We start from the raw sequence: 72089 nt of genomic DNA on the forward strand, positions 1-72089 counted from the left end.
CACCCAAATGCTACTGTAGTAAGAAGACAAGCAAGTCTGAACCTAGTATGAGGGGTTTCTAAACAAACAGATGAGCTGCCTTTTAAATTATTCAAAACGCTGAGATCCCCATGCTCACGAGCCTTCCCAGAGCACGTCTGGCCACTGCGGCCAGCCAGGCCCAGGAGCAGGCTCCGAGTCACAAGAGGGAAGTAGTCTGGTGACAGCGCAGGACTCTCCGCAGGGCTGGCCTGGACAGCCCTCGCACCCTGCTCACCGGGGCAGCTGGAAACACAGACCTGCGTGGAGCACAACCAACCTTTCTCAACTCCAAAGATGGAGCAGCGCATTTCTGACAATCGTCCCAAGTTGAATTTGGCTCTGTTCATCTATCAGACAACGTGGCAGAAAGGGCCCCTCGACACTGGGAATTCGAGGGGCATCAGCACGGGGAGGTGCAGTCAGGGTCTGAGGGGACAGGCGGGAGCGCAGAGGCGGAACGTGGCAGCGTGCCGAACCCAATCTCAATGAGGGAATAACTCGACCCAAAATATTTGCTGGCGTACGAGACTGGCAAGCAACCAACTACAGAAAGCTTTGATTTAACACAGTCAAAGGAGTTTTGTTCTAAGGAAAATAATGATAGTATAGTATTCCCATCTACCCTCACATAACTGCAACGCGCAGCTGGACTTAGCAAAGTATCGAAGAACAAGAGGGACTCCTTCATACCTAACTCGTAAACTGCAGCACTGCATGGGCATGGCAGCCTGTGCGGTCACCGCGCGATGCTTGAATACCTATACAGGAAAGGAGTTACAATATTTAAAGGGTTGGTATTTTTTTTTTCCCCTCATAAATGTCTTGTGGCACGTGAAGAAAAAAAAATCCTGACATACTGAACTCAACTCTAATGACAGGCTTCTGACTGACAAGGATGAAATTACAATGTCATTAATTGAAGAAAAATTGACCAATGGCTTAGCTACAGATTTGCTCTAACAAGCAGAAGCAGAACTTAAATGAAGATGGAAACACAAGTTAATGTATTTTTCATCCAAACAAAGCTGAAAGGATAAGTCTCCTTGATTTCCAATTATAGTGAACTTCTCAGAGCAGTTTGCATGAAGTACCAGCAACTAGAGAATCCTGTAAATGAGGCTAATTTCTGCTGAACTCTAGTACTAGTTGTTCACCTATTAGTTCTGAAGTTGTATTTAAAATATTCTCATCCTTTACAATAATAAATATTTGCAGTTCTACTGCTGTAACCTGGATCTTCCACTGAGGCAACCTGGCATGCTTCAGAATTTCATGAGCCTATTAATCAGGGTGAGAGGTTGCCTTTTTTTTCCCCTCCCTTCTTTTTTTAGGTAACAACAGAAGTTAGTGACTGATAACACAGAATGTTATTGCCCCATAACAAGCGTATCATCAACATGTAACAACTCAGATCAGCCATCACCTAGACTAGGACTAGTCTGTAACTGGGACAGCCACAGAGACAAAAAGACAGTCCAGGCTGAAACAACTGTGTGTCATTTTTGACATTTATAAATGCCATGCGTAGCTCCCACCAAAGCAAGGGCTTAACATCGCCAGTATCAAGGTTGCTGGAGGTCTTACAAGAGGTATATACAGCAGTGTACGACAGAAATACAAGTAACTAGATTAGACAGTGAAATCCGTTTGAGATTAACTGGTGAGTAATCAACTTGACGAAGTTTATGATCCTTGAACTAAGAGTAATACAAAGGTACAATGTCAACAATGAAGTGGTAACAGCTGATGAGAGTACCCGTCTGCAAGGAAAATGAAATCCTTTTTTTATTTGGCTGGAGGCAAAAGCAGCATCAGACAGTTTCAAAAGCAACAAGTGCACTTTCTCTTGAATGGTTCTAGAACATTAAATAATGCCTTTGCTCTTTGAGTGACCTTTGGTAATTGTTGGGAGAAAAAAATATTTGTGATGCTTTTCGACTTGAGTGCAGCACGTATCAAAATTTTACTGAGACATTTGAGCAGTAACAGGAACAGCTTGCAGGAGAAAATGTGTTTATTTTCAAATGCATAGAAACTATATTTCAAGTAACATTAGGGAAGCAGAACAAGTCATGAAAAAACTGTAGTGGAATATTCTCCCATAATTCCTTATTCTTTTTAAATAAAAACACCCACCCCAAAACCAAAACAAAACCCCCTTCACCTGAAAACTACTGGACTTAAAATCCACAGAATTAGAAACAGATTCATTCTAATACAATTAAGAAGCAAAGCTTAACTCTGCTCTAGGGTCAAAGTTGCAACTTCCGATATAGAAATTAAGTTCTCCGCAACCTAGACGCATTCCGATTCAGGAAATCTCCTGTTATCTTGCGTTTCATTTCATAGGCTTTGCTTGAATTACATGTTAGCAAACATTAACCACTGTAATACTTTAAAAAGAACTAACCCTTGAAATACCGTGGAGGACTACGGCAACTCGCCAACTTTCTTCTACATCCAAGAACTGCAGAAAAGCTGCTGCAGTCCTTGAATTCAACAAAGCCATGCTGACTTGGAGCTATTCAGGATCTGGCTCATGGCATCAGGCGTATTTTCTTGCAATTATTGATTTGGGACAAAAAAATTTCAAAGCTGTAAAGGGCCATCAGAAATTACAAAGTGGCCATCTTCTACACATGCCTTTAAAAACCCCACCGGTATTTCCCTTGCCCAATACCGAGCAGAGAACCCCTCCGAGCCTTTTTACGAGCTAAGACAGGACCTGGAGAGGGTCTATTCAAGGACTTAAGAGATAGATTTGGGTATCTGTCCCATTATTATTCTGACAGCCACAGGAATTGCCAATTTACTCTTCCCTAATGTCCCAATTTCCCTCTCCAACTTACAACTTGTCTGAACAAAACACCAGAACTCACCAAGCTGATAAGCAATTCCTTAGCATCATTACTGCATTCAATTGTTTGTACGTTCAGATTATTCCAGATGCTCCCCAACCAATTTCTCCTCCTCGCTGTGCTCTGTCTCACTGGGAGCTGCACTCATTTCTTTTAAAGCACTTTGTTATTTCATTGCCATCTTATTTGACATCACCTGACCCGTGCAAAAGCACAGCTGCTTTGTTTATAGTTTGATTTGTCTGGAAAAAGAACTTTTTTTAAAAAAAAAGATAAGCACTGTATGAGGAAATTAATCAGCAGAAAAACAGTGCTTTCTATTATTGTTACTCAAGTCTTCAGTACTGAAAATATTGATGAACACCCTCCTAACACAGAAAAACAGATCTCCCCTCACAGCACAACATGGGGAAAACTTGGAGAATGATTTCTTTTCATTTCTCTCTTCCATCACTGGTTATAGGAAAATGGTTTGAGTAATCTGGCTGGTCTCTACCAGTCATACATCTTGTCCTGGAAGCAGAACATGCTAAGGAACAAATTCAAAACACTTGAAGAGAAGCTTCAATAAAAGTGAAAGAAAACCACAAGCAACTAAAGGAAAGAAATCTCTTGCTGGGCAATGAGGAAAATGCATTTTACAGTGTCCATCAGCAGCACAAATCTAGTCAAGCAAAATATTGAAGTAGAGGGTGTACAGCTTGGTGGGAGCAAACACAGAGCATTTCTTATGGATTCGTACATGGTGCTATTCACACATGAAGAACTTTTTCCATCACTCCTAAGGAATGGCAGGAGGTGCCATTTCTTAGAAAAACTCTTTTCTTAGCTGCTAATCTCGGGAAACCCTTTAAAGGGTATCCTTACCTCCTCAGCAATACCATGGCAGACAGAATTCCAGTCTGCCCTTCTCCTGCCATCAGCGTTGTTTTCCCACAAACCTCATTTCTCAGCATGACCCTCTCTTTGGTACACAGTACGAGATCCAATCCTCTTCATGTTGTATCTTTTAACCAGAATTGTGTCTCCTTAACAAAAGCCCATGTCAAGAACCAATTACTTTTGATCCATGGTTTTAATCGGAATCTGGCTATGTGTAAATACGCCTCTATCCGCGTTTCCCACATCAGCGTCACTTACAGTGCCCCAGAAACGCCGCAGGAGTTTGATGGCTGAGGAACACCATCAGGTACATCATCTTGCCAGAGATGAACCCCTCACCAGGGCTGCTAGCTTGCTTCAGAATTACTCAACTTTTACTTAACAGCAAACTCTTGCAAAGACTTTTTAGAAGTAGTCTACTTTTTGCCTTTAAAGGACAGGCACCGCGCTGGGTTTTCCTCTAACAAATTCCAGACATGGTTTCAACTCTGTGTTACAACAGGTGCCTTTAGCTATATTGTTCAAACTGTTTGAAATCAAGTTAAACAGCAAGAAGAACAGAGTTACATTTGAATCAGAGTAGGTTAAAAAAACAGAAAACAAATATGCTGCGCAAGTAATGACTCTAGCTGTGTATGCTGAGGCTGTTTAGCATGCATATTTATAATGATGATTTACTGCGAAACTGTCAGTGCATCTTAATACTAAAGAAATTCAAACTGAATACTGAAAGAGACAAAGATTGCTTGAAATTCAGCTAAATGTGTGCTTGTATCTGACATACCAGCAAACCAAAGGGAAAAAAGGTTTTAATTTCAGTGGGTGGTACAATTTTATGACAGAGGGAAATAAATTTTCAGAGTATGATTGACATTTCTGGAAACTGTGTTAGCTTTGTTTCCAATCATCATGTCAAAATAGATTTGGATGTTGCTATTCAGATCAGCACGATAATCAAAAGACTAGAAAACATCTCCTTCCTACTACACCATTTTGAAGTCATCTCTTCATTTTGCATTAGGACTCCTCTCTGATCTTGAAACCTACAATATTTAATGAAAAAAAAAAATCTTCCAAAAGCCAGGGCCAGTTTTCTTCATCATCTTTATAGTATTTCAGGTGTGACAAAACAAATTCTCTTTTGCCATACTATATTGTCTTACAAATATTCATTACCAAAAAAATTTCTGTGCTCTCTCAAAACATCATGCAATTTTTGAACTGTGATTACTTGTAGAAAGTCATTTCCAAACCTAGCAACCCACAGCAATACTGCTTGCTATATCCATGCTGAAATCTGAGCAGCAGGTAGTGGGAAAAATGTACGAAGGTCACAGAGATGATTTGATACCAACGTCATAGTTTCACAGGCTGTCAATCTATCATGAAAATTCCCTGTAGAGGTTCACAAACAGGTCCAACCAGACAAGAGTTACTCTCCTCTCACATGTGTCAGGAAAACAGCCTTCCTTACACCCTTCTCCTGTCATTGCCTGAAATCACGGTATCTAAGACACTGAGAACACACTGATTTATTCCTTATTTTCAGCAAATGCAGTTCTGCTCAGAGATGTTACCACAGAGAAAACTATCAAGATTTAGAAGCAAAGTGAGGAGGCTCAGTGCTCAGCCTGGGGATGGCTGATCCCAGAGAAGGAAGAAGGGGAGCAGCACGGGGTCGCTTGTTTTTATACTGAAAGAGAACGATGCATCTGCTAGAGTCACAGCAGACCATGCTGGCCTGTAACCTCGCATCTCTAACTTTGGAGAAGATTTGATGTAAGCACACCCAGTTCAAGAGCTGCTCAGAAGTTTCACCCCTCAGTTCTGAAGCTTCCGATGCTTATGGTTTATCCAGCTGGGCACTGATTTATATTGATATAACTCAACCATCCAGTTCAAAGGTTTAAGTATCAGTACCAGATTCATGGCTCCTTCAAAACATCTACAACAATCTGTCATCTAAACTACAATAAGAAATTAGTTTTTTTAATTAATTTTCCTGGGTTTTAACTGACTTTTCTGAAAATGACTGCAGTGATTCAGCAGCGATGATTTGAGATCATCTTGGTTGGCCATCCTCTTGCACGCTCCTGGCCGCTTACAGTATCAAGACCATAGTAAACATATTTTTCTGCCTCAAAGCCATTTATTAGAAGAAATTATCTTCTGGGACCAATGGCATAAGGTCAGAAGACAGAGGGTGAGTGACTGCTCATTTGCTTTAGGAGGGATTGGTGCTAAACATTCACACCTAGCTCATGTTAATTACTGGTTAATTTCCAAATAGTAAGGGTTTTTAAATCAAATGTAATTTACTTACAAAGAATAAAAGCAAGAAGAGACTGAGGAAAAACTGTGACCTTTTGTACCATCAATTGGATTCGCGGGGACGCAGCCTCCACCAGCAGGCGGCCACTTATGAGAGATGTCTTATTCCACAGGTGTCAGGAGCACTGTTTGCCAGAGACAGAGAGTCTTCACACTCGAACATTCAGGTTTATCTTGCCATTTAACCGATCAAATTATCGTCTAATGGACCAACATGGCAATCTGCGGGCCCAAATCCCTCACATGCCAATACAATTTATCGCCTATATCTGAGAACCAGGCCTCTGTGCATTTTCTCTTAAATAACACATCACTCTCAATCCTTTTGCTTACCCTAAGTCAACGACTTCAGCGATTACTGTCTGGGCAGCACAACTGCTCTGTTTAGAGCTTTTGAGAATACACGGTGGTGCATTCTCAATGGTCTGCACAGTCCAGGTTGGCTCCAGCGACATGGAAAATACTAATGTTTTGTTAAGTCGTCACACTGTTTACAGAGAAAACTTCCACGGACAAGGACAGAAAAGATGTTTGGCAGTTCAACAGCAGCTGTGTAGAAGTGTAGCCATTCCAGAAAACCATGCTCAGTTTATGAAGTCCCATGGTACCATCTCATTTTATTAGAATGTCCCAAACTTAAAGAATCCCGAGTGGCTGGAGTATTTATGAGCAGAACACAAGTTCAGTCAGGTAAAACAGCCCTTACTGGGTAAAAAAATTTACAGGCAAGCCGTTTGCTATCCAAGAGAGCAATAAAGCAGTTCCTGAAGTACAAATATTTACAGGCAGAACCCAAGCTCTTTGAGCTGTGAGTTACTGGCGGGTTGTGACTACGTTTTCAAAGAGCTTTCACCTTACCAGCTGCTCAGCAGCAGCAGTTGGAGCAAACTCTTCAGCTCCTATCTCTAAGAATTAAGTCAAAAACTGCTTTTAAAATTGAGACAGCGCATGCATTTCATCAGCTGTACATCTCTGCAAAGGCAAAGACAAAAATCAGACTAAAATATGTGAAAAACACTCATATGAACAAATTTGATGATATGAACTTATGATTAATGTGAAATAGAAACAAATATTTCCCTCTAGCCCATTACCACTGAAACCTCAGAAGTCTAACACAGAAATGTAAGTATTATCTGGCATTTCCACATGCTACTAATCTAATCCATTTAACAGTCACAAAGAATTTTGAACTACACTACCACTGTATCCATATATATAACACGATATAGTAAACACAAAACATCTGATACACCCTTGAACCACTGGAATGTTGGGCAAGTCCCCAAAGCTGCTCTCCACAAGCATTAAATGAGTTCGTCCTGAATCACTAACTTTTTCCTTAAAAAGCTGAGGACGTAGTGGGATTTCTGAAGATATCGGATGATGCACAACTGCAGCAGAGTACGTTGACTTGCATCAAGATTTAGTCTAGAGTTAAGCTACTTCAACAATAAAGGATGTCAAAAGAGAGTGAAAAGACCATGTTGTCTACACTTAATTGACCTGCCCTAAGCATCAAATCAATGAAGCTGGGAATAAAGCCCAAAAGTTCATAGAAATGCAGAAAATGAAACAAGTATTTGCAAACATGCAACAACTTATTATTTCTGATTTGAATTAGAGCAGATGAGGTTATCAGCTCCCTTTTTGTAATGGCAGCACTTTCAGAAAACTGATAGTGGCCTGAACATAAAAAACGTAATTGCAATCAAACAGAGCAAAACCTCAAAATAGTGCAAGAGAGCTTCTCCTGTTGCGCAGCATTCTAGAACGCAAGAGCTACTATCAGCACAGGTTGGCGCTAACATCAGCCATTACTTTCAGCTCGTCTCTGCTTGCTGTGAAAAATAATGATCTGTTGATCTTGGTTTGTCATTCAAACTGTGTTCCCACTAAGTCAGCATCTGTCTCTTTACTGGATCTTCTTCTGCGGTATTTACCAACTGTCAAAACAAAACAAAAAAAAATACAAGAACAAAACTCCTAGAAATACTTTTAAAATTACATTTGTTCAAAAAGCCCTCACAATAATGGCCCAAGTTAAAAAAAAACTCATTCACAATGATATTATGACCACGTATATGTCTACATGGAAAAGTACTTCAAATATCAGTACAATTTAGAGTGGATTTTTTTTGCACTTCCATTATGGAAAGTAAGTGTGAATGGAACACAAGGCTTTGCAGGACAAATTTACAAAAATAAAGAACTTCCAAATTAGTAATTATTTGATCATGTTCCCATTTCTTTTTGAGACAGAAGATTAGCAGGTGTTATTTCCCCCTCCCAAACATGAAAGCTTTGCAAGTAATTCCCTGTCAGTGTGTATTTTACCTTACATGATCTCATACCTTTTCCATAAACACATTGAACAACATGTCTGAAGCATACATCCGAGCAGCCTTGTTAAGTTACCAGATCTTAAAGAAAGAATCAGGCATTTTCTGAAATGGGAGCTGAGCCAAGCGGGGGAAGACCAAGCAGAGGGGAACGGTGGGTCCTGCGCCTGGGACAGACAGCAGCAAAGAAAAAGGCGCTTGTGGCGTTGGCTGGGCAAGGCAAGAGCTTTGCTTTGTTTTACTTGAGGATTTTGCCTGAATTGGTGTGCTTGAATTAATAAACAGTTCCCTGAAGAGAGGACCTGGATGAGATTGATGTGTTTATGGAATTTCTACTCTCCTAAGTGGGAGAAGAGTAATCTGCCAAGTACCTTAGCACCTATTAGACATGTAAAGCTGAGAGAATCCCGTTGCATCTAGTAGGAGCCAAGTTATGACAACTTCCCAAAACCAGCCAAAAGGAAGTCTCCAAACTGCAAGATATTCGAAGTCAACAACTTCTTCAGACTCAAAAGAAAAAAATTTGAAATGCATCAGAAAAGAATCACAAAGCATTTCATATAACCTTCAGTGACCTTAACTTCCCTTCAACAGGCCATAACTGACCTCCATCTTAACACTTTCTGCAGTTCCCCATCGCTGAGTAACAATAAGAAAAGCAAGTCATCTACAGAGTGACTTGCAGCAAGAGACACTGGCAGCACTAAGACACAGATTTATGCCACGGACAAGGCAGCTGAGGCATACAAACACCCCTTGATGAATTTTCCCACACATTCCTGCAATATGACAAACGCTGAGGAGCAAGAAATGATCCGTAACATTTTCCATTTGTCAGTGACCTGGAGAACAGGTTAGAGCAGGGACGGACCCTGCAGCAGGCCCGTCCTGGGTGGACCGTCAGCCCCACAGACCTTACTCATTTTCAAAGATCACTACCAGGCCCCAGGTACTTGGAGGTCACTGCAGCACTCCCAACTCCCCTTTGTAATTCAGTTGCAATCCAAGAGGTTTCCATCAGGAAACAGTCACCAGAAAGTGTCTCTATTCCCTGTAGTGAAGCAGCTACAGAAAATGAAAAATCACCTGTGCTGAAGCTGCACCGCATCACCCTAAGCGGAGTCTTCAAATGGGTATTTGTGGCCTTTCATCACAGATGCCTTCAGTTCACCATGCAGAAGCCAAGGTAGTTGGTAACTGCGAGGGAGATTCAAACAGAAGAAGCATTAAGTTCACCAAAAAGAGTCAACCTGAAGATGATGTTAAGGGACCTCCTGCTAGCCCTAGTCCTTTCCTGCACCAAAGCCTGGCTCAAGTTCTAATTACAAAGAATACCCTCGGAAATAGACTCTCATTTAACACTTCAATAATGTTCTAAACTTAAGAGTTACGTACACCACTGTGTACCCAACTTATGTGCACAACTACCCAATTGCGTAAAAAAACCAGATAATTGACTGAGTAGTGTCAACGTCATAGTTTGTCACGCTCACAAAAATCCCCCAATCTGTGCACAAACAACACGCAATTCAGATGTTCAAGTGCATCCCTAAATAATCTGCATAAACAGCCAGATAGCATAAGAAAGTGTACTGCAAAGACAATTTTCTCGTTATAGACACTACAGTTGCACCTGGAAACAGCTGCACAGCTTACAAAGGCACATGACAAAACAGCCCTGCCTACAGGCAGGGGAAGCCTACAGCCCTCACATGCTCGACTGCAGGCAGGAACTACTCCCAGTACCTGACACTGGAGATGTGCTTAAGTTTCTGCAGGATCAGGAAATAACAGGCAAAAGAAAAAACAACTGGAGAGAGAAAAAGATGACAGTGAGACAGACCTACTCCAGAAAACATGCAAATTAAGCCAAAGAAAGAGGGTATTGCTTCAGTTATTTTCACCTGAAAATATTTTATTGTCAGTAACACAGCATTTTAGTTCCAGTCTTCTCTTACTGTCATATCCCAAAAGATTTACATAAGCTCCTTCTAGCTCTCCAGTTTTGGACTGACACCCCACATGTCTACACCCCTGTTGCTCCTCTTCCCCCCACAGTGGGGGTGGGACAGGAGGAAGCCTGGCTGGAAAGCTGACATGTTGTTTTGGACAGAGACAGGAGAGTTTTGGGAGAAGCAGATTTGGGGAAGTTGCAAAAACCTGCAAGATGTGCCTGTAAGTGATTTCTCCCCATTTTTCTGCCATGGGCCTAGACTATCTCTATTAGCGCATTAAGAAATTTGACGTGGTGCAGCTGGAGAATGGAAGGAGCCTGAGCCAGCCCCTCCTGCCTCACAGAAAATACTCTGTCCTCCTTCCATATCAGCACTAGGGACTTCAACAAAGCGGAGCTGGGGCTGGCGCTGCAGTGAATCAGCCCTCTGTGCCCAGCTGCCTTGCCAGGCTCAGGGATGCACCCTCCGACACATTCAGACATTCACTCGGCTTTCAACTGCTCCGCATCACCGAGGGGGGGAAAAAAACAAACCTGAAGGGAAGCTTTTATGCTCTTTGCAGTTTAGCCCATGCCATGAAAGAGGCAGACAGGGCTCCTGATCCCAAAGCGTGGTCCCTAGGCAAGGGGCAGCAATGAATAGCTCAGGAAGCTCTTCCACAGCCTAGGCAGGCACGGCATCACTTCTGCCAGGACTGTTCCAAGCAATTTTCCAGTTTAAAATATCTTGCCTTTATGCAAAAATCCTAATTATTGATGGTCTTGATTAGGCCATGTGTTATCATTAAAATCTAAAGACACAGACCATTTATTCAGTATGAATTTTGAGTTACTGTGAGAAAATGAAATTACTTGTTTTATGAGTACATTTATCCTCATCTTTCTAGTAACACTCCGGGAAGGCTTATCTAACACCCCTCCCCCTTCCCAATCTCCATTACCTCCGGAGGGAGATAACGAGGCGCATAAAGAATGTGCTCATTGATCAGAAAGACCAGTGGAATCGTTAACAAGGTTCAGATAGCAGGATGGCACACGCAGGGCCCTAGAGCGCTCTCCATGGAAAGCCTGAAGGAAAGTGTTCCTTAAATGCATCAAAAGTGGTCCACTACGTCTTGTAATTTGGCTCCCTAGAAAGACATTTCCATACTAGACAGGAAAGTTTCAGTCGTGAAGGTGAAGGAGCAGAAAGATTAATTACCCAGCTGAAAGAAAGCAGACACCAAAGTTTGCCAGCACTAAACTCTCCCCTACTACTTTGCCACTACAGTAAATAGTAACAACCAAAACTATAGTGGTTGGACAGAAACAACATGTCTAGAAGTTTTTTCTTTCTAGACAATCCAAAATCAGAGTCTAGCCTGGAAATTGTCTTTCAAAGAGTTCTGGAGTTTTAAGAGCTCAAACCGTATTTAGGCAAAGATAAATGGTCGAAGAGTTCAGCCTGCTCCTGATAAATCCTTGTGAAACACAAGTTGTCTTTTGGGGTTCCAGAAGAATATGACAACATGTCTATGTAGATCTAGTGAAAGATCACTTCACTAATGATGAACTTTAGGGGAGGCATTTTTAGGTGTTCAAGTGATGAGACTGGTTCCTCTACGTTCCCTCCACACTGCACAGGGAGAGCTAGCTGCTTTCAGACCACAGCTGGAGGTGCCCACGTTGCTACTGACCTGTTCTCTGCAGAGGAACATTTTATTTTGTTGATTATATGAAAGAGATTACCGTCGGGAAATGAGAGTATCCCCCAGACTGATGAACCCCACTGTTTCAAAGTCTCACAGTAGGCGTAGACACCCACTAATGTAATGCAAATCCTTCTCGGGGGGATGATACATAAGCAATGCTGCACACATAAGAGATGAACTGGTGAAAACTTCTTGATTGAATGTTAGAGAGCAGGCAATCAATATAAGCACACTTCAGGTTTTGCAGATTAATGAATGTACTTTATGGAAATCCTGATGACAGTGTCCAGGAGCTTCAGATACATCCTTGATAGCAATTCAGTATCCTCAAACTAGAGTTATGGCCATTGGCTTATAAATTACTAAATAACCAAACCCACCACTCTCTGATTGCCCAGTATTACTTCTTGAAGCATCCAATTTGTTCTTCTTTACAATCCACTCCATAAATTGGTTTGACGGACTCCAGCTCTCCTTATCTATTTTATTTCATCTGACCATCTGTGGTCAGGTGTTACAGCAGCAAGCCTGCTTTCTAGGGTAGTTAGTAGTTAATGAAAGAAAAAAGGAGATGATCATCAATCACTTTGAAATTGTCTCCTTTTGTTCAGAGAGGGAAACAGAAGACTTAGCAGGAACAGGGCCATACAAAGGAGGACGCACAAGCGACTGACTCCATCCCTGCCAGACATTCTCTTGGCTGGCCAGCAGCCGGATTAACAAGCAATATGGTACATATTAACACCTGTAAACAGTTTAGGAGAAGGGCACATAAATCATTTCACTACTATTACTCTCTCCTGAGTTCAGAAAAAAAAGAAACAACGCAACCCTTTTGCTATTGTTCTCTACATTTAGAGAATGAAGTTCAAACCTCAACAACATCTTTAAAAAGCAGCTACAAATGTAACAGCACTGAAAGAGAGATGACAACTCAAAAAAACTCTGAAGGACTCAGCAGGATTTTTTTTTTTTAAAAAGATAGATATGCCAAGTAAATACGATTACTGCTGTCAAAACTCAGTCATTCACTAAAAGCTGTTTAAAAAAGCCTATGTAATAATAATGCAAAACAAATACATGTACAAACACTTATACAAGCATTATTTACAAGCACTGCCACGCTTGCCAAAGATGAATTTCCATGCTCCAATCACATAGCACTGGTAAGAAAAGATTATGCATCCTTCTCAGAAGGAAAGAATTACTACTGACTGAAGGAAAGAGTTACTACTGACTCCAGTGCTTACTGATCCCAGAAATCGTTACTAACTTGAGCAGTATTTGCATACACAAATAGTCCCTCTGCTAACAATGCTGCAGTCAGGCTTCAAAATGTTATGAAGCAGAAAGCAAGGATTATGGCTACCCAAATCGCTGTGACTGCCCACCATCCTGCTCGTCTTCAGGCAGGAGTCTCTCCTCTCTATTCCTGCTACAAAGCTGCTCCCTTTCTCCTCTTTCTATAGAGCAGAACAAAGGTTCTTAGAAAAGCTAAAAAGAAAGAAAGGGGAAAAGAAAAACCACCCTCACTCCCATGGAAGGCAGAACACTATGTAAGTAAAAATTTCTTTCAGTGTATATTTGGTGCAGCTCTTGTACAGATACCAGGTAAAAAAAGCACAGTGAGCTTCTCATGAGTGAAGGTCACAGAGCCCGGGTCTCCATTCCAGTACCCGTTCTGCATCGCATGGTCACAGCACGCCGCAGCACATCACACAGCACTCGTCTGCCAAAGCAGACATCGCAGATTTAAGATAAGCAGCAGCTTTAGAGACATGGCTTGGCCTGGGTTATAACTATTTTTAATATCCATACCTTTGCCAAAGTTTTGTATTTGTAAACTGTAATACAGAAATATACAAACATAGTATCAAATATAATTATTCATTTCAGAACTGGATGCTAAAGAAAATTAGATTTATATAGTCTGCACAAGAGCAGATCCTCTACCATCCTGGGTAACTTGTTTGTCTGTGTTACAACGTGACATAAGGGAACCAACCATAGTTTGCAGAAACAGATTTAAATTCATGTCATAACATAATGCAAGGTCCTAAGGGCAACAAGGTATAAAGTAGCATGTGTTGAAAATTCTAAGATATCAGTCACTACTATTCGTTAAGACTTAAGTTTCCAAGCATTTGTGACATGCCACTGGTAACAGCTACTCTAAAGCTTGTTGATGGGGTTTTCTTGTGGCTGCTTTGAGCATTTACTCCAAGCTTTGAGCTTTGGGAGCATCAGTTTTCATTTTCTTTGACTGTTATTATTTACAGCAGTCAATACAGCTATAACTAGCAAACGGTCATCACAAGTTTACTTACTGACGTGAATGCAGAACTAAATCCAATGTTTTGGGTTACCTAGACATTTTGGATACCTTATTCTAAATTTCAGGATAATTATTTCTCAATGAAGTATTTATGCGATGGTCACAGCAATTTATACAGCATCTTTCATTACTTCTGCATGCCCCATTTCCTTTAAGTGTGGCAAGCGTGAGTTGATCATCTCTTCAGAACAGCTGAAAGAAAAATGTGGTACCACCATCATACATTCTGGCCACAACTAGTAATTGCACTGACAAGAGGATTAACACAACACAGGCTGGTATGAAAGGGAACGTACGTCCAGTATGCTGCGCTCTTGGCATGTCAGAGTTATGGAAATGGATGCCTAAACTAATAATTTCTCTTAATTTGGAAAAAACCTCAGTGCAATGTTTTTCAATCCAAAAATACTTTATTTTCAGACCAGAGACATTAAGTCCAGCTGCTGCTAGGTTCTCTTTTTAACCTTTGCATCTCCTGTGCTTTATCTTTTCATCCAAAAATACGCAGTTAAACCAAACTCCTATACACCTTTCAGGTCATCAACCAGCTACAGAGAGCTGATCTCAGCTCTTCACAGCAGATGACAACAAGGTCTGTAAGTACATGCCATAATGAGCCCTCCAGGCATGTCAAGCCTGGAGGCCACCTTTCCACTCCACAGGATGAGTACAGAACAAGGGTGTTTGGCTCTAGCCAAACCTAAGGTCGGTTTGTGCACAGGCTATGGGTCTAGAAAGAGAAAGACAAAAAAGAGACAGAGAACTGACCTTCCTTATTGTTACGGATGTAACATTTTGCAAGCTCCTTCTTGAAGGAAGGGCAATTCATTAATTTCATGTCAATTAACTTCAGATAAAGTTGTAGAATTCCACTGATTTCTATTTTCTGTGTATGCATAAATGTACATGTCAGCACACGTGTGTGCACATGCTTCCATGCATGTACAAGAACAAGGCGAGGGGAATATTTCTCCCATCTGCAGAACTGATAAAACAGTCTGAAATTTGTCACAACTTACGGGCCTGCATAACAAACCTAGAATCTACAACTTTTGGAGTTACTACCAGGAGGGAAATGATCTCAGAGGGTTTTGTCATCACTCCCTTGGTAACGGGAACTAATTTTTTGTTATCATTCCCTTGAACATACTAGTTACTCCCCTTTCCAATGCAGGCAGATGATACGCTGCTTACAGTGCTGATTATCACCAAGATCTTTGCAGAGGAGGATGCAGCAGAACACTGTTTCTGGGCATTTATCCTTTATCTCCTGCCCACTGCAAGGCCTCTGTTCCTGCTCCACTAAACGCACTCTGCACTTGCTTGCAAGCTATCTACAAGCTTTCTGGAAGGCAGATAGCCTGGCATACAGCTCCTGCTTTCTTCTTCTCTTATTTTAAGGGCAAAGAAACTGTTTTTACCTCCTAAGAATGTGTAAAACTTCTATTAAACGAAACCACAACCCATTCCTCAGAACACAACAGCTCTACTGGGAACACCTTTATCATTAAGCTTTTAGATGTATCAAGTAACACTACGAACATTTATGTACTAGCTACTACAACAGCATTTAATTTCAGATAATTTTTTTTTCCCTGAACAATTAAGTAATTATTTTGCCTATCGATGGTCAGCTTTCACCCTGACAGGATACCCATTCTTGAAATCTCTTTGATGGTACACTGAAAATCCCAAACCACGCTGCTGGCATCACTGGGTAAGTGGGGATTTTGCTGGTAGTGTGTCTGGAGAGGCACGGATAACTCATGTGATTAAGAATTTTTCCAGATTATTTATCATAAGTGTTCAATAGCCTTTAAATTCACCTGCAAAACCAGCATATGAATGATTTGTACATTATGAACTCAATTTATCATTGTATATCAGCACTTGTCTCTCTCTAACAAACAAGGAGCCTGAGGAAATCAGTGGGATTTTTCACCTACTTAGAATTAAGCTTGTCTTTAACTACCTTGACGAATCAGATCTAATGTTTCCTCACTAGATAGACTACGGAATACGTATGTAATAGACTGAATCCAAAAAAAAAAAAGCTTCATTTTTATCAATGCCTCAAGCAAGTTGATTTTCTACATTACATATTGTTCCTTTGATGTACAACACTTCGTGCAACAGAGTGCTGGCCCTGATCGGGATTCTGAGACATTACAGTTGTAAGTAAATAAGTAAAGCCGGTTTAAAAAAAAAAACAAACCACACACACAAAAAACCCCACCAAACAAACAAAAAACCGAACAGCAACAAAAAACACACTAAAGAGGAAAAAAATAAAGTCTATTTCTAAGCCATAACTATCGTAGCAAGGAAATTAATAAACCTGCCAATAAAACTGGCAACCACACGCAAACCCCGATCTGCTCTTAATGGAACAGAAAATACTGTCTACAGAATTTTTAAAAGCTCAACAACAGTCCCTGATACTGTTACGTATTTGCTACATAATTAGGTTAGAAAGCCCTGGAGGAAGGTCTTACTTTTGTGCCATATTCTATTATGTCCTTACAATAGCCTGCTGTAGATTTTTCATCCACATTTAACTCCCCAAGACTTTTCAAAAGGTTATTCAGAAATAGCTACTTCCACATGCATAAAACCAAGGAGACCCACCAGACAGCAGGTTCACAGCAGCGACGCCAATCAGCATGCGTACGGGAGTTTTTAAGCCTGTGCAATGGGAAATAACAGCAGCTGAGAGATCGGCAGGTCACGCACCTGCGGAGGAAGGCTACTGGATGCCCAAAGACACAAGAGAGGACCCAGAGTCACTAAGTCGGCCTCAGGATTTAACAACAAAAGCAGTTACAAAGAATCCATGTCAACAGGTTTGTGGACAGGTCTCTATACACGCCCAATAGATGCGTGACTATTTTTTTCCCATAAATGTACATTTTGACAGTTCAGAGTGTGACCACTTTAAAGCCTTAAAAACATCACCACAGGTAAATTGAGGACCCTAGACAAAAGGGGCAGTGGTTCTCTTCAGTGACAACCTGTAAGGAGAGTCTCCTTGCACCGGTAAATTATATATTCCCAAAACACACTCACCATTCCTCCCGAGACAACACACTGCACACATCAGTGGGCCCGGAAGGTTTCGCTTTTCTGACATCCTTATGAAAACATGTCACTACTGCAACCTGCGTGCCTGGGAGGGCAAAAGACCAAGTCCACCCCAGACTGCCCGGCTGGACGTGCTTCTGGTGCTGGGCTTTCCCATGCTTCAGGCACAGCATTGCCCAAAATACCATCAGAGGGGCAAACTACAGCCAGAGAAAGTAAAAAGAAAGAGAATGAACTGGAAGTAGCTAGAAATGGGGTGAGAGGGGGCAAAATAAGCTCAGACAGGTATTATTCTGTGCTCTGGTTTTCACAGAGGCAAAGCATGGCAGCTAAATAATGTTAACCATTAATCTCACGCCTCCACACAAAGCAGTCAAGTTTTGTCACTAGCTTTTATTCCACGCTGAACTTTCAATTTGTTGAAGTGTCAATCTAGGTGGCTTTGTTGGAAACCAATGAGGTGAGATTATTCGAGCAATTATGAACTAGAATAAATTGCTGCATTTGAGAAACCTGCAAACAAAAAAAAGTAATAAAAGATAAGTCTTTTCATTGTTCAGCAAAAACATTGGTTACAAGCTTTAAATACTAGAGACCCAGGTCATCCCTGAGACATGCAGAAAATGCATGCAAGCCTTGTTTTTCAAAATTTTAAACAGTCATGGTAGAAGGAAAAATGTTTGGCGTATTTTCTTGGTTTTATTTTCCTGAAGTTTTTCTTGCCATATCAGGATTTGCCATTTTTATGCTTCAGTCTTCAGAAAGCATGAAAAATTTTCATAGAACTACCTCCCAGCTTTGTCCCTACAGAGGATCTAACAAGGTGCTGGCAAATCTCTTTGTTTATAAAGTGAACAAACTGAGACACATGTTAATGTAAATTAAGAACAGACTAAGCCTCTCACCTATTTCAGTTACTTTTTGCCTGTATTTTCACATCAAGTGCTTAAGAGAACAGGGAGGAAATGTTATAGCAGCCAGTGATGGTAAAAAAAACCAAATATATGTCCTTATTGGGAAGGGGTTGTATTTCTGTAGAATACAAACTTGGGGAATTTATTAAACAAAGAGTAGTGTATGCTGGCCTTGATCCAGCAAAGGATGTAAATAAATCCAGATTAGCTAACTGCATTAAGGACAGATGACCGGACTGTGCCCTGCATCTTCTGATGCAAGAAGCGAGTAACCTTCTCCCAGACTCCCAATCTCTGGAACAGCCTCGCACAGCATAGCTCAAAATATTCCTGAGATTAACAAAGTCATGCCCCACTGCACTCCTTCGAACTCTAGGAAATTTCTTAAGCTTTAACTTGATGAAAGAAAGCAAGCAGTATTTCTATGTAGATATGGCAGACAGGTAGATATGCTGGGTGCCTAGAGCTAAGTCCTGCACACTTCATTAAAATAGCGTGTTTGAAAACAGGCAAGACTGCAGCATGCTCTGGTTTTCCTTGCAAAGAAATTAAATGCCGGCAAGTTCAGCTCAAGGTCTCATTCATATAAGTATTTCCTCAAAATTGCCTGGCCAATACACTATGGATAGCATTTGTGATTACTACTGATTTCCTCTTCGGTTAAACTGGGAATCAAGCTCTCTCTTTAGCTCATGTGTGCTACTGGGTTCCTTTGGGAGCAGGATCACCTACTTGTAAGGTGTTGGGTGGGGAAAGAGAGAAACCCAGGAGCTACTAAACACTAATAAAATTTGGAAATGAGCACACTACAGTCCTCCGCCTTCGTTCCTAAGCGGAGAGTTTCCTATCAGCCCCACACTCCGGCTGAAGACATTACCACCACTCTGCGAGCTCCATGGAAACTCTGGGATGTAACCTCTAAACAGAAGTTCATCTGCTGAGAATTGTATTTGTGCTTATTTTCAAGTCAGTGGCCAAGGTCTGAGAGTTTCTTTATTCATGAGATTTTGGCTTTCCTTCTCGTAGAAGCAAGGCCCAACAAATGTGTTTTTCCACCATCCTGATTCAAGTACCCGCAAGGCACACAGCAGAGAATAGAAATTCTTCTAATTAGAGACCGCTTTTCAAAAAATTTAGCCCTTTCTGCTGTCTTGCTCAAGGTCATACGCTAAGTGGCTGGTGAACAAACAGCTCTGCTAACTTTCAGCAGAGTGAAGAATTATAATACAATTTAACTTCAGTACCAACCCTGGTATTTGACACTGTCAAAACAATTTTCTGTTTTAAAGCAACAGTAGACTATGAGTGAGGCAGCAAAAGAAAACTGGCAATGAAATGAGATTTTGTAATCTTTTTTTTTTCCTTAATATTAGACTATTTTCTAAGAAAAAGGTTGATCAAGAATATTAATTAAGCAGACCGTTAGTTCTAAATCCAGTATTTGTGGTTCTGCTGGATTACTAGCTTGGATTCTAAGTTTAAATTAATAACTGAACGGAGATTTTCCTTACGTATATTGTTCATATTAAACATGCAGTGCCCCAAATATCTTAAACACACCCTACATTTTTTTTCCCTCCTTGTAACATTGAGCTTGGTGCATAAAAAGTTGCATAGACTGCTGAACAGATAGAACAGTATCAGTATTTCCATAATTTTATACTCTGCAGTTACTGTTCGATAAAAATAATTACCTGTAATCACCCAGTATCTTTTCTTAAAGACCATTAAGAAATTATTCTTAGAAATTATTAATTTTTCATAGTAAAATATAATTGCCAATAGTACTTTATTGCTCAGTACTGAATGTATCACTCTTTCTACTTATTTCGTACTCTATTTTTCTCAAAGCATCATTCATCATGAAACAATCAGGACAGCAAGCACTAAATTTTACATCATTGTGATGTTCTATTTAAACAGTTCATCTGACATTTTAACATGCACTATAAACCCATACTGCAAATAAAGCACATCAGGAGCTGGGAAGTATCAGCTAAGGTGAAGGATTTCAGCAAAGTAGGAAAAAATGTTCTGAACACAACTAGCAGGTCTTGGCCACTGAATAAAATCAATATTTTTATTTTAAATTATCTTGGAATGGAAATAAAATCCACTTCTGCCTTAGCCACCAATGTAATTGGTATTGATAGTCCCATGTGCTCAGTCTTTAATAGACACTAAATTCCTGCTAGAATAATCGTACAGTCATCAAGGATTTGCTTCTGATTTATACTGATGCTCAAACACAGACTTTGTTCCACTGCTGTCCTTGTGACTACTGATGCAAGGAAGGGCTGCACAGGTTTTGCTATAACAATTAAAGAATATTTTTTCAGCTGCATGGCCAACCAACAAAAAAAGAGGAAATACTAGTGTCACACCTAAAAATAAGCACCTTTTTCCCCAATGAACTACAGAGGGAAATGGATTCCAAACAAATGAAAGATGCTATTCAGGTCAAAACAAAAAATATTTTGTACTTCGTTAAATCTCATTAATTTGGTCTCTTATTTGGAAGGTTTACAATTCAAGTCTGGATTTACAACCTAAGACTCTCATGACTCACAATTTTTCCAGCCAGTGTGAATCTGATTGTTGAAGAAAGGGGGAAGGGACTGACACAGTGTAGACGCTGCTCTTAAACTTCCATATTAGAACACCACCTAGTAAATGCTGGCTATTTGCAGGGTCTGGGCTAAAGCACCGTGCTAGAACAGAACACGTGAAGCAACGGTGCACGAACACGTGCTGCTCTGCAGCACCACTGCCTTCTGAAACGCAGGAGCAAGCAGAGCCTGGGGGACCTTTAAATACACAGACCTTCCTGACTGCCTAATGCCAACTTCCTTCATTAAGCCTGCCAACGTTCAAACGAACACGTGAGATCGCAGAAGGCTCATGAAAAAGAAATTCCAGATTTGGGGGAGCTGGAAACTAGATTTAAGCTACTTTCTCAACTGCTGCCCTTGTCCAAGGGCCTCTTCTGTAGCTCACCGACATCTGATTCTTACCATCAACTCCTGCTGATTTCAGACCAGACCTCGAACATCTCTGAACATAACGCTCTTTGAGAGACTGCTCTGCTGTGCCTACCAGAATTCAAATTGTTCCAGTTATCACTTAAAAAATATTGTTCCTTTAACTTTCTTTGACAGATGAAAATTGGGCACATTATAAAAAGGTCTGTAAGCTATTACAGATGGCATTTGAGATAATGCCTGTCCTTTTGCCAAGATACACACTACTTAAATCGCAGGAGTCTGAAAGCTCACGGAAGTTTAACAATCGATAAGCCGTGATTGACACAGCTCTGCTCCTAGTGCGAAATGTCCTATTTAAGGCTTGCCGGGATGCACTGGCTTGACAGAAGGACTGCAGCAGCGTTACCGTTTGCCTCCTATGTGGATTTAAGAACTGGCACAGAAATACGCTGCAGAGAGTCCCTGCTCTCATTTTCTGCACTGTCATCTCTAACCACGTGCCACTCCGACATTCTGACATGGCCTTATTTCTCTGAACCTAGAAACATTATTTTTGGTGTGCCATTTCATCTCGGAGAGTGACTTTATTTCCTTTGCTATCCCCCTCGTCCTGGGCTTTCATGCCATCGCAGCTTTGTTAAGGGGAAGTCCATCCCACCCTCAACACCAGGCATGAAAACTTTGTTTTAGTAGATGCTCAAATGCAGACAAATAAATAGAAAAAGAACAGAACTTGAAGCAGACAAATGGAGGAAAGCAGCACTTTCAAAACAGTAAGTACGTGTAGTTTAAACTTTTCTTTTGGAGACTGGCCACAAGTATCAGAAGGGAGTTTATGATTCCCTTCTCTTTTCCATTAACATCAATACCAAAGCCTGACCTTGACTCCATGAAGTTACAGGAAGATTTTACTAAATCATTTATAGGAGGACTACTAAAAAGAATCCCTGTTACAAAAATGGAAAAATGAGAAAGACATTTTCTAATTTTTAACAACCAGCAGGGGCAAAAAAGCACATTAAAACCAAAGAAAAAGAGATAGGAAGATGAGTCAAAATGGTTCATTCCCATAATACACTTCCAAAACATCTGTATTATAGTTAACTTAAACCTTGAACAAAAGGTTCCTTTCAGACTGGAAAAGTTAAAATAGGTGAAAATAAGACATTTGAGAATTTTTATATGCATCAATCTTTGACTTAAGAAACTAACTTAGCCAGATACTTCCTATAGCATACACTGGATTTTTATGAGCTATCTTGTTTCAACAAAAAAGAAAAAAAAAAAGAACATTTCTACCCAAGTGGAATATTTTCAACAGAAGCGTGCACTTACTTATGAAAAACTCCACATCCTAAACTGACCTTCTTATTCCTCACTCACCGTGCAGGAGGTAGCGGCAGCACGTATGGGCACGCTGTGTGCCCAGCACAAGATGAAAGTGATTCATTACTCTTGAATGCTTAGGCAACAGATGCCAGAAAATCTAATACAATCTGATGAGAGATAAACTAAGGCTGCAGTGTTGAATACCTTTTAAGAGGTTTGAAGGATTGTATTTTAAAGCAATATATTGTTTTTAAAGCGGCTTATACACAGAATTTTACTACAGAAAGAGCTCCGCATTTTCAAAACCATATGAGAAAGATTATTGGGTTGCATTTTTCTTAGAGAAAAAAACCCATGAGGTGTGCTCTGCTGTTCCCCAGTGAACTGGTACAAAGCAAGTTTCCATTTTGCTGGCTCGGGCAGGACAAGAGCAGGCAGTACAAAAGGTTACCACAATGTTGACAACTTTTCAATCACTAAAACAGGTGTTAGATTTGAAAGACAGACCAGGAGATGGAAAACCTTACACCATTAACAATCTCCCGAGACCACTCTTCCTCCCATTACAAGGCCACATAACGGCAAAGGCTATTGACTGGGGTAACCTGACATGCCACCGAGCACCCGCAAGGTCAGGGGGCACACAGATCCTGCCAGAATACACACAATGCCTGATCCCAATCTGAAACAGGAGACGGCAGGCTGAGAAAGGAGAGCTTGCCTTTGCTTTCCTGAGCCACTACTCACAAAAACACTGCTCTCATTACCCGCTTGCGTACAGCGGTTTTTACACTGCTGGAGCTACAGGCCAAGGTTTTTCAAGTGCCCGAGTCCAACATTAGGCACACTAAACAGAATATACCCACCTACACAACTACATGAAACTGATGGGTACCATCTACTCATGGTAGTAAGGACTACAAGACCTAGCGCTAGAGGCAACAAAGGGCCCACAAGTCAGAGATGTGAAAGTACTAATTCAAAGTCGGTGAGCTTGGAAAGCTAAGACAAATTCTTCTCATGTCAGTCCTCCTATTGATTCAGCTCCTTTTGCTGCTTCTATTATTGCAGTTAAAACTTTGCTTTGAAATCTACAACTTCTTTAGAAACTTTAGAGAATTAGAAGTCCTCTAGCTTTTATCCTTCCAACCTCCTGTCTCTTGCAGGCACATGCTCTTTGAATGGAACATCAGACAAATCTGTTCCTTTATTAATTATCCACAAGACTTCTCAGCTACACTTCTTCTAAACAAGATCTTTTTTCTCTAAAATAGACAATAGAAAATTTCCATGTCATACTATTAACAAGGGGCAATAAAAGCATAGCCCAAAAGAAAAAAATGCATTAATATTTCAAAGAAATATTAGCCTTGACTTGTCTTCTTTTGCTAGGGAACTTCTCAGTCCAAGCCACCAAATAGGTACAAGAAGGAGCATTACTATTATTAAGTATTCATACAGCATTGATAGATCTCTAGTTTTACCCAGAAACCAGTACAAACAATGCCAAGATACTGCAATGATTTAAGGAGGTACAAAAATTATGTTCAGCACATTGCATTTTTAATAGAAGAATGGCATGGTTCATACCTAGCACTGCATTGTATTAACTGAAGAATGTTAGATCAACCAAGAAACATTTCTAACTTCTATTACAGCACATACTTCTAAACATTCATACACTATCAGTCTTTCTTCTTGTACCCACCTAAAAGAAAATAATTCAAACCATGAGTAATTATAGCATTAACAACTACAAAACTAGATCTATTATTGAAGTAATCATTTTTGAAGACTATTGGTCTAGTTCCCTTTCAGAAGGCGGAATGATAAAGCTACTTGTCACATTCTTCTTTAAATACTTCAGATTTATTGTTCTTCCTATATATAAAAGCCAATACAGCAATTCAAACCTCACTCTAAACCAGTATGGGGACTTCTAAACCAACCTGGCTGTTCTTACAAGCTCCCCTACAAACCATTTGCCTGAAAGTGTGACCTGACTTCAGCATCTCACACAAAACTATTTCCTAATCTTTCTCTTCTCGCAGTTCTCTATTCTACATGAATTAATTGCTGACTTTTACAACCATCAGTCCCAGCTGTAAAGTAAGTTCATACATAGAATCATAGAATCATTTAGGTTGGAAAAGACCTTTAAGATCATCAAGTCCAACCATAAACCTAATCCTGCTAAGTCCACCACTAAACCATGTCCCTCAATGCCACGTCCACACGTTCCTTGAACACCTCCAGGGATGGGGACTCCACCACCTCCCTGGGCAGCCTCTTCCAGTGCTTCACCGCTCTCTCAGGAAAGACATTTTTCCTAATATCCAGTCTAAGCCTCCCCTGGCACAACTTGAGGCCATTTCCTCTTGTCCTATCACTTGTCACTTGGGAGAAGAGACCAGCACCCACCTCTCTACAACCCCCTTTCAGGCAGTTGCAGAGAGCGATGAGGTCTCCCCTCAGCCTCCTCTTCTCCAGACTGAACAACCCCAGCCCTCTCAGCCACTCCTCATAAGACTTGTGCTCCAGACCCTCACCATACCTAACTATCCAACTTCTTGTAGGGTTTTATCTAACTACTGTTAACAGACAAGCCACTCAGTGACACAGGTTTGTAAAACGTCATGCTTCAGTACTCAGCAATTATACATAGTTGTATGTTTGGGGTTTTTTTCCCAATGTGCCAACGTCAACCTTTAAATAACTTTGCACCCAGTAAAACAGGCATCAACTGCCAATATGCCGGGTCAAGAATGTACCAGCAAGTCAACAAGTGACACAAAAATTGCCATATTTGTAATTAAATCCACGCTGAAAACCTCCCATAACTCCTGTGTGCAAGGAACTATTTCGATTTTTGTAAGGAAGAGTAAATGCCTTACTTTTATCAACAATTACTCTGACAGTAATTCTGCACCTTAATGGTAATATCCCCAAGTTGGTAAGTGGGAGTCACATACAATGAAGGCACTAACACTACTGTAAGAAAGGATAATTCAGTACTAGGAAAATCAGTGGAAGGGATGATTGAACAAGTTGTTCAATGTTTTGGTTACCCCGTCTAAAATCTTTTCTTTACAGAATATGAAGTTTTACAAGGGACCAACTGAAGATTCATGAATCCATGGAAATATGCTGTTTATCTTCAGATTCAATCAGTATCTGCAAACTTAAGGTAAGCAAATAGCCACAGAAGTAAGCACAGTCTCAGTTCTACTATGATTTCCCAGAATCAATGAGCTACAACGCAAGCGTTTGCCCACAAGCATAAGCAGCAGCAGCCCTGCCTGCACTGCCACTGATCATGACTAATAGAGACCTGACATGGGAATGGATAGCACAGAATGAAAATGACTGCTACACAGCTTTGTTTCATTTGTTTCCATTTTCAAGTAATAATACAATATAAGATTCTATATTATTTTTAGCTGCTAGAACAGGTGGCATAAGGAGACACATAATTTAAGATGTTATTTGTATGAATATGTGGTCCTGTTCTGCAGTATTCTTCACTTCGTACCAACAAAATGCAGAATTAACTGACGCTGAATAAATTGTTCTATCACTCAAATTTCCTGCTACACATCCATAGTCCTGCACTCTGCAGACAGCAGAGCACACCCACTCTGACATTCAAAATAGCTTGTCACGTCAAACCATTGGACTTCTTCACAAGGCGAGGCCTGAGCCAGAACACTGAACATGGTTTAGATCCGTGGCTTTCCATCTGAGGTCTTTTAAAGTCAGAGAGCGTACATTTGTAGAGATGCCCCATCAGTACAAGCCCCCCAGGATTACAGCGGCATACCTTGTGTACGTCTTGGCCATTTTTTTTTCCTTCTACCAACTTTAAACATGATCTTTTGCGGGAGCTGCTTAGCTGAGGCAGCAGCCGAGAAGCTCCATGTGGGTAATTCCACCAGCAGTCCCCCAGGCTGGTGCCTCCAGACCTCCTCATTTGCCAGAGCTGACATCCCTCTCTCATATCACTCGCTTCTTCAGCAATGATAACTGACTGGATGAAAAATGTCTTCTGTGAAAATCCTTTATGACTACATTAACAATCTCAGATAATACAACTTATTTCAAAAAGCTTCTTCATCCCTACTCAGACCTGCGTTGTGTTACTGCCTTACTGTCAGACTTCCTTAACTTGCCTAAAATAACCACCCATGCCAATTCTGAAGGGTCACAACTCAGATGGGCTGCTTTGTCTAATTAGATGAATTTGAGCAAATAGTGCTTTTGAATAATTATGCACAGCTGGCAATAGACACTACCTTTAATTCATGTTATTTTTGGTATTCTTCTATGGCCATGAATTTTCTTTCTAATTCTAATCTTTTGCTGCTTGTAATATACAGAATCAGAAAACTCTACTCTTGACCTTGATTAGCATTACTGAATTTCAATTGTTGTATCTCTAACAAGTAGTTCTGGAAGCCACAAGAATTTTGTAGGTCCTTGTGTTACAGCCTTGGGAATCAAACCCAACTTTAGGGCTCTGACTCCTGGACACCCTGCGGTATTGGTCAGAATACTTGTGTTTTACCTGACACTGGTGTAACAAGATGCAAGACTGAATGAAGTAGTTTGATCTTTCACCCTTTCTATCATGGCACCATTGAAACTCCTTTCCTGCCTATGAATAGCAGTGATAACATCTGCAGCAAAGAAACATGGATTAGACAAGAGAGAACTAAAAACAGAAAAAATTCTTAGGAGATATGAAATTAAAACACTTAATTGCTGCAAAGAAATACACAAAAGCAAACAGAGCTCTAAAAAAATGTATTATATGCCTACTGCCACGTGTGACAAGCCAAAGGCTATATAGATGCCAAACAAAAAAAATTGGGCTCCTAAAATTAGATGAGGACCGATTTTGCACATACACACAGCACCTCAGCATTCAGACGAATTTATTACAAAGAATACAAGGCATGTAATGTTTGTCACTATTTCTCATTTCCTGCTTCCATCTGTTTAGACCCAGCTGAAATCTGCTACTGTACATTATACAACCCCTCTTCTCTGGGTCTCTCCGATTATTACCATAAAAGGTGAGTAATGAAAAGACTAACGTTGGATCTGGTGCCAGTATTTGCTACACAAAGAATTACAGTGCCATTTTTACAGTACTGCAGGGTTTAGAGACAAGTGAAATGCCTAGCAAAATTAAAACAAAAATAAAGCACAAAGAACCCTACTTTTACAATCTGCTTCTAAGGCTGTTACATGCCATCAAAGCGGTGGCATTCTTCAACTGTAGATTTCATTTGGGTTTTACTGCTAACTTCAGCAAGAGAAATAAGAAGCATCACAAGAGCGAGGAACGGGCACAGAGTCCGCTGGTTCACTATGGTCTTTCATACATGGAAGCTGAATTAGACTGGAATTTTAATTGCGTAAGCAACTCACCACAAATACTAGCTAGATGATTTACAAAAATGAAAGTCATTAATATTATCTCCATTACAAGTGCAGAAAGGATATGGATGAGTGTATTCTATCGGTTTCTTTAACTCTTTGGGAGGACCCACGTTACATAAAATTTCTGAACCCGGCAGATATTGCAACCAGGTCTTCCTCAGTTTTCTACGTGGAGCTAAACAAAACTAGCTCTCTGCAGTTTAAACTGCCACCATAAACTTGTAACTGGATACAAAAAGTTGTCAAACACTATGAGAAATACCAGGAAATTCCACCACGCTGTTTCCTCTCAACGTTGTCACAACCTACTTTTGCTTCCCATTATGTATGCTCTTGCCAACTGATTAACCTTTTATCACCCAATCTGGGATTACGGAAGTCAACTATTTCATATGTAATTATAGAAAACTCAAACCCAAAGTTTAAATAATGAATAACAGCTTACATTATCTAAAAAACTGTTTTCAAGCCCTTTATTTTCCATTTCTTCACTAATAATTTTTCATCCATATAACATGGCAGTGCTGTAACAGAACACAAGCAAAGCAATTATTTCACCCAGTAAAAGGCAACAGCTTTTGTGACACAGAATGTCAGACACCGTTACCATGACTGCTTCCTCTGGTCTTAAAATTACAAGTGTCTAGTTCCTTCAGGGAACAGGTCAGGCTAAAAGGGAGAAGTCTTCAGCAATGTGTCTAGGCCACAACAGGATAAATTCTACATAGCTCTGCTAGGAGCGTTCTTACCAGAATACTGATCAAACTAAGTGGATAACAAGGAGACAATAAAAGTTTAAATGACAATTTAACAATAAAGATAATGCAGATTAAATACCAGGAAAACAGATACGGAATAGCTGGACAACTTAAAATTACAACATATTTAACTAACTGCAAAATATTCTCAAAGTTCTCATCTATATGAACTGTTGAGTCATGTAGCAGCCCCGAAAAGTGACACTCCTGAAATTCTTCCTAGAGACTCCTTATAAACAAACCTGTTTATAGTAATAAGGGTCAGCATATTTAATCAAAACATTCTGTACATGTTCCCTTTATCAATACACAGACACCTGCATGTGGCAACTGCATATTAATAACACAGCAAGATTGACTGTTAATAGGTTCTATGATTCTCACCCCATCTGTCTCCATTTCTCCAGTTGGTACAAGAAACCCTGCAGTGCTCTCCAACACTTCTGTGGCAGGAAAACAATCCCCAGGCCAGATGTTCTCCTGCATCTTTTTCCTCACTACAAGATCAATTACTATCCAGATATTCATAAGAAAAAGCCTTTATATTCTACTTGCTAAGAAGGGACAACACTAGGTTTTGTTGCAATACCTTAAAAAACAAGAGTTGGCTAAGAATTTTGTTTGGGCTGTTACTTGTTTATTATTAATGTAAATCTGCAGGAATTCTGAATGTCAGCATGCCTCTTCTCCCCTGCCTGCTTCCCTCCCTCCCAGTGCTGTTACAGACAGGTCACTGGCTTTAAGACATTTCCTTTTCAAACGCTTGAAGAAGGATGGGTGAGGGAATCTTTCATCTGCCCTTTTTGAAACCTGCACAAAGACAGTTTTAAGGGTTAACACAGAAAATATCAAAAGCCTTGTTCTAAACCATTCTGGGAGAAACATTTACACATTCTCAGCATTGAAGAGAAACAATAAAGTTTTGTAAGTTTCAAATAAAACAAGGCCAGTAGCTAATACTGAAAGTTGGCATTTTACCAACTGCCAAAAGCAGATCAATAAATAACCATCTTAAACCAAAGAAAAAAGGCTTCGCAACATATTATCAGTAAGCTGCCACCCAGGGAAAGGACAGGAGAGGTACAGTGTGCTATGCAGGTGCTGTTGTTGCAGTGGGAAATGGCAGGTTTTTGTGTACACCCGGTATAAGCAGTTTCTTTTGCTGCCACTGAGGATGACAAGCAGCTACCCACCTTGCCTCCTGGGAGCGCGTCTGTCACAGGAAGATGGGAAGCTACACGCTGCTGAAGGCTGGGAGGGTGCTTTGAGGAAACAGCCGGAGCTGCCTGCCCTGTTCTGAATTCCTTAGGCATCCACTGCTGACCACAGCAGGAGACATGTTGTGCAGGACGAGCCTGTGGTTTCACATCGGCAGAGGGGATCTCCCACCTGCATCGAGACCAGACAGTGAGCACTGCAGCAGACAGGAAATCATGGAAGTGCATTTAGCTGGACAGGTTAAATACACTGGTACAAAATTGTTAGAAGTCAACCTTAAGCTTCACGTATGAGGCAAAAACGGCAACAACTTCCTATGCCTGAAAGCACAGAATTTATACAGGAAAACAGGAAAGTTGGAAGACCTGCTCTAGAACAGACCATACTAGAAGAGACATGTATGGTAAGTCTAATTAAGGAAGCAATTTTGAAAGATTTCTGATGCACAGGATGATCCCTAACAAATCCACCACAGAAGCAGGCAAATGCACCCAAGGTTAAGCAGCCTCAGCTGCCAAATCTGCTGCCACAAGAGAGAACTTTGTATCTGCAACTGGAGACAGTATGAGTGCCCTAGTCCAACATGTCTTAACTCACTATCTTGTCACACTTACACCCTTTCTTTTAAGCTTTGCATTTCACTGGAAAGCTAAAATTTGCTGTAAATATAATGTGAAATTAGCTATTAGCGATCAACGATGGCTAACTCGGGCATTTCAATATCCAGAGAAAAGTCCAGGGAAATACCCCGAGCATGGATAGCTGAAAGTGCCAAGTGGGACTGCTGTGAACTGCTAAGGACAGTTGTTTGGATACCACCAAACAAGGCACATTCAAAGCCATTTTCCACTTGCCAGCACAAAACAGGAGCCCAGTGGTGGGATGCGGTTTTTTGGTTTGGTTGAGTTTTTTTGGGTTTTGGTTTAAATAAGGAAAGGGAATGAAGAGATCCAGCTTGAAATGCAGGAAATGGTACCATCAGTCTCTTACCCAACAGCCCAATGGTCAAGATATTCATCTGAAGCGTGAAAAACATTCCTCCTCTGCCAGAAGAGCCACTTTTGACCTAAACAGGAAAGTTTTCTGCTCTTGCATTTGCACTGCTTCACTTTGTATAAAATACTTCTGAGCATCAGAGGCAGACGCAGATGATTTGGTAACACGTAGAGTGTAGCTTCAGCCCTGCTCCGGGAACGCAGAACTTCACACCAAGTACAATTTCAATGACACAATAGCCTGACCTGTCCAGACAGCCCAGCAGCCTTGGAGTTACACCCTCCTGCGAGCACTAACTGCTTACAACTGCTCTGCCAGAGGAAAAGGTCAAGCCCAGCACCTGCACGATGCAAAGTGATACAGCCACTAGCCTGCTGGAAAAGGGAGAGACATTACCACTTCAGCTTTTCCCGGCTGAAAAACACTTGCCAGAACTTACAACCACCGCAGAATAAAGAGTATTTCTGGCATATTTACTATCTTGCCCCAATAAAATATTGAGGACTATACCACAGGGCTCATCAATACCTACAGTATAAATAGTAGGAGATGTGTTTGGATGGAGCATTATGTAGAGCCAAGGAACTACTGCAGATGGTTTCACAAACCAGTCACACATTACTGGATTTTTAGTAAGGAAGATTAGTCAAATGAGAAAGTGAAAACAAAAGAGTAATGGAGGACCAACTGCTAATCACAAAGGATTGTGACAGATTTTCGGCTGTTCATAGTGAATTTCAAAAAATACCTAGCACTACTACCTGTTTTAATAAATACTAAGTAAATGTTTAATAAATGAAACAATTAACAAGTACTGCAAACCAATTATATCACAGCTGGCATCACTAAATCAGTGCCACATTACTTTTCATATCAGCTCAAAAGACCATCACAAAATTGTGATCTGTTGCACTGAAATCTTTCCACACGAAAACCTGTAAAACATGTCCTGTGCTTCAAACAGCTTCATGTTGTGTCTCTAAGATTGCTTGACTATATTGCGCATTGCGCTGTCCCATCATTGATACTATTACTCTCTTATTTAGCCAGGTGTGTCTAAATTGTTTTACAATGCAATAAACAGAAGGTCAAGTACAGAAGTTATTTATAACACCAAAGAGCCACTGCTTGTTGTTCTCACCTCAATACACTGCTGCCAATACTTCACCTCACTCTGTGACTTGCTCTTTCCAGCAATTTATGACCCCAAAAGAGAAACGGCTTATCCCTTGGTTATTTTAAAAACAGGATCACGTAAAGGTCTAACAGTCATTAGGTCAATGATCCCAAATAAATACGACAGGAAAGAGTTGGGCAACTCATCTCACCCACAGAAAAGTGGTAGAGAAACAAGTAATTTATTGATTAGTGGTATTTATCCTCCTTTACGCAAAAGCTTTACTATCTGGTTTTCTTGCAGATCAGAAAGTCCTTATTAAAAATGTCACCTTTTTCTATCTCTAATCATCCTTGCCTTTAATCGCTTTATACCAAACTTTTCACAGATTTAGAAGTCTAGGGAGACTGAGGGCCAAGAGTAACATCTTCAAAAAAAAAAAAGTTACAGGAAAAAGCATTGCTAAGGATTAACCTAAGTGGTTGAGCTTTGTTTATTTGTTACAAAAGGTGTGCAGAGAACACTGTAAACAACAAAACTGCAATACCTTTTTTTCTTCTTAAAGCACAATTACTGTGAATAGTATCTTAGGGCTCTACCACCTGCACCCAGATAGTGTTCAAACCTCAAAGCCACTTGTTTCCAACACTGCAAGCTAGGTGCTGCAATGAGGAGCACAGCTTTAGGGCAGTGCGCAGCCCAGGATCACCTATGTCTCTCAGGGTTAGCCCGAGCCAGAGCTGACGGCTGCGCTGCAGAGGGACACCAGTGACAGGCTGGCTGGGGCAGGGAAGCGGGAGAAGGAGCCAGCACCAGTGAAACGTACTCTGGAGAGATGGTGCATCTCCGCTGTAGGTGACGCTGCACCTCTAATTACAAGAAAGCAGGAGAAAGCGTGCCTGACCTTGTAGGCTGCCTCGCGATGACAGAGGAACTGGATGGATGACGACATGCAACATATGTTCTTGAATGTTCAGTAAGCAAACTCCTGTTATTATTTAGAATTGCTATTTACCTAACAATCAATATGGACTCCTTTTGAAGGAATTGTGAAAGTGATGAATAAGGAGAATCCCAAGTAATTTTCTACTTTCTCTGCAGTTACATGACATTAAAATAGACTCATCTCACCCACAGAGCTTTTCCAAGCTTTAAACTAGCAGACTTCCAAGACATACAGCTAAAAATAAAATCCTGAAACGGCCATCACAACAGTGACAAGGCAATGTCTATAGCACCAAAATGAGACACCAACTCATCCAAGCACTGAAAAAAAATTGCAACACTCAAGACTCAAAGATATCCCGACAGGGACTATGACAACAGGATGAGTGTAACAGTGAGGAAGAGCACAACCAACTGTGTTGATGGAGACCAGGCATCTGCAAACAGTCTGTACACCAAAACTGCTCTATTAGCCATTCGCCATGTTGCTAGGATGTTTGAACGTTAAAATACAGTGATGTTGAAACATATGATACTATGTTTTGAATGTTCAGTTTTATTTCTAATTGTGTTTTTAATTAGGGAGTAAAACTTTATCATGAGCTGAGATGCTGCATATACTATTTTTGGAAAAGTTACTTTTACTGCTTTCTAGTGTACAGTGCATTAAGTACCTGTTCATTCTCAAATTGCACTGTCCCTGAAACATGAGCATCTCAAAACAAGCTTGAAACACAGAAACCTCAGTCTCTAACTGCATTGTTTAATCCTTGGAGTGAAAATCAGGAATGCTTCTAGGAAAAATGAAAGCCATTTGGCCCAGCATGGGACAATCCGTTGACTATACCATACTCCCTGCCAGGCTGACTAATTAGTTTTTTGAATGACCTAAGTGTTTTTGTCACAACCACCTTAACTACTAAGCTATTCTACACTTTTTAATTATCTGGAACAAAATAAAACAAAACCCAAGAAAATTACCCTGAAATACACAGTGAAGACAGAATAAATTTGCATACCAAGAGAATGAAGTTGCCTACCATGTAGTGACCACGAGGTCCCTAAGAAGATGCCAGCCAGAAAGGGAGTAAAATGTTTATTGGAATAAGAAGTTCTTTAAAATGGACAGATAAAAGAACAGACAGATACCAAACAGAGAATAAAAAGAACAAGACTTTAGCAAACAACATGGGGAAAGAAGGCCTTAAAATAATGTCTCTTTGGAAGACTAGAGAGACCAATATTGTCTCTGAACCTGTTTTCGAGATAACAACTCAGAAGCTGGATGTCAAGGTAACGTAATACTTCCCATCTTACCAAAAGGTGGGACTGTCCCAAGTTTCACCTTAACTCTCTAATTTCTAATGTCACAACTCAGCCAGAAGGCCTGTAAGACTTACAGGCCTCTAAATGCCATACATCAGTTTACTTCATTAGGGAACTGGCAAATTCTTTCCTTCCGAGAGCGTACTGACACCTTGCTACAAACAGTTGTACAGATACTGCTGTGCAATCCAGAAAACTGAAGGATGGTACATAATACAGCACAATCTCTTGAATTCCCAAGTCAGTCTAAAGATCTGTTACCCCAAAATATAAATGTCACATTTGTCAAACCCAGAAAAAGGGTTTGAATTTCCAGCTGTCTCTCCAGAAAGAACCTGCTGGGTACCTGCAACACAGTGCTATTTTGTCATACAAGGTATGAAATGCTTGTGTGGGTTTAAAGAAAACACCACATAAACTGAACTCAGCTCTGTCTGTTTTCTTTCTAAATCACACTTTTAGAAGCGGTATGGAACACATAAGGAAAAACGCTATTAAGCACACATTTTAAAGAATTATTTTTACTTGGTGAAAAATATGGTCAGGATTAATGATTCAAACCAACATGGAAATAAACAATCACTGGAACAAAGAATAAGATGCCAAGGCACTTGATAGAGACTGATACACCAGCTGGATACTGGACTCAGCAGCACCAGAAAAATCCTGACATTTTATTTGCCAACATTTCAATAGAAAGTAACAGAATTATCTTCCAATGATGCATAAACCAAGGAATACATAAACTGACATAAAGCTGAGACTACAGCATGGGTAAGAGGGCTGCTAAACTCAAACCAAAGAGGGCCACAAAACCAGACAAGGTTTGCAGAAAAAAGCATCATTATTTTGTGAGTTTCAGTCTGTTATTCCCTGTATTTTTAATATAATTTAATACAATGAACTCAGAGTTATCTTCATGATACTGCTGATTTACTAGTATGAGTTGCAAGAAAAAAAAACAGTAGTAAAAATAAGTAACTATATTGTCATTTATTTAGTTAGGTATGTTTCTACCCTATAGAAATTAGGATGACCATAAAGCACCAACTACTGTAAAGAGTAGTTTTATGCCTTTTTTTTTTCCTGAAAATATGTTTTGGGCCATATGATTCAAATACAAAGGTTCAATTCTGAGCAGCGGTTTCTTTTATCTCTTCTTGCAGAATAATGGGAAATTGAGAAATAATGGGAATTGTGAAAGCTTCACGGAAGTGCTTAAGGACTAATAACGAATAATGAAGATAAACACAAGAAGGCCTGAGATTTGCTCCTTTCCTCAGTATGGTGCCAACACTTACAAAGCTGCGCATACTTTTTTGTTCAGTATGTGTCTCAAGCATTTATCTTATTGATAAATGCAGTCATAGATTTCTGACACACAAGCTCCTTCATTTAAGTCTTTCAGGGGGACTCAAACCTTTTCTTTTCCTCAAAACTTTTCCAGATGTAACATTCCCAGCTCCCTTGGTTTGAGGCAGGAGAGCACAGTACTTCTAAACTGCAGTCTTTTTTAAAGGCTATTGCATTTTCATCAGGTAAAAGACAAATTGTAAATACAAAAAAAAAAAAAAAAAAAAAAAAATATCACAGTAAGCAACAGAAAGCCCAGGAAAGGATGACATAATCCAAGGCAGGTAAACTGGTTTCCTTTTTCAAAGCAATCTTATGTTCTACCAAAAAAGTATCATTTTTAACTTAAAGAATGTATGGTAAGGGGTGTGCGACCAAGTGAAAGAAGTGAAAGAAAAAAATCATCATCCTGTGTAAGCAAGAGAAAGGTCAATATTGCATAATTCGTCAGCAAATAGACTAAGAATTAGGCCTCTTCATAAAAGTGGTCTTAAAAGGGTTTAATCTTGACTCTCCCTCTTAAAAAATAAGAAGTAAATAGAAAGTCCAGATACAAAACCCAGTAACTAGTAGTAGACCAGGTTGAACAGGAAGGTATAAGCAAAGCAGGAATAAAATCAGATTTTCCTCACACACTGTGTCACCATTATACTAGTAACAACCTGCCTCCACCAGAAAGCCAAATATTCTTTGCTGGAGCCCTTGCAATCTGACTCAAGTCAGTGCTTTGCAATCACGTCCAAGAAGCTGAAGAGTGACTTGGACTGTAACAGCACAAAGCGGAACGACAAGATGACCTGACCTACCCGACCATGCCAGCTGCGTCATTACTGGGTAAAACAGATTTTACTCCATGTACAATTGTGACAATCAAGCAGACCATTCCCTACATCATGAAAAGCTCATAAAGGTCACTCATTCACTGGAAAAAAAGAAAAAAAAAGTACCTGAAAGCATACACCGAGAGGAGCAGGAAGGGCCTCCTCCTGTGACGCAGTGCAGTAAGAATAGCACATTATAAAGATGGAATACAAACCACCAACCTTAATTTCATTGCTTTGTGGGTTTTAGTTTAAGGCCCAATGTTATCTTAATGTGCTTCCTGGCTCCCATAATTAAATTCAATAATCCCCAGTCTTAAGGCATCAGCAAGTTAAGCGAATTTAAAGTTAGCACCTGAGCTTACATCCTTTTTTCTTATTTTTACACACACACACACACCCCCCCTCTTTAGCAAAGAAACAAAATTATTGAACCCTTTCTGTGACAAGTAGGTATTTTTGTCTCTACTTTAATCACTCCTTCTTCACTGTCCTCATTCTGTACTTTAGGGGTTAGGAAGGAGGCTTAATATATTAGTTCATGAAGATTTAGATATATCTGGATACTTAACCAAGCTACAGAAAAATATCTCACAATATCCTCACTGCACGGCTGCCTGATACTCCCAAGCTGGCTTTTACGCTGTATTTACAAACTTGCACATTTGTTTAGTATCTCTTATTTCCTTGTTTCAGGGTGCTGGGATTTCTGAAGGTAATACCTGAAGAATCAGCGTGTCAGCCATACCTTCTAATACCGTGATCCTGACAGACATCACAAGCTAAGCAGGATCGGCTTGCCATCAATCCGTACACTGCAGACAAACACAATCACTAGATAAAAATCTCACAGAAATACGACTAGCTGGAAAAATAAATTTACCCCATTATCTGCAAAGAAACCACCCAAGTTTCTCCATCACTTCAAAATAATGTACCTAGGTCTTCTTTTTAATTATACAGAGAACATTTCTCCAAGTATTTCCAACTACACAATCTTCCACTGGCCTTTTCTATCAGCAGCGTTAACCATCTCACGGCCCAATTTTAGCTTTGGCAATTATTTGTCCTCCACTTCAAACTCCTTTTTGCGGTTCTAATTAACACAGTGCCATTTGCTTCCCGTCCCAAACCACAGCACCGGTTCATATGATTTCCTCAGCTACTCCCAGGCACAGTGCAGCAGGACACAGGCAGAAAGAGCATCTGCAGCGGCAATCACCCCAGATAGTATGATCCTCAGCCATACTGTGCCGAACGGTCTGTGAACAAACGAGCCACAGGCTGATGCATTCGCATCACTATTGAGGTAACACACCCAAGAGTCTGATGTGGGAGACACTAAACGCTACAAGGTCTGTTTTTCCTGTAGACTGGCAAAAAGTTCTTAGATGTGATCTATAAGGTTCTTCCTCAGTATTTATGAAATCTCTAACCTAGGCCCAAAATTTCAGTAACAACTGCCTAACTAACAACGTAATGTTAAAAAACGATCTCACTTCATGCCATACTTTCATTAATCTTCATAGCTCATGGTTTTCTGGTAAAGTTTTTAACTAATGTACCACTTCCCAAGTGGATTTCTCCTCAAAACACTTGTTAGATGCCATACAGTTATCCTTGTCCTATTCTTTGCCAGATGCTTCTCAACCCAGTAATACAATATGTGCAGAAAGAACAGATACAGATTTTTCTTTCCTGTACTTAGTATACACCAGTAAAGAATGAAGACTTTTCCCTTTGACAAGGAACTCACCCTTTGGCCTCAAGCCTCCTAAATACACTGAACAATGAAGTTCATTAAGTAACATCTGACCAGAAGCTTATTTTTCATTAGAATCAGTTCAGAGAATCCAGCTTCAAAGTCTGCACTGCACCCTTACTGTAGGTATTCATTTAGGTAAACAGTAAGCTGTGGATCAGAAACAACATTTTCAAGAGATCTATGTTTTGCACCCTCAACCTTAAATAGTTTGACTCCCAGCAAAGCACAGTCCCAGCAGAGGTAACAGCCCGCAGCTAGCTCCAGCTAACACAGCTGTTTCCAAATGACAGGTCAGTACTATGCACCTGCATAGCTTGTTTTATCATCGCAGATGAGGTATCTCAGCTACCTTCATGCACAAAGCAAACAGGAAGGCAGATGAAGCAGTGAGATGTCTGTACCACACACATATGGACACAATGGGCGCCCCAGAAGTGGAGTTAACTTGTAATCGCTCTGCATCCACAGAGACAGACCTCTCCACTCAGTGTGGGGAACCCCACTGGAAGTTTGGAATTACTGCATTTAAGGGAAGCAAAACCTCAGTACATCCTATTACACAGAAGGACAGTCAAGATTTTGTGGAAGCTCATCTCCTATTCCCCAAACTGGCCCCTTCTAGCTCTCTCACCAGTGAGATGGCAGGTCAATTCTTTCAGACAGGAAGGCAAGCTCTCCCAGTCAATATGTTGGTCCACTTAACACCTAACATCTCTTCAAATGTTAGTTACCAGCAATAAATAACATCAAAATACCTACAATGGAACATTTACAATGGTACTCCAAATGAATACTGAAGAGGGTTAGCAGATATGAAAGAAAAGAAAGATACTTTTACCATTTAGTCTTGCTCAAACAGCTCTGGCTCCATAACGCATTTTCCTGCTTATTTTTGTTAGCACCAAACCCACAGCTAATGTATCTGTCCAGATGAAACCAAAATGATGGATTACAAAATTTACACGCAAACTGCAGTGTATATATATTAAAATCAGACCTTCAGTGACTGCTATCTTAATTAACATCTTATCTTAGTAGAACAAAATGTGCAGCGTTAACTCTAGAGGTCTGTTCCCGTTTCCCCAGAGGAACGGGAACGCTGCTGTCCACTTCGGAGAGGGCAGGATCGCTCCCTCGTTACTCCACAAGCACGTTCCTTCTCCGAGGGAGGGGTATAAACCACACACAGTATCTGAATGCAGCAACACATTTTTTTACTGCTATAGCAAACAGCAGCTTGCAGGACGACGAGCAGGCAGTTATCACTGATCACTCTAAAGGATGGTACTGCTTGTTAAACTTTGGCTTATCACACCACTTTTTCTTTTTTTTTTAAAGATTAATTAAACTCTAAAAAGGCAGTTAGGATAAGAAATTGCAGAAAAATTATGGTCATTTTATTATTTATTCTCTAATTGCACATGTAATGAGGCAAACTTAAAGTAGTGTACCTTAGAACTTACATTTTAATGATGCTTTTACCATGGTCTGAGTGCTAATGCCTTCATTTTTATTACTGATTACTGCTTTTTAGTGACTGCTCAAAAAAATGTCTTGTTAAGAAATGCTTATAAGGCACTGTAATTATATATTGTACATATTAAGGTTACAGTTAAAGAAGCCAATAATTTATTTTATGAAAATATATTTATTTGTGTATTACAATTTCCTTGTTACAGTCTCTTACTACTGTACAAGGCACAAAGTCTTGGCAAAAAACCTTTGAATATATGCTAGTGTTTTCCATTTAAATAAAAAGTGGTAATTCAACAAAAATGACGCTTTGCTGTTTTCCTAACTTGATATGCACATGCCTTATTTCAATATATGCAATACCAACAAGCACTTCTACCCTATTCTCCTAACACCAAGTACACAGAGTTGAATTTAACTTCCTTTCAAAAATAGGTTTTCAGTTACAGGTCTATCCGTATTTGTACCTTGGTTTCCAATAGCTGCCAACAGGAAAAAGGTTCCCAAATACAGTCTCATGTTCTCTTCACAGTCTACCCTCCTAACCACCTCTTCCCAGGCCCATATAAGGAGGATATCTCCTTCCTTTGCATCAGTACAGACAGGGACTTCTGTAAAAGCAGTACAGGACTTGCACACTCCCCCTGAAGCCCCATGGAATAAATGCAGAGGCTCTGAAGGATAAATAACTGAATTTTGGATTGAGAGGAGTGAGGAACCCTTACTTAAAGACAGAGTTATAACGTAATGACCAACAGCGGAACAATTCATGATTGCTAGCCTGACCTTGAAATAATCAGCATATCAACATGACTGAACTTCTCTGCCTTTGTCTTTTACATTCTGAAAATTGTTTCAGTTATTCTTATTTTCTCTCTCAGCCTTTACAGTGTTAGAGCTCCACACTGCAGGGCAGGACGCTGTACCCTGCAGGGCATGCAGTTACCACCTTTTCCATCTTTTCATTTTTTTAAAATAGGCTGTATCATTCTGTATCTTTTTGTGAGCCAGAGGTTAGTTCAGAAGTAAACAAAAGGCTTTGTAGGACAGATGGAGCATACGAAACACTGCAGCCATATTCCTCCTACTTCTTGCAAAGCAGCATGACATGAGGTAGGCCCTCACCCATCTTACAGCCCTCTGCAAGACAAGAAAAAGAACGTGCACATTTCAAAACTGTCAAGATACAATCTATTTAACATCAACAAGCTCCACAGTTCCTGTGAATAAAAATCCTCCTTCTTAGGTGAAGACTTTCCAGGAGTCATGGGTCCTTTTTTTTTTTAAACAGCCTTTTCTATATAACTACTTCTGTTGCGCTGGACAAATATACATTTAACCTAATAAAATCCGCAAAAACTACTCCTACGAAATATTTCCAAAAGCCCTGAAACATTTATAACTAGATAGGGCTTGTAAAAAACAATAAAGAATCATCAATTATAGTGGGATATCGTCCTCAACACTGACCACGGATCTATTTCCTCAGGTTCCATGGAACAGCTCATTTGCTCAGGCAGGCACAGTGTTGTTTCAGAAACCCTAAAGTACTTAGCTAAGTCTAGAACTGCCCACAAGATACTTCTGCTACGGATGGTCAGTTGCTGCAAGGAAGTAAAAAACAATTAAAAAAAAAAATCACTGAAAAACTTCCCAAGATAAAGCAGCAAAGCCAGCATTTTGCTGTTGACTCCTTCTACAAACACCGCAGCAGGTAGCGGTAGCAAGAGGATTCAACAGATTGGGGTGCACACTTTTCCTATCAATCTGTGCAATGAGAAACTAGTGTTTTATTTAAGTGTTCTAACAAGTTTCTTCTTTCAGTTCAATTCCTGTCCCGTTCCCAACCACCTCAAAAAGGTCATGTAACATGCTCAACTAACAAGTCTGAGAGCTCCAAGCAGGCAACAGTAAAATAATGTACAGTAATTCACCTTTTTTTCGTGCTAAACTTCAGTGGCTTATAAATTAGCTTTCTCAAAACAAGGTCTCAGCAGGAGACAGCTAATGACTTTTTCTACCTTAAAATAAGCTGTTCCACACTGTGCTAGGTAAATCTGACTTAGCTTTGTGTGGGAAGTCTGAAGTCAGGTAAAATATAAGCCTCTTATGGCACAAAAGAGAAAAAAGAATAATTTAAAACTAAAATTAGTCATACGGTTTCATATCAAATTTTCAGCACGTGCCATCAGCTTTTTTTTTTCTTAGATTGAATTGGAAGCGTGTTACCATGAAGTAGCGATATTCAAATTTAGCCCTAAGCAAGCACAAGAGACCATTTTAATAAGGAACTGGAATACAAAATGCAACAGCTTATCTACAGTAATTGTATACAACATACACCACTCAAGAGAACACTTCCTTTGTTTTTAAACTGTTTAAGTCTCCTTCACTTGACACCAAGTTTCCCCAATTCTAAATGTAGTTGTATGTATGTACACAGCTACACTGCTTCAGAGCAGGTGTCCATTAAATGAGAAAATATTACAGGATTAACTGTCAACTTCTTTTTTTTTTTCATTTAAAAAAAAAATAAAGTGGGTCTGAACACTGAGAAAAATTTCCAGAAGTGCATTATCAGGAATCATTCTGCAAGGTCAGTTACTTACTTGCAGGTTCAGACTATCAAAATCTGAAGGTAGTTTTATGTCAGTTACATGCCAACACATCTTCAGGAAGGAAATCCCTTGTGTCTGGTTTATTTTTCCTCCCATTAGCTCCCTTATGAAGAGAAGGACAGAGTGAAGCAGCCAGCTGATCAAAAGGAAGAGTGACTGAGACGAATTTGGCAAGCAACAGGGAGTCACAGAGGAACTTCCTGCGCTCATGAGAAAGTCCCACAGAATTTAACTGTCATTAAAACTGGACACATTACCCAGTACAATGCAGTTACACTACGCAGAATTCAACACAGCAGATTCCCCTTTTCCCAGGACTTTTTTCCTGCGTATCTACCAGGCTGGATAACTTTCGAAGACTGGACATGTGCCTTCACCTAAAAAATAAATGCTTTCCATTTTCTGTATTTTTTCAATGTGAGAAAGAGTGAAAAAGAAAAGAAATGGAAATAAGTTATAGCAATAAACTAGAACTGGATTCCAGGGATTCAGTACCAGAAGTGGTCAAGAAAGAATGCTAACGGATTTTTATATTTTTTTTTTTTAAATCCTAAACCAAAGCATACCTCAGTAGTGAAAATTAGGGAGAGAGAACTATACCAAGACGACATAGTACAAGGACATGACTGATAACCAAGACCCTTTACACTCCTATGTCCCAGTGTTGAAAACCCAAGGACAAACACTGAAAGGCAGAAAACACTTCCGTGTGTATTAAAATGAAGTCTTCCTCTTGGAGGAGTTTTAAATGTTCAAGGATAAACCTTAGACACATTTCATTAGTTGGGCAAGAGTTACTTAAAGGTGGTTTTTATACCCCCACATACACTTTGCCCTGCCAGCCTCACGATGAAGCAGTGATTGCATCCTGCTCCGGTGCACGGTGCTGACACTGACACTGCTTAATTGCTTTGTGCAGAGCCTTGTCATGAGAACAAAGCCCAGCGGCATCCCTGCTTGCTCAGCAGCACTGGCTTGGAACCCGAGCCCAGCTCATCTGCCTCCCCCTCCACACGCTAGGCCTGGGTTTCAGTGCTTCATGCTAACATAACCCAGCGCGAATGAAAAGAAGCTCTGAAGTCGTTTTGGAGTGGTCAGATGACGTGTCCACTTCTTCAACTCTTACAACTTTTAGGTGAAGGAAGGGCATAGGCATGGCAGAGAAATCCCTTTTTCCATACGACAGATGCATCTAGACATCAGTGTAACGTGGCGTTACTGTGAGCGACCTGGAGCTAAGGACTAAATCCCAAGAGCAGCCTGGTCAGTTTAGGAGAGCTGTCACAAAGAGGTATTTCAACAAGTAGGTTTTGTAACGTCAAAGGAAAAATTTGTCACTTTTTGTTAAAACATAGCAACTGTCATTTCATTATTTTGAGTCCCTCACATAATTTTCTGTATCAACGGTTACAGTTTCTTTTCAACACCTAAACCAACATATACTACCATAGGTGAGAATGGATGAGTTGCGTATCTCAGCAATCTTCATTCACATGACTTACATTAGCTACATTATGAATTCCCACAGCTCAAAACAAAGGTGGCTAAAATTTACTGAAACAGAGATACTTATCTATTAATAGCAATGCAATCCTTCTGTCAACAAGGCTGTTAATTACTGTGCCAGAAAATATTTAACCCACTAGAGTCAAACTAGACTTTTTATTCCAAGTGGCAAGCTAAAAATAATTTTTCACATGTTAAACACACAGCTCATCACCAATATTCCCATTTCTAGTGCCAGGAAGTTACAGCAGACAGCAATACTGCTGATTTTGCAGTGGTTACACAGTCCAGTCATTAATGACAGTAAACCAGCCTAAAGAGCTGTAACGAGGCCTTCACTGCTGTTTTTCACTACTTTCTGTATTTTACTTCCAAGCTCTGTTACTCTTACGTCCCAGCAGTATTGTACGTGCAGTAGTTAAATAAAAACATCTCTTTCTGTGCAAAATTTTGGAGGGCCTGGAAAGCAAGTTCAGTGTTCAGATCTCAGCTGCAGCCAGCTTTTATTTATTGCTATCAACAAGCTGTCAGAAGGTACACACAGCACACCAGCTCAGAGACCCACAGCACCCATCACTGCTCAGCATAGCACTGCCACCCTTCCCTGTGTACGGACTGAAAAAGGAGTCACTCAGCACAGCCAGAACCACCAGGTATTTACCTGATTGCATGAAGTCTGGCACTGAGCTGAGGATTGAGCCCCTTGCACGACATGTAACGTGTCACTCCCAGGTGAAGGAGAAAGCTGTAAGGAACATGGAGAAGCTGTGACATGCCTTCCTAATGCAAAGTGTACAATTTCTTTTAACAGAAACAAACCTCTCGTTTTGTGGTTCTTCCAGCACAGGTGAAAATACTTGGAGTGGTTTGGCTGCTTCAAATACTTTCTGCTCAAATAAGAAAACCTTTCTAGAGAGGTATCCGTAGGTCAATGACACTGCAGCAAGCACTGACCATGTCCGTCTATAGCACAAACACATTTGATGAGAGCAGGACAAGAGCACTCACACAAGACATTCAGAGATGCTCGTCCCCTGAAAAGGGTGGGAAGCAGTTTACCCTCCCCTCTGCCCACAAATACTAAAACATTTTAAAAATAGCTTTAAGTTGCCAACTCATTCTGACAGAAAACATGCTTCAAAATTAACACCGTCTTGCCCAAAGGCTGTTTTCCAAGTATCATTACCACGTCTTAAAATGAACACCTAAGAACTGACACAGCAGGTAAGGGAGAAGGTCGATCAAGCAGAGCACGCTGTTTGACAACAGCCAGCTGTAGATTTTTATGACAAAGACAGCATAATCCCCAGGCTGGGGAGCTTCTGAGCCAGAGACTTGCACTGAGATTTTTTTTTTTTTTTAATATTCACTAGTGGACTCAGCCTCCAAAAAAAAAATGTGTTGAATCTCTTTTCGAATACAGTTGAACTTCAAGTCTCTACCACATCCTGTGCTGATGAGCTCCACAGCATAATTAGATGCTGTGGGGAGAAAGACTGCTTCCTTTTGGTTGTTTTAAATCTACTGCCTAATAATTTCACTAAGTAGTCACTGTGTTTTGTATGAAATGCTGTACACTCATTCCTGAAGAGCCTTCTCTACACATGCTGTTTATAGAGCAGTATGTATGGTCACACGTTAGCACTTCACTATTCATTCCTTTTCCTGACCAGCTACAAAAACAATGACCAGGACCAATCCAATAATTAAGCTCTTTGACTAATGGAAACCTCCCTCAATTCACACAAAAAGACCTTTGTTCTTACCTTCTCTTTCCTATATGCTAGCAAGTTACTAATCCATTTTACGCAATAAACAAAATGGCGCTTTTTTTTTCCCCAAGGGACCTTGCTGAAAGTGCTCTGAAAAAATTAAGGTACACTATATTGACTAGACCACCCTTATCCAAATATCCATTAACTCCTTCAGACAAATCTGATTGATTTGTCAAGCATGACTCCCTTGAGAAGTTGTATTTTCCTACTACATCATATTTATGCAGGTGTCTAATAATCTTTATTACCTATTAGTGTGCCGACACAGAAGCTACACTTGCTTACCTGTAGTTCCCCACATCACCTCTCCTACTCTTTCACATAAAGAAGCAAGTCCTTTTTGTCTCCATAACACTGAGGCTGATTTAAATAACAGGTTACTCTACAATTAATAGTCCATATTTGAGTTCCTTTTTCACCAAAGATCCTGCTATCTGTTCCTGTCATTTTGTTACATTATCAATTGTTTTGAGCATCTTCTACCGACACATCAATTTGAGACAGTTCCTTAGACTATTCCCAGAACAACAGGAGCTGATAGGGAGCCTCCCTAACCTTTCCTATCCTGTGTGCCAAGGCAAATAATGCATTTAACTCTTCTACTATCACATTACTTTCCTTGAACGTGACTTGTATTATTGTTCATTACTTTACTATTGATTACCTATTAACTGCAAAAGCAGGACGAGTGCCAGACTGTCAAAGACTTGGTTTGAGAGCATTTGGGGTTTTTTGGGTTTTTTTCATTATGACTGTCAATTTGTCAGAATCTTTTTAGCTTTCCTTGTGGTTTTACATTTAAATTAATCAGAATGTGTGTTCTTTATATTTTTCTTCTTTTGCTACTATGACCACTTTTGAAGAGTATCTTTCATTTCAATTTTTAATTATGCTAGTTTTTAGTGTCCTTTCCAAGTCATTCTGCCTGAAAGCATTATACTCTCAGCTGTTCCTTTAAAATTATTTTTAAACATCCTCTTAAATAGGTGTGTTTTTTGAAGTTAAATGTTTTACTGTGCCAGATTTATTGCTTCTACCAGGAGATCACATTTGAATAACATGATGACCAACTTCATAGTAGTATCTTGAATCATGTCCTGTTCACTATGCAGGATTAATCAAGATTTGCTCTACCTTTTCAGATTATGTTATTTATTTTGCACCAAAAATCAGAGGTTTGTAAGACAAAGATCTTGTCCTTTTACCTTCAGCCCCAAACTCAGCCAATATACCCACAATTGACGTCTAATCTCTGCTTTTGCAGCTTTTCTAATCTCACTTAGCGTTTCATGGACATTATGAGTATATTGTGACAATAGCTTCTGTCATTGTCTCAAGATTATACTCTTTCCACACAGATGTGATTTTTTTATTCATAAAATTTCACAGCTCCTTCTGATGCAATTTATTAATTTACGCTATTTGACTCTAAGCTGTCTTGAATATCTGTAGCACAATTCCTCCACAGCATGTCCTGCTCTACCAATCCTATATAATTTTTACCCTGGAAAAAGACAATCTCTCTAAGTAACTTCCCTTTTTCTTCAGAGAATACATAAAAGTATATGACGCTTGCCTAAACAGGCAATTGCATGATATGCGAGAATTTAATTCAGACTTACTATGCACATAACACTTCAGACGTGAAAATCCACGGAGATCAGGGTAAACAGACTTTGAAAAAATGTTTTTGTCTTTCTGGTTCTTTCGTTGCACTCATCAAAATAATACCTGTACACCTAAGGCTGGATTTAAGGAGAATCAATAAAACGATTTAGTCCACAGAGTGGAAAAACCATACCAAGCTTTTAAAGAAGCGAGAAATAGCACCTATGTGAGAACAGGACCCAGAGAAAGCAGTTAGACAGAGCGGAGGAGCCTGGGGAGCAGAGTGGATGCAGCACAGCCCGGAGCGCCCTGGCCAGAGCCCCCCACAGCCAGCACAGCACTGGAGGTTACCCACTCACCAGTACATGAAGCCACATGAAATGCCATCTGGATCCAAGCATAAAAGATTAACATCAAAATTCACAGAGCTACCCATCAGAGGGAGAAAATAAACAGAAAATTACTTCCTTTGAGTTTTACCCTAAATGAGAATATTTTCCAAGGCTCAGAAAGCTGGGTCCGTACTCCTCTCAGCCTCAGGTGCCAAAACCTGATGGAGAAAGTTAGATCACCTAACACCTGATTCTTGCAAACATTTCAGTTGTTTTCTCAAGCTGGATTGATGAAGTACACCAAAACCTTCACCATTCTTGCTTTGGCTATGATCTTTTGTTTTATTTCACTTACACATCCCCTGCGCACAGAGCTTCCAGACCTGGGTGTCAAAAGGGAATACCTGTCATCTCTCTGGTCCACAAGAAGAGAAAGAAAGAAGAAAGCCCCTTTCCTGACAGATTTTTTAGATAATCACAGCTTTCCTCATCCCTGATCAGTAGGCAGTGCTGACGCTCCCAAGACACCCAGCACAAACCCAGTGAAGTGACTTCCCTCAGTTCTTCTCTAGCTGGCCCCAAAGACAACGGCACTCGCCCAAACTCCCCCCAAGCATGCCCCCACCAGGGCCTGCCAGACTTGTCAGGGCAACAGTGTAAATGAACTTCAGTTAAACCAGACAACAACACTAAGGAGCTTTTTTTGAGACTCTTCACAAGTGCTCACACCTTCACCCACACTTGAGACAAGCAGGAGAGAATTAATTGATTTTTAGCTCACAAATCAAACCCATCATGCTGAATCCCCACAGCTTTGGGTGCTGGGAGGAGAAGGAAAGATGATGGAATCCAGCCCCGCTAATGCAAAGCGAGCTCCTCTCTTACAGTGACACGTATGGACCAGAAAACCAAGCAAGGACCTTTTCCTCCCTTGCAGCTCACAAGTCTTCAGTTGATAAATTAGACCAAGTTCCCTTGATTACATAGAAGGATACAAGGACTACAGAGCTGTTGAAACTATTTTGTATCTGTAGATGAGAAAGACTACTTTCAAAACCAACTGGCTGTTAAGAAATTCGGCTGAAGTTTTGCATGGCCTGAGAAGGTGCTCTGCCACCTCCCTGGGAGCAGGACACTAAGCACACCCCGGCCCGGCCCTGGGATCAAGCCATGCCGGGTCCAGACCCAAAGCAGCACCAAAGACCCAGCTCCAGTGGGGAAGCGTTAACCCGGATGTTTGCAGACAACTTTCAGCCAACTCCAGACAGAATTTAAAAGGCACTCAAGCAACAACCTCATCAACTCTACAGCCAGAAATATGCTGCTGTAACTCTTACCAGCATGAGGGTGCAAGTGTCTGTTTGGTGTAACACTCCTCCAGACACTAAAATATTTCCTCAGCTGAAGTTTCTTTATATCCCCTGGGTCATTCTCTCAGAGTTAACGGTGTCCTGTAAATCTGACTTAACTCCATTGCATAAATCTAACTTTTCAGTGACAAAAGCTTACATAAACGGATGATAAAATTGTCCTGATTCCCCCACTGGGGGCTGGAGCTAAATGAGAGACAGATTTAGGGTTTCAGATGAACTGAGAATACTTACAGCCTCTTCTAAATAGGGTCTGGGATTAAAAAAATGTTGTTGTTTTACCTCAGGCTGCCATATTTCTGTTTCAGCACAGAAATACATACATATGCACTACGCTCACGCAAACTCTCCCCACACCTCTGCGAGGCAGATTTATGGCACGTGCACAACAGCACACAGGCACCTGCAGCTCTGCCCGCTGGGCTTCCTCCAAAAAACAGTTTGCCAAGGGAACACAAGACATCAAGAGAAACACTCAGGTGCATCTCGTTCCTTTAAGAACACAACCTTTGAGCAGAGGTCAGATGCGGAACTGGGTTATTTCAGTTTGCCAAATGTTTTAAAACCTAACACAAATGACTGCAGATGAACAAAAGCAGTTTGTGTTCAACTACAATTCTTGTTGCGACTGAACAAGAATTATTATCATGCCAAAGAATATTTTGTCCAGAGGCACCTTTTAAACACTTTCCTACGAAAGCCAGGAAACCACAGCCCTAGGTCCCTAAGCGCAAGCCACAGCCTCATTGAAGACATTGCCCGGAGGCAGCTGCCCCTCCTTCAGCACAGCCCCGAGAGGAGAACCCTCCACCTGTGGCAGCCGGGACCTCGGGGAACCACCACAGCCAGGGCTGCCGCCCTCCCCAGCCCCACCTAGGCAGGGTCTGAGCACAGTGGTGCTCGGCTCCCTTCCCCTCGTCTCGCTCCCCAGGCCAGCCCCAGCAGCAGCTCAGAGCTGCGAACAGCACTAACACTCCCCAGTGCTGTGCTCACTCTGGTTTACTGGTTTGTTTTCACTTGCAATTGTTCAGCTGCCATTACTTCAAAGATGAACTCTGGAATACTTGAGAGAAAGACCTTGTTCTGTTTCTCCTACTGAACCTGTTCTTTTTTGCATAAATAAATATTCAGGAGACAGAGAATTAGAATTCAGGCTGTCTCTGTATCACTTTGTCCATCCCAGGAGTCCTCTACCCCACCGGCTATAATCACTCTTCTCCATCCCTTCTCTCTCAAAGACTAAGTTTTCCCTAGTAAGTAGAACAACTTCAGTAGAAAAGATGGAGAAATTCATTCTGAGAATACTCTTCAGCACAGTGCTTAGAATATTTATTGGATATTACAGGAAAATAAAGAATTGAGCACAAATCCCATACTAGAAGAAATTAATGATGTGTATACAGGACTCTTAGCACTGGGTAAACTATTTGTACAAAGCAATCCCAAAGATACACAGGAAAATGCACCATGAAGAGTGGAGGGGAAGAGGAATTTGTACCCACGATGGCTACAACACAGGGACAAAGGGAAGAACAAAATTGTACCACTGCATGTCTTGTTCTCCCAAACAGATTTTCCAAGGAACCTGATCATCCTCTCGAGACAGATTTGCACAGGAGGCTATACCCCCCCCCCCCCCCAAATTACTAAATCCAGGCAGGAAGGCACTGCTGACAGCTGAGGCCCATTACAGCATCTTCCAAACCCACAGCCTAAGTATCATAACTTACCCGGAGAAATGCCAACAGGACTAGCAAAAGGCATCTCTGTTGTGAGGTATTGATTACAGGGAGGCAGCTCAGTGAGCTTCAATCCCCACCCTCCCTACACGCACACTTTCTTTTCTGGGAGCTTCTCCAGTTCATTGAAGGCAATTAAAGCTGCTATCAACACCACCAGTTACCTCAACGTACTTTAGCAATCTAAAAGTGAATTATTAAGAACTAATAATAATATCTAAAGGAGCTTCCAGGCAAACAGCACATTACTGAACAACTTTTACCTCTAAAACCATTAGGAACTTCCCAGAACAGTGCACCTATCACCACTGATGAAATGCACTATCATCCACCAACCTATCGTGAAGATTTATGTATTCCCTCCATTTTACTGTTTCAAAGACCTCAGCAGATGGATAAATCGATTTTTTTTCTACCAGTTTCTCAGAAAAATGAATTCTATATACAGACCAACCTGCAATTCTCTTCTGCCATCTTCGGCCTCCTCTTTTGATCCACAGTCCCAGCTCAAAAGCTTCCAAGTCCTCCTTGGGATATTGCGCTTCTAACCCGGCCGAGAGCATCATGGCTGTGAGTGCAGGAGTTGCTTTGTCTAAAGGCAGTGGAGTGCTTTATGCTTTTGCAACAGCAAATATAACTTTTGCCATCTTCCTTTGGTTCATGTTTAGTGTGGTCTATCCTGACTTGTAATGGTGCTGCCATTTAACTTTGGCATATGCAGTAGGGCATTTTTAAAGGTCTTAGTTTTTCAAGCATTCTCCCAACTAGGCATGGTTATTAAATCTGTTATGAGCACAAAATGCTCTTTGATTACCGCCACAATTTCAAAAAGTGAAATACGGTTCCTTATCAGTTTTTTAAATGAACTGAACTCAAGCATTAACATAAAAACAGTTAGACACTAATCATCTAGCTGAAGAAAATGACATTACAAACCTAATGAAAACAGCAGGGAAGCACAGGGGAAATAAGAACAACTCTGCCAGCAGCAGCGCGTCTGTGGGCACACCAAAGTTACCAATGAGCTGACATTTACTAAACAGAGCACAGATGCAACCAAGTTTTATATGGGGTTTTAGACCTCCTGAGAATTTGCCATCAGCAGGATCTCAGCTCTGAAAAGCTAATCGCATCCAGTTCTCTGCAATGAAATAGTTTAGTTTCCACCCGGTTTGACTTTGGATAGGAATATACAGCAGAAACAGCCGACCGATCAGACGGCAGGCAGAGTACAGAATTACAATGCCAGAAGGCAAGCAAAATGTCTTCAATGTAAAAATACATTAGTTTGCTTTTATTAACACATAACTGTGATAACAAGTCTTGGGCACAGATTGACCAGGACAGAGGCCAGAGAGCTCTGCATTCCCCAAAAGCAATATATGATGCAATATAGTTTTTCTATGTTACGGCTCATGCTTGTGGATCTGCATATACTGCCAGCTCTTTCACAGGCAAATTTCAACTCCATGTATGTAACAGAACTTAAACCCTGGGAGAGGCTACAGCAGTCTTTAAAAATAAGCACCAAAACAAAACCACACCTAGATCTTGCCTCTACTGGGACTTTAAATTGCAACAACTTCTTTCATGGAAAGAGAAATCTTTTCTCAGGGAAGATAAAGAATTAAAGGCAGGTTTCCTGTAAAGACAGCAGCATCGAAAGCATGTGTGAAATACCTTTTCCAGAACACATAAAAAAAAAGAGGTGATCATGTTCTTCAGGCCATTCTGGCATTACAATTTCAGTAAGTGGTAAAAAGAGGAGCAGCTAATGCTCAGAGGTTCCCAAATTGCAACTCATTTTTTGCAATAGTTTAGGTAGCCTCTTATGCTAAAAAAGCATGAAGTCATTTACATGATTTCATGCTTTAAAAGCAGAGAGAAAGGAAAAAACCCAAAGTGTGCTCAGATTTATAACTGCATTTCTTGGTATAGCCCTTAACTTTCCCTGCATCTGAGAGCAATAACAATTTCCAGAAGTCTGTATTAGATCTGCACTGAAGTGCCTCTTGAGGAGGCTAGATTTATTAGCGGAAACAGACTGAAACAATGCTAAAAGAACACATGGACGTAGTTCATCTGTATCAAAGAAGAAGGCCAACAGTCACTAGTGTTTATTCTAACTGTGTACTCATTTTCTAAAGTTAAATGAAAATAAGGTCATCAAATTATTCTGTGCAAGTACTTTGTTTTCCCTATCTTTTCTAACTTCCAGCAGTCAGCCTGCAGCACCTCAACACACGGGCTGCCAGGTACGCACAATATGAACGAACAAGGTAAGCAGCCAGGAGAAATGCTGAAGCGTTGGGACACACTCTGTAGCTCAGGAATGGCTGGGCAGCTCCACAGGAGAGGGTCCTGGCCAGCAGCTGTAATGGGCAACAGTCTCTCCTCCTAGCTGCGTTTCTGTGCAGGTACGTCTGCTTCGACTTCTATCAAGGCCCACAAGCAAGATGGTTTGGGAACCCAGGATCCTAAACCCTGCGGAGGCACTCAGCAGCTTCATACTGTCAATAGTGGGCAGTTCTGCATACGTGGAAGGGGTTAGGCCACAACTGAGCGTAAGTATGGAAATGCTAGTATCGCTTACGTACTCCTCCCACCACTGCCGCTAACTGCTAGCACAACATGCCAAATACAGTGAGGTGCCCATGTCTCATGACGTCATTGGGAGATATTTTCTTGTATCTAGCAAGAGTATACTTTCCCACAGTAAACCTGGTTGAAATGCAATTAGTTGATTATATGAAGGACTTTAAAACCGAGGAAGCAGTAATCAACAAAACGGAGCTGAGCCTCAGACGTAAATGCAATAGTAATAAATCACACTAGTTTCATCCTGGAGAATTGTTGTTACGTGCTGTTACTTGCAACAAGTACCCTTAACAACTACAGCCAGCCAGTCTCTGCCTTTTATTATTTCCTAAGTGTTCAGTGATAACAAGGCAGATATGATTAATCCTCCCTCCTCTTGTGAGTTGTGGGCACCAAGCACAAACTAGCCAAAGTTAGGGTGCTCTGGCCCGTTTGACAAAAACTGCTGCCAAATCACACTGGAAGAGATGGAAGCTGATGAATCTTTAATAAGTCTCTTATGGCCCAGGCTTGCATTTTCTTTTTTTTTTTTTGTTACCTAGAACACCATATACCTTGAGAAAGTGAAATGTTGCAAGGAGAGGATGCTATTAAGAATTAACTTTTTTTTGTTAAATGATAAAAGTCAAAAGCAAAGCTCCAACCCTAACAGCACAATAGTCAGAAGGCCAACAATCAGCTAACAGAAAGGACACATCTTTCATAAATATACCTCCCCCCAGCTCTGTCTTTCTTCTTGTGTGCTCAGCTGTAGCAATTAGGAGAATAATCTATAGGAAGCCTACCCCCAAAAGCCCCTCTCAGCTTTCTCCAGCTGTTTCCTTCTTTTTGTTGCCAGCAAACTCAAGCTCTGAAGAGATGATTCACCTCAGCAGGACTCCAAACTCTACATCTGCTCTGGGGGCATAATCTTTGCTGGGTACATGGAAATGGTCTTTAAACTAATGGAGTCACTAGACTAAGCAAAAATTCTCTTCTCTCAATCTACATACTAAGGTTTTCTTTTCGATTATATTTCTAGCTAAGTATTTTCAAGATTATCATCTTTCTTCTTTAATCACCATAACGCTGCTTTGCAACACACACTGCTCTTCTAAAAGCACCTTAGTGCACTCTATAAATGCAAATCTACATCATCTTTTTATAGACAAAGAAACTATCTACAGTGACCCGTCCAGCAATACAGAGAAAAATCCCTGGAATAAGTGGAACTGGCATTCAGTTACCATAACTCTCCCAAACCACAGCATGCTGCTGCCCCATAAGCAACACTGTATTATTGAGCATTACAAAAAATATGTTTTGAAAATGGATTTGAGCTTTCCATTCTTCAAGGAAATGGAGTGTTCTCCCTTAATTACAGCAAGTGATTGGAAAAAAAGTTGTATGCCTGTAATTCATGTGACATATGGCTGCAGAGTGCTCCTTAGCCCTGGGACAAATCCACAGCAAAACTGAGACGGTGGAAGAGGGGAGAAGGATATAATGGGTTGAGGAGGAAAGCTCTGAAGCGGTGAAGCTAATTTGGACAAGGACATTGAAAATCCCGTATTTTTCTGTAGGTGGTAGATACAGGAAGAGATGGAAGGGAATACAGACAAGACCAAGGAATCACAGATTACATAGCACAACCCTCTTTGTGCCTCCATCTAGGAAACACATTATGATAGGTTGAGCAAGGGAAAAGGTACGTGACTTTTCCCTACTCATACAGAAGGAGTTGAGATATTTGACTCCCAGGACATGTGCGAAAGCGTTTCTGCAAATCAATATTATACTGAGAAAAAAACCCACTGTTGCTTATCACTCAAGACAGTGTACAGAGCAGTTCCTCAGTTATAACTCTGAAGGAAACTTACACTGATCTTTGTATTTGGTAAATAAAATTTTCTCTCTCAAGAAAGAATACATAATTTCTCTGAAGCACAGAGAAGCGGGAAAGAGAAATGCCCTCCATCCTCATTTGTCCAGACCGCATGGGAGGTCTAATACATGCCTTTCTTCATGTTATAGAAAAGTAGTAGTAAACTAGAGTCTTCTACTAACAGAAAGAGCATCGTTTCTGGAAAATAGCTAGCGGGCATTACCTATGAGAAAAATCACAGAAGATTTCATGGTATCTAAATATTGTTTTAATGGAGCCTCAACAATTTTTTTGTCGATAAATGTTCAAGAATAATTCTGTTCTTGAGAGAGAGATTTCTTAGACAGAAACTACACTGGAATCCATTTAGTCCAATCCTTTCAATACCACACAGAATTTGTCAGGTACAATATCCTGTTCTGAAGAACAAGGCCACAAAAAGGCATTAAAAATAATCCAGAGGTCAGGAGAAAATGCCAAGTTAACGGCATATCCAAAGCAAGGAGAGGCTGTAGACAAAGCCACTCTTCCAAACGATGATAGCTTTCCCAATATATTAAGGCTACACATGTGCGTGAAAACAAGTCAAACTTGTGAAGCCTGCTGGAAAAGCAGGACATCATCCACTAAAAGATCTTAACTCAGAATTCAAAGGAAAAACAGTCATATGGAAGGACAAATACACACGAATCAACACTAATCTTCACAGAAAGGAAACAGAGCTACAGATAAAACATTCAGTTTTACATGCTTTTCTGCAAAGTAACACATTTCACTAACACATTTCACTAACACAAAAAATTAGAATAGTTTTCTTCCCTTACTGGTCTTTAGTGCATTCAACACCACAGATCACAAGAACCACCCCATACTTACAATATCTAATACAGAAGAATACAGTCATGTTTTTCATCACCCAATGGTTTCCTGGCTAGAAGAATTTCCTAAGGTTAACAGAAACTTCGCTCGCAGATGCTAGGCAGGCCTGTTTCCACTCTCCAGAGACCAAAAATTCTCTCTTGAACTACTGCGATTGTGAATTGTCACTACATCCACATTCATTACACAGTCACCATCTGCCAGTAACCAATAAAAACAACAGTTACCTCATGCTCCTAAGATAACTAATCTCATCACCTTTTCAGAATCATTAACAATGAAGAAAAGCAAGCTTAATAATCCCTCCCTTGGTATTTGGAGTGCTAGGAATGTATTATCATGACTAAAATTCATTTTTATTGTATATTCAGCAATATGAGTTTCCATACAAGGTACAGAAAAACTAACAACTAGGAAACAAAGACTGAAAAAGAGCATTCAGTCATATATTATGCTTTGCCTCCCCGGGGAGGAGGGGATGAAACACGGTCTAAAGCTTAGACTGGAGCTCAATTCTTCTCAATATTCTCTCAATAATTAATTTGCTGACTCCCACTCAGGTAAACACTGTTATCCACAAAGATAACAACAATCTGTTGTTTAAAAAGCTTACAACATCTACTTTTGTGTTTGTCATAAAAACACTAAAGTAAACAGCCAGCTAAAATAAAATACATCAAAAACATCCTCCACTGGATCTGCTGACAGGCAGCTGGGCTCCAGCATGCAGGATCACCCTCCACACCACTTCAAGAGCTACTAAGCTCTACTCAGATTTTGAAGATTGAACTTGTTACAACCTTCAACTAAAAAGAAGAAAAATTTATTCTTCCTTAAAAGAAGAGACTCGTCAACTCACACACTGACATAACAGCAATGGATCACAATGAAAAACAGACCTTCAATCCCAAAGGCCCACCTTTACGTGAACAGTCGCCCAAATTCTGCTGCAATGAAACCACCACAGCTCCAGTCACGTAGTGCAGCTTGTGGCATCAAAGGCAAGCAGAGGAAAAAAGTTTCAACAAATTCCACATTCTGTAGTGCTGATGATATAACCTTTTCCTACAAATCTCACCTCTGTTATGGTCTCTGAGCATCAAGGCTATCTTTTAATAAGATGAACTGAAGTAACTGGGGGGAAAAAAAAAAAAAATAGTATAAACTTTGAAGTACCCAAACCCTGAAGAGACACCTAAAGCTGGACATACACACCCAAAAGCTGCTTGGTTATTCTTATCCTCACTGACAGAGTTACTTAAAAATAGTTTAGATACAGTCCTCATCAAACTTCGCCTTTCACTTAGTTCATTATCAGGATCTGAGGCACTGCTTGCATCACAGAATGAAAGAAAGTCCAAGCAAGTGACATACTCAAGTTGACAGCACCCTATTACAGGGCTCTGCATTAGCTATCAGTTATTCTTCTCTCTCTGTAGTCAGTAAAAGATGTGAAGTTCTCTGGCAAATACACTTCTCAGTACCATACTGCCCTCATCTAGTTGTCCAAGTTGTATATTTCTGTTCATATCAGAAAGTTTAATTAGTCTCCTGCAACTAAAATGACTTCTTTTGACTAATTTGTATAAGACAGGAGGGAAGGATGAGAATGCTTTACTGACAGTTTAAAAACACTAAGTATATTTCCTAATGCCATGTCTCAGCTCCATTTCTATCTTGCTTCGTATCAGCCATTTTAGAGAAGTATCCTTTATTGTAAAATTCTTGTTGCCTTTCATACTAAATTTTCCAGAAAGCTAGGGTCCAAATTGTAAACTAAAGGATATAAATGTGATTCTTACCAAATATTTTAAATGAACCAAGTATTAGTAAAAGTAATCAACCACAGCAGTTTTTATGCGCACATTGAAATGAGTTCTCCCCTTTATTCCCCAAAGTACTGTGGTGGCGCATCGCTGCTCTGCAGGCATCTGCTGCCTCCCTGCAGTCTTTCCTAGCAAGAACTCACTTTCCAGGTCTCCTGCAAATTCCTACCTTGGCAAACCACAGCTCCAGTCTTCCAAGGTCTCTGTCTCCTCCTCATCCCTCAGGCTCTGGCAGTACTCAGCCTTTACATTATAGCTCCGGAAAAGCTGCCCACAGCGACAACCTGTTCCAACACCCCTGTCTCCAATGCTTTGTGTTCACCTTGTACAACTACAGCAGCAGCAGCACCATCCTGCAGAGTTTACAGAGCTTTCCCTGTGTCTTTGATATTTCAGTGTGGCTCATCTAACTGGAGCTGCAGAAATGAGACATCTACGTTTTCAGAAAAGCTGCCAATGTACACTAAGCTGAGCCTGCAATTGGCTACTGAGCCGATTGACTGAATGAGGACCTACCTCCAAGTTTAAGATTAAATTCAGTACTCTTACTCACATTCAGTAGGGCCTTAGTTCCCTGGCATACACAGGGCAACAGCAGCACGCACACCTCCACCCCGATGGCAGGTCTTGCGTCTCGTCACACAGCAAATGTTTGTCCTTTATGGCAACAAGCAGAATTTGAATTCTGATCCATAAACCTCTTAATTTTTACTTAGTGAAAAACCTAAGGCAGATGGAAAGCAACAAGGAGGGTTAGAGAAAACTCATTATTACAGAATATGAATTATTACCCACAAGTCTCTTAGGTCACCTCTGCTATGCTGTGAAACACACATACTCTTAGCACAAGGCTTATTAAGATACAGACTGTCTGACAGAATGGGGCTATTTTTACCTAGGCTGAACAATATCCAGGCATCTTTCTCAAGCAGTTAAATCAAACTCACACTAAAAAGCACATTAGGAAGGAACTTAAACCAAGCAAAGTATCTCAGAGACCGTACCCCCAGCTTTCTGCTGTTTCTGCTGCTAAGCACGGTAAAAAAAAAAAAAAATGCTAACAGCCACCAAGAAGCCACCAAAACGCTACACAAAGGAAGTGAAATTATCTGAACTTCATAAAACACAAATCCTCCCACAGGATCGCAGCTGGCATCTCAGTGTGCGATCTTCCATCACAGTTATTTAGACCACGTCTGCACTGTGCTGATTTTAATCCAGCTGGCTTGGCTACTCCTGATTTCAGAGCTGAAGCTGGCTGAGATGCCGGCAATCAGCCTGCCCTGAGCTCACTGTTACCATGGCCGCGCTGCAGCAAAACCTACGCTGGCCAGCCTAAAGCCAGCTCAGGTATATCCCCATCAGTACCAAATCCAAGTAACACGGGCACCCGCTTAAAGAAAAGGGGATGCTTGCTGCCTTTGTGTGTGCTACAGTGACTCTGGGCAAAAGAAACTGGGAAAAATACTTCAGTAGGAATTAGGATTTTCTTAGACATTTCCAGCAGTCGTTCACGAAGAATATCAATTGTGCTGCATGCTATACAGCATCCTTGCGTGGACCACCACCAATGCCTGAAAAAGTTAACAACTCACCATGTACTAGACAACTAATAAATCAATTTCGTCTTTTGTCAAGAGTGTAAATGGCGAAAGAGGGAATGGCCCAGACAAATCCCAGACAAATTCCCTCCTTCAGAAAGACAAAGAACTGCTGTTCTTAAAAAAGACATTGCCTGGAACATATTGAAACCAATATTACATGATCTTTACCTTCTGCAATAAGCCAGACATAAATATAAAAATTAAGAGCAAATATGTGTTTTCAGCCTACCCATTATCAGGTATCAGCCGACTGATAAGAACTGCACACACAAGAACTGAAGTGATAAAATTGTATGGACAAGTTGTCTGATTACAACAGTATTCCTTGGAATAGCAATATATTCACAGCCTGTGCTGATAGCATTTTAGTCAAGACTCCTTCTGTGAATCGCTGCTGGCCTTGTAAAACATGAATGCCAGTGATTTTTGATGGCTTGCATTATCAATTCCCTACCTACTGCACAGGATTCCCACGCACACCCAGCCCAGCTTTCCAAAGCAGCTCCTTTGAATGCTCCGGGAGCCCTCCTCACGTTGCAGGTACCCAGGCACCTGAGCAGACTGCTGCCATAACAACAGCACACGCAGCACGTGGGGACTGCAGCATCGGGTACACTGGGGTAAGGCAGCAGCAGGCTGCGGCCGGCTGCCCCGAGCTGAAGTCACTAGCATTGCATGTACGCTCATCACACCAGGACCTCAGCACTTAACTTTGATTTCACTGCAGCTCTGATGATAAAGCACATACCCAATCTAACTGTAGAGAAATCTGACTAGAGAGCATCTAATCAGCGAAAAGACTGACTGTTGTCATACCCATGTGATATTACTTTTCACAAGTCAAACGGTACAGAAGAGGAGGAACTGTTGGTTTTGGGGGCTTTGCTTTTACCCCTCAGACTATTCAGTCTCAGGTGGCCACAGATGTTGGCTACAGACGTCTGTTAAAGCACAAACAAATCTACTTGTTAAAATTTTAGCTGGCCATAAGGGAAGTTAGAAAGGCTGTACGAGCCCTCCTGACACCTTATCTCATGTGGTTCTCTTTGACGAGATGTGTACATAAAGAAATCTCAGAAGTAAATATACCCAGAGTACCATCGTGCAGGACATTGTTGCCTCTCAATTTTTGTAAACAGCAGCTTATATGAAATATTTTTTTTTTAACTAAATAAGGCATCAGCATATCAGATTTAATCACTGAGTTACAATCTGTTGCATTCTCTTTTTATGTACATAAGCTACTGTCTTCCCTTTCACACACACAACCCTGCTGACAAGTGTTCTCTTCTTACCTCCTTCCTATCTCCTGTGCCTCTTCTCACCCCTGGGCATGCTCTTAATGCCATTACCAACCGGTTGGTAATTACCTTTTACTCTGGTTTAGTTATTGACCATTTCCCAGGATAGATTATGCAGAAGAACTACTTCACCCATAGCACGGTTTTAGCCAGAGGTAAAACACGATACCTAGTAACAGATAGTCTTTTTTTTACCCTTCTGGGAGAGTAAGTAACCACGGATGCACAAGAAACAATGCCTGCAGATAAAAAGAATGCCTCCAGATAATAATGTTTGTCAGAAGAGATTTGCACATTTCTTTGAACTGATATATTTATACCCTGCTAATTATTTGAGAAAAATCTCAGAGACCTTATCATAAAGAAAGTCAATGCTATGGTTATATTTTTTCCCCTCAAGCCTAGGTTTCTTTTTGAAGTATCCCTCAAAGTCTGAAGTTTGCTTTTAACAGTTTTCTTTTCAGTTGTTTTAGTAACTTACACCTATGCAAACACCTCTACCCTAGAATATACCTGTGCAATTTGTCAGTAAACATCTTCAGAATTGAAGTCCATTAAAATTTTTTACAAACAGCCTAGGTCACATATTGAAAGACCTGACTTTACCGTTAAATACTCACTTCTCTTGTTCTTACTCTGCTTTTCTATGGAAAGCATGGGATGTTGCTGTTACCGCCACACAAACACCACACAATACAACTGACAGATTCAGTAAGTTGTACAAGTAGGAAGCAAACAACAGCAGGTCACCTTAGAGTCTTTTTTTTCCTTTATAGCCACTGGAACGGCAATTTAGAGAATGTTCTGCTCAGCAGGTTTTCAGCTTCTGAATTTCGCTGTACTCTTAAAGGCATAGGAGGCAAAATGTCAGAGGAAGGACTGTGTCACAGGCTTCGAAGCAACACTACATATGGACTGCAGGAACAGCAAAGATAGAGGTCATCTCCCCTCCCAAAGTAAAAGGATAGTAAAATATTTACCACTAACCTGCAGACCCCACCATTTTAGCCTGTTTAAGTCACCTTCACCAGTCCCAGCTTAACAGAGATGGGTGTTTGCTTCGGGATACTGCAGCTTACAGCACAGCCTATGCAAAACCCTGAACAATGAGGGGATGTTAGATAGGAGCTTTTGCTTCCCAGCCTTTCCCCTGGTGCCCGGCAGAAAAGGACCTGGGGGTGCTGGTCAACAGCCGGCTGAAGATGAGCCAGCAGTGTGCCCAGGTGGCCAAGAAGGCCAACGCCATCCTGGCCTGTATCAGAAGCAGTGTGGGCAGCAGGAGTAGGGAGGGGATGGTGCCCCTGTACTCAGCGCTGGTGAGGCCGCACCTCGAATACTGTGTTCAGCGTTGGGCCCCTCACTCCAAGAAGGACATTGAGGTGCTGGAGCGTGTCCAGAGAAGGGCGACGGAGCTGGTGAGGGGTCTGGAGCACAAGTCTGATGAGGAGCAGCTGAGGGAGCTGGGGGTGTTCAGTCTGGAGAAGAGGAGGTGAGGGGAGACCTCATCGCTCTCTACAATTACCTGAAAGGGGGTTGTGGGGAGGTGGGTGCTGGTCTCTTCTCCCATGTAACTAGCGCCAGGACAAGAGGAAATGGCCTCAAGTTGCGCCAGGGGAGGTTCAGGCTGGATATTAGGAAAAATTTCTTTCCTAAGAAAGCATTGGAAGAGGCTGCCCAGGGAGGTGGTGGAGTCACCATCCCTGGAGGTGTTCAAGGAAGGTGTGGACGTGGCACTGCGGGACATGGTTTAGTGGGCATGGAGGGGTTGGGGTGATGGTTGGACTTGGTGATCTTACAGGTCTTTTCCAACCTTAGGGATTCTGTCGCGTGGCCTCCTGTAGTTTGGAATTACAACAGCACTGCAATGCTACCTTCACTTCAGAGACATAATGGCCTGTTACAGATTACAGGTGCCATACCATGTAAAGTAGTTTTTAAATTTCTTGGGAAGATGTATGTAACTCTCTTTCAGAAGACGAACTGATAGACATTGATTGGACTGAAGGTTACATGAAACATCCCAAGTAGCCTGAGCAAGCTGAACTGAGATATAACTGTAGAAAAATGAGCTCTTTCTTAGAAAGTACAGGAAGCCTACAGTATTCAGTACCAATACATACACACCTCACCCAATAATCACTGACACGACAGAAAAATTATTCCACACACAAAAGTATCCCTTATTATAAGGATTAAAAAAACATGCCAAACTACAACTGCTTCTTCACCATTAGGGCAATGTTTACTAAAAGAATTTCTGTCCGCAGATTGTCTAAGAAATGTCATTATGCTCTACTACACCAATGGGAGCTGACACATTTCAAAAATAATATGCTTAAAATCATTTCACTCTATCAAACATGCAGAGCAAGCAGAAATTCAGAATGTCTTCATGGAGGACTAGATACCGCATATACAGCGCAATTCCTTTTTTGAAGCCCAGTTTCTCAGTAATTCAATTCCTATTTTGTTTAAATGCCTAAAAGTACTCATTATACTACAGAGCACTAGTCTACCAAATCTCAAATGGGTAACTAAGGACTTACACAATATGTAGAGTGGGGAAAAAGGATGGCTCAGCTCATCAGATTTCCTCAAGATGACAAAATCAAATCAATGTGTACCAGAAGTGTATACTGAAACACTAATTTGTGAACCTCAGGGAGCATCAGTTTCCTAAATTCAGTTACGTTTCAGAAAAGAAATTTGGAAATGGCAGTGGCAAAGTGCATACTAGCAAAGATAAGATAACACTAGAACAAAACAAAACACCAACAAAACAAATGAGAGATTCTAACAGAATCCCAGCATTTCAAATCATTCCTTCAGTCCACTAAATACCATAATACTTTCTATGTTACCATAATACCTTCTATACTACTTTACTATTTCACTCAAAATTAAGTGAAACAAAACCAGTAAGTTATGGTATGTCAGTCATATAGAAGCTTATCTAAGTTTGTATGAAAATAGTTTCATTTCTGTAATCAACCAACCACCAACCTGATGTCCCTCAGTGGAAGATTCTCAGCTGGTAGTAACTGTCGGAATTCTCTTGACCCCAATGAAGGCAGGAATATTTGTATCACCTAAGATCCATTTCTCACTGTTTTTATAGAGGCAAATCACAAACAATCAGTTATACTAGTCCAGCAACTACTTTGTAGTTTCTGAAGTGTCTGACTGCTTGGTACAAAAATAGGAAGCATATATATTTTATGAAATAAGTCTCTTTTCACCCGTGTATACAAAATATATGCAGACACTGTAAACACAGCAAAAGCTGGTACAACAGCCTGATTGCAAAGGGACAGGTTCTATCATTTCCCCTGAGGAGTTTCAAACTGTGACCCCAGGAATAAAAGCAAACACAAACACTTGTCTCTTCTGAAAATTTAGCTACAATACGTTAGGTATCCAGATTCAATTTACAGTTTTTAAGGCCAAAAAGCACCATTGCTTACATATTCTGGCCTCCCAAAAACCGGAGTCCATTAAATTTGACCAGCTAGGAAGAGCTGCATTTTTCTCTATTATATTTCCCAGAAAACAGACTTCCTTCAAAAAGAAATACCCAATGTAGCATCCCTTGGCAGCGAGTACCCCAAGAAGTGGCTCTGTAAGGCCAAGAACGTTTAAGCAAAGAAAACATGCAAACGGGCAAAGACCCGTAAGATCTGGCCCTGCTCCACTCTTCGCCTGTTTTCCATCAGCCGAGATCTCCGCAGGCTGTGCACCCTGCTGTCCAGCGAGCAGCAAAGGAGCCAGGAACTGCAAGTCAGCCCGACCTCCCAGCACCCCGGGGATGCCAGGGACTGGCAACGTTAGGAAATGCAAGGTAGTTTAGTTTAATTTGTGACTAATGGCTAAGGACGTTAGAACTGAAACAATCTGAAGCTGCTGGGTTTTGCTATATGTGATGTTAGAAACGCAAAAATAAGTCCTCACTGCAGCAGCTGGAAGCAAGCTAGGGTTTATTTCCCCTTTCTGTTATCTCTTTCGCATGCATTGAACAATTCGCCTGCTTTGTTTATATTGTCAATAATACTGTGTGCCAAGTGTGATATAAAAATTTATTTAGAATTTAATTAAGTTTCCAAAGCCACTGGGAAACAAATGGAAAGCGGGCACGTGAGAAGAGGGAGGGAAACATTCTCACAGTATGAAGTTTGAAGATCTTTTCCAGTTCTTCATTTGGACATGAACTACTTAGTCGAATTCCTTTAGCACAGTGTACATCCTTCTCAGGTGACTGGAATTAAAATTCAAGCCACTAGAAACAAGCTCAATTGCATTTCATGATCACAGGCTTGTGTATTTGTTTACCTCCTGCAGTCACTTTGAAAATACCTCCTCAAAACAGGCCAAACCTGGAACACCAGCATCTTCATTCAAAAACCAAAATTACAAAGCACTGTGAGAACAAAACTGAAGGGCAGCTGCCTCTAATCAATACTACCGGTTTTCTATTTTTAAAGCTTGTGATGCATTTTGTTAAAATGAAAGCCAGCAGTCAGATTCCGATCTCTGCTATAGTGGGTAATCCAGCATAACCCAACAGAAACCAGTATAGCTGCTCTGCATTTATACCAGCATGAAATTCAATCAAGTTGACTCCCACAATAAAGATGGGGGAAGAAACCTGGGGGGGGGGGGGGGGCGGGGGCGAATATTTCAATAACACAGCTCAAAGGACTGCTCAACTAATTATTCACAGTGATGAAAGAAGAGGTATTTCAACCATAACAGAAAACAACCTAAATCACACTAAGATTATGCGACAGAACTACAGGAAACCCAAGGTTTGAAATGGCATAGTGAAGGTAGAACACAAGAGCAAACTCAGATAAAAGGCCACATATAAAGAGTAGATCCTATGCAAAAAAAAAAAAAAAAAATTCTGGTTTTGTTATTTTCTATAAAAATCTTGTCAGAGTCTTTTCACTGGAAAGAAAGTGTCTGTGTGAGAGAAGAGAGAGGAACAGAGAGAAGCAGATCCGAGTCAGGGGAACAAAAGCAGATCAGTACAGTAGAAACAAGTCAGCAGCCAGTCCCAAAACAGTCTGGCACACAATAAAATGTACCAGTAATTACCAGCTTCTGAGCAGACTTCGGTGAGAGACAGTGGAAAAGCTGCAGATGAGATGAACAGATGGAAAGACAAAGCCAATGAGGAATCAAAATACATAGTTCCAGCAAGGAGAATCTCCGCCAGTGTACATTTTGCAGTCCTTATTTCCGTAACTAGGTCAAGTGATTTTTTTACCCCTTAACTGCTGTCTGCAGTAATAAGTTGTGAAGTGAGAAGGATGGATCCCTAAAAACCCCCAAAAATATTCTGAGCATGTATAGAAAATAGACATGGATGAATATACTGATGTTGGAAGCCCTTTAAACAAGGAAGTGCAGCAATGACACAAAGCTAATTCCAGCAATGTAAACAAATCACAGTTTGTAGCATAACATTTAACTGCTGTACAGAACGGTGCACTCCATGAGACTATATGGAAACGGATAAAATACAAAGTGCTTTTCAGAAAGACCACAGAGGTTGGGGGGCAGGAGGGGGCAGAAAAAAAAATTATATACAATGCTGACAGACAGCAAAAAGCCTTGGTAATTGCATTCAGTTTTCTTATCAATAGGAATTACTTTTCTCCCTGTAATCTTAAAAGTTTCTCAATACTCTACTCTCAAAACAAATTTGTGATGTTAATAATAATACACTTTATTCATTAGCATTCCACGACCAAAGGTTTGTGAATTTATCAACTGAAAACTCAGATGCAAACTAATGGGTTGTTCAGGTAAGTGTACAAAGTCTAGTCAACTACTAAATAATCCAAAACATTTCAGCTAATCCTGTACAGACATGATCAACAAAAGGCCTTCTCTCTCTATTCTACCCTGCACACTCAAATCATTCAAATGCTGCAATACTGGCATATGTGTAGATAATCCTGAGCAGGGATGATTCTGAATGCTAAGCAACAGTTTATTTTGACTGAGCGGGAACACAGATTGAGCATTGTACACAGGTTTCCATGTGGTAACACCCAACAGCCTCAGCATGCTTTTTGGCACAAGACACGGTCCATCATTTCCAAGCAACAAGAATTTAGTCAATATTTGATCTAAAAACCCCTGAACACCACAAGAACTGCAAAGATGCTTAATGCTTAAGATTATGTTCCCTCCTCTGCAAAACCAGGCCTAAACAAAAGCCTGCTGATGTCAATGGAAGGACTCCCACTGCCTGCACTGGTGTTTGGCTCAGATACAGAAGAAAAACCAGCATTGCTGGAGCCCAGGAGTAAGGAGAACCATGGCAGCAGCAGGCTTGATCGCTCTGCTCTAGCTGTGGCAATTTGGCCAGAAGACTAGGATGGACTCAGAAGACCTGAGTCCCATGCCGCATCCTGCTAGGCAATCTTTGATGAGTCATTTGCCTTCTGGACCTCACTTCTCCGGTCATTCACTCACCTCTTTTGTAAAGTTCTCCAAGATCTCCTAATGGGGGGGGGGGGGGGGGGGGGGGTGGGAACAAACACAGCACGTTGAGGCTCCACTGGCCTCTGCTGACAACAGATCAAGGCCCAGTCCTCTCAGGACATTTCCTTAGGTTCTAGCTTCCCACTTTTATACCTTGTTGGCCAAGAACCAACTCTTGGTCTCCCTGCCAGCCATCTGCAATATAGCTGAACTGAGACACATACCCACCAAAATCACAATTGCAATTGTGGCTTTGTATCAGTAACACCAATGCCAGCACCATGAAGGACAGCCCAGTTTAAGTTTGTTTTTAAAATGGTTATACATTTTGTTCACTCATTACAAGGTTACTCCTTCATTTTCTTCAAGTGAAGAACATCTTTAGAATGAATAGAGTATTTATTAAAGCTTTTAGACCAATGAAATTCAAGAGTAAATGAAAAAATAGACAAGATGTGCACTAGGTAAGAAACTTCACAGTCACTCAGAAGTACAAATTATAAAAAGCTATGAAATTGGAATAAGAGTATAAAATATTTATTACAGTAATGGGAGACATTAGCTAGCAGTATTGGATTGTATTAAGAAACAGAAAATTTAGACTATTAGGAAACTGTCCTGACGATGCGTTATTGATTAGAGAAGTAACATCCTAAGTGAATGGAGGAAGCCTCTTCAACTGACAATTAAAACAATATTACATGGAAAAGAAAGCCCAGTAAATGTACAAGGGGGAATAATTCAGTAAGAAGCTGGTTGTTTCTGCCCACAGAAAGCAGGAGTGTTCAGCAGCGCCTACCTCCAATGGTACTGGGGTTCTCCTCCCCTCCCACCCTCCAAAATACAATCTTAACAGTGGCTTAAAAATGCTTTAGTTGAAAAGAAGTTCACCAGAGTGCTTTTTATTTACCTTCCATATTCTGAACTACAAAACTATTTATTTTAGAAACATTAGAAAGTTAATCTGAGGTAGGACCCTAGCTATAGAATCAGGCTGATGAAACCAGAACATGACATTTAACATCTTCTCCCACATGCAGCCAAACGTGGCAAATTCTCCATGTAAAGCTACTTCAAACACAGTCTTTCTCCAAGCTCAAGAGTGAAAACAAGCTGACACCTCACCACAGGCACCAGAACGTTTTGTTACAGCCTTGGGTTCATTATCGTCAGTCTTAGAAGCTTAGAAAAGAGCCACTGCATTACAAATTGCAGGCACAAGTGGGTCAGGTGAAGCCCAGCTTCTTACACACGGTGAGTCAGTATCACAGGTCCAGATACACCACTACCTGGAGAGGAAGAAAATGAAGCTCATTGCCAGATTTTTCTGCCCCGTGCCCTTACTGGTGACTTCCAGGTCATTCATGCAGAACAGTGGAAAGTTCTTGAGAGAGACTTTAATCACCTGAGACAGAATGCAGGTTTTGAACTCCATCACTCTCCTGACGCCACTGTGCACTGGAGCATCTGGAGACTGCTCTGGTTTTACATCGGAGCCATCTGCACCCTCGAGGACCGCGAGTCTTCAGATGAGTAAATGAACAGAGCTGCACTCTGCCTCACACCTTCATCTCCTTGGTCTCTCCTGTTGTCACCTCAGCCAAAGCAGGATCACCAGCAAGTAGCTGGGGCGTGGGGATGGGGGTAGCCCTGAAGGGTAATAGCCAGATCCAGACCTTCTACTTCACACAGAAAGCATGGGGGAGCTGGACTGCAGAGTGGGCCAAAGTCATTCACAAGAAACGGTTTCTTTAGTGGGCTTTTTTGTTTGTTTTTGAAGCTCTGTCTGCTCAACATACCCGACATACTCTTGTCAGTCATTGCACTTCCCTTGTTACTCAAAAGCAGCTAGCCAGATACAAGCTACATCCAATGTAGTTGTTACTAAGAGTAGTTGGGTAGAAAGGAGCAGAACTCAAGGGGAAGCACTTCGCAGAGATGCACACGGGTGCCTGGCTGTATCCTGATGGATGAGAGGTTCCTGGAGCTGCTGGCGTCCCCCAACACAAACTCTACTGCTGCTCAGGCTGGGGCTCTCTGCTGAGCAAGGTGACACCTGAAACTCACTGACCTGATGACAGAACCCAACCCATCCACAACCCAAGTAGGACAGAAGGAGGGTTACTTACACGCTTAAACTGTTAAAGGCATTGGCAAGGGAACAAAATGCACAACAATGTTTGGGGTTAGAACGGTATCCTTAAGCAGAAAAGCTAAAGAACGCTGCTACCAACTGGAGTGTTAATAAAATAAGTTGTTGGTTTTTTTTTTTAAAAAAGGTATTACTGTATCTTTCTTCAGAGGTACCCAAATATATTTTTACAGGGACAAGAAGGAACATAGTGCTTAGTTATGGCTACTTCGCAGCGGTAGGGTCATGGAGGTAGTCTCAGATTTTAGCAATAAATGGTACCAATTGAAGTTTTCTCTATACATATTTGTTTTAAAGAGGACATTGTTAAAGAACAGATTTCCAGCTTGAATTTAAGCCTTTCACATGCAATGGCAAGGGAGCAAATGCAACAGGATTACAGTGCAGCACAAACACCAGTCTCCAGAGTACAGGATGCAATGCACAGCCAGGCAACATGAAATCCGCAGTACAGTGTTTGATGGCGGGTTAGCTCAGTTCAGGTGATGGTGTTTATTCTTAAGATGAACACCAAGGCTTCACTCAGTCCTCAGGGGCTTCTCTTCTAAATCAGAACTCTATCAACACCAGCATCCAAACAATTATAATCTACAGACTGCCTCTGACTGACATCAGGAAGTAAATTACACTTAGAAGTATAGGAAGGTACAAGCACTGACAAACTATTACAGACTTCACATGCATCTGTCAAATGCAGGCACAACCCACCAAACAGAACAAAGAAGCCTCTTTCAGACATCGTCTCAAGTCCATTTGGCATTAACAGTGAAATGGAGCATCCTGCAGCTATCCCTCTGATCTCCCACCCACCTTTTCCAAGAAACGCTTTGGTATTTGTAAGACAAAGAAGAAGTTTTTCAGTATTAACAGCTCTGTGTTCTGGTGTGCCTAGAATGTCTCAATGTACAATAGAGGTTTGAAGAAGTGCTTTCATACCAGAAATCTTGTCTGTTCTTGTAACTCTGACAAATAAGAGAGATTACCTCTTTCTACAAAAGCCTTGCCTCACTTCAATATATACAGCACCTAGCAGAAATACAAGGTGATTCATATTTGGGGGTTTAGGATTTATTTTTTTTTAATATTCCACACCTAACGGAAATCAGTGTTGCACCATTACTGTCAGTGGATCTACATCAGCTGTACACAAGCTGGAAACGATGCCAGCCTAGGAGCTGCCTTTGGATTTCTCTTGCAGAGAGACTGAGAAGCCAAGGCACAGTTTAGAAATCTACTCTGCATGCAGGATGGAAGCATAACTTCCCAGAGATGAGCAGAGCACTGCAAAGCAGGCAATCATTTTAAAATTCTAATATAGCATATAGGAAGTATGCTAATAAATATGCTGGTCTGTTCTAGGAAAGGCCACCAAAAACCCCAGGAAGAAGGCTCTGTATTGTCATAGCTACCAGATTTTCCTGCAATCTCATCCAGCATATTGAACAGCACTGCACTGCCATCTCTTGGCAGAGATTTAGATAACAATTTAAGTTCTATACGAGTACAGGAATAAACTGACATTAAAAAGACATTAGAAAATATAAAAAACTATATATGATGTTTCTCTTAATAGCCAAATAAAAACAAGACTGAAGGTCTAGGTGAGAAGTCTAGTCTATATCCAATCTATTTCCCTGACTCTCAAGATTTGTACTTAATGTTAGACACACCAAAAAGAATCTGTTAAGAGTTTAAATATGGTCTAAAATATTTCCTTTTTTTATTTTTCCACAAAAGAGATTAACTAATTTTTATAGTCAGCACATACGAGCACGAAACCACTGTCCTGAATTCAAGATTTTATCCACCTGATTAAAACAGTATCAAAACGTCAGCAGAGTTGTAGGCAAAAAATATGGCTTACAGTTCTTGGTCCTTTCAAGTATATAAAATCATAAATAACATAATTTAAAATATATGACAAAGACAGGAGTGCAGCCTAATGCCACCTGTACATACTGGAAATGCAGAGGCAGGAGAAAGTAGTTACTAACAGTTTCTGACGTACAATGTTTACACTCCCGGTAACACAAGGTCTTACAGGTCTAAGAGATCATCAAAGTATTGCAAGTAACAGCTCCAGAAAACACCACTGAGATTTAAATGTTGACAGCTACCAGATAAAGAAACAATTCCGTATAAAGCATGAAGACATCACCACCCACTGGCAGAAATACTGTCCCTACTAATATCCACATGTTCCTAACTCTAGTTCCCACACCTATGGTAGGCTAGGCTGGTACTCAAGATGTCTCACCTTCCTCCTCTACATGTACACGGTCCGTAACGTTCCAGGGGCTGAAATTTTTTGGTATACACAAAACAAGGATTGAAATGCAATCCCCCTCACCATCAGCAAGTGTTTCAGCAGAGAGATTACAGAGGGAGAATGTGCACACAGAGCCACCTGCTTAAGCTGGGAAGAAAAGTGACTTCTGCTCTGGTTTTGCAAGAAGGAGCTCCTTCCCAAAGACAGTGATGACCCT

Source organism: Gavia stellata, chromosome 12, assembly GCF_030936135.1.
Source record: "Gavia stellata isolate bGavSte3 chromosome 12, bGavSte3.hap2, whole genome shotgun sequence".
Classification (NCBI taxonomy): Eukaryota; Metazoa; Chordata; class Aves; order Gaviiformes; family Gaviidae; genus Gavia; species Gavia stellata.